This window comes from Camellia sinensis, chromosome 3, assembly GCF_055761805.1.
Source record: "Camellia sinensis isolate YWXY chromosome 3, ASM5576180v1, whole genome shotgun sequence".
NCBI classification, from domain to species: Eukaryota; Viridiplantae; Streptophyta; class Magnoliopsida; order Ericales; family Theaceae; genus Camellia; species Camellia sinensis.
Window position 1 is genome coordinate 7,968,264 of NC_138963.1, and position 72,089 is coordinate 8,040,352.

At 37.4% G+C, this 72,089-nt stretch overlaps 3 protein-coding genes across 3 annotated transcripts in view; 1 reads left to right on the top strand and 2 right to left on the bottom strand.

Annotated features, from left to right (window-relative positions):
* The first annotated feature begins 16,255 nt into the window (after nt 1–16,255).
* Nucleotides 16,256–35,683, top strand: RAPTOR1 (Regulatory-associated protein of TOR 1). Its single transcript, XM_028221111.2, has 23 exons — nt 16,256–16,975; nt 18,714–18,816; nt 20,074–20,156; nt 22,896–23,054; nt 23,149–23,265; nt 23,382–23,542; nt 25,550–25,704; nt 25,821–25,965; nt 26,048–26,126; nt 26,293–26,394; nt 28,264–28,347; nt 28,444–28,554; nt 28,721–29,074; nt 29,183–29,372; nt 30,405–31,010; nt 31,118–31,447; nt 31,638–31,761; nt 33,016–33,140; nt 33,232–33,377; nt 33,497–33,598; nt 34,109–34,194; nt 34,535–34,619; nt 34,775–35,683. The coding sequence occupies exons 1-23, from the start codon at nt 16,682–16,684 to the stop codon at nt 35,117–35,119; spliced, it is 4,086 nt and encodes a 1,361-aa protein (XP_028076912.2). The 5' UTR covers nt 16,256–16,681; the 3' UTR covers nt 35,120–35,683.
* Nucleotides 35,684–37,656: 1,973 nt separating this feature from the next.
* Nucleotides 37,657–44,007, bottom strand: LOC114278958 (TOM1-like protein 6). Its single transcript, XM_028221112.2, has 9 exons — nt 43,522–44,007; nt 42,847–42,925; nt 41,428–41,526; nt 40,947–41,060; nt 40,259–40,422; nt 40,079–40,160; nt 39,892–39,977; nt 39,420–39,680; nt 37,657–38,807 (listed from the first exon to the last, which is right to left on the bottom strand). The coding sequence occupies exons 1-9, from the start codon at nt 43,653–43,655 to the stop codon at nt 37,874–37,876; spliced, it is 1,953 nt and encodes a 650-aa protein (XP_028076913.2). The 5' UTR covers nt 43,656–44,007; the 3' UTR covers nt 37,657–37,873.
* Nucleotides 44,008–70,434: 26,427 nt separating this feature from the next.
* LOC114303761 (protein LURP-one-related 10) overlaps nt 70,435–72,089 on the bottom strand; it is a 1,741-nt gene continuing 86 nt past the window's right edge. The window contains exons 1-3 of the mRNA XM_028248908.2: nt 71,776–72,089; nt 70,781–71,008; nt 70,435–70,673 (exon numbers count right to left, since the gene is read on the bottom strand). The exon at nt 71,776–72,089 is cut by the window's right edge and continues 86 nt beyond it. Coding sequence (XP_028104709.2) covers nt 70,530–70,673; nt 70,781–71,008; nt 71,776–72,089 — 686 coding nt within the window. The 3' untranslated portion in view covers nt 70,435–70,529. The remainder of the gene's footprint in view (nt 70,674–70,780; nt 71,009–71,775) is intronic.

The following is a 72,089-nucleotide window of genomic DNA, read 5'->3' on the forward strand; positions in this document are numbered from 1 at the left end:
GTAGACATGCCAGCGCTACCCCCATTTCACTTTCGGCGTCCTCAGACTCCACTTTCTTGCTCTGCTCAACCTCAGCTAATGGGTCTGTCTGCTCTTCGGCAACGTCATCCCCGGATAACTACAGGTCAAAGAAGATCTCAAACCCCGGCACGCGCTTCCTTTTCACGTTCAACCACGGCTCTAGGAAGCCACAAAACGGAAAGTTCTCCTCCTCCCGGAAGAAGCGTCCGTTTAGGGTACCCTGAATGGGCCGGTGCATTAAGTCAAAAGGCTTCCCCGCCTTCTTCGCTCTGGCTCTCCCAGCCATCTCCTTACCCTTCCTTATCCAATCCTCTTTGTTGGGCAGATAACCCAAGCCAAAAGTATGTGGGTTGTGTGGCACCTCGGCCAATGCTGCGACGCCCTTCCGGCCACTCTTTCCTAATCCCATCCTGGGGATGTGTTGAAGCTTGTTCATGAGGTATACCGATTGAGCACTAACATACACCCCCTCATTAACAGCTAAGATGTTCTTTACGACCCCAGCCTCAACTAGGGTAAAACCGGACAAGAACACATCCTCCATACTGTGCTCAATTTCCAAAACTGGCGTAGATACTTCCGACGGTGGATGGATCGATGAATTCCCCAAAACAATGGCTACCCCCTTCTCATGGGGGTATTTCACCATCTAATGCAAGGTGGACGAAACTGCCTTCACCTAGTGCAGCCACGGTCGTCCCAAGAGCATATTGAAAGTTGCAGGAACTTCTAAGACGTGGAAGTCGACCTCATGTTGTCCCGGCCCAACCTTGGTTTGAATTCTCACTGTCCCCATTACTTCTCTGCTTGTGTTGTCATATGTCCGAATCACCTGGGCTGTCGGCACAAAATCTGCAGTCTTTAAACCGATTGCATATGCAGTCCTTGCTGGGCACACATAGATGGCGGACCCTGTGTCGACAAGCACCACGGGTATCCATTTGTTTCTGCACTCCACAGAAATGTAGAGTGGCTTGTTATGGTTCGCGCCCTCAGGTGGCAATTCTTTGTCGGAGAAAGTCAACATTGGGGTAGCCCCTCCCAGAAAAACTAAGCCCACCAGCTGCTCAGGCGTGGTGTCTATTGAGAACTTGGCCTTATCCATGGCCGATAAGACAGCTTGTCGATGCACTCGTGATGCCATAACCAGTCCCTAGATAGAGATGTCTGTCTGTATCTTTTTCAACTGCTTCAGTACAACCTCTTCTTCGAGTTGCTTCTCTTTCTGCTTCTCTGCCTCCTTATCTTTCCCAGATGCCTTTGGCTGATCTAGGTGCGGGGGCTTGAAATACCGCCCGCTCCTGGTCATATGATCGACTTCGACGATATACCAGGTATCATCTGGCTGATTGCTCCCCCAATCCTCATTCGTGTAGGCAAGACATAAATCATCATCCTCCCACCACATTCCGTCGGTAGCCAACAGACACCTGTCTGGCTTCGGTACAATTGCACCCGCAGTACTCTCCGTCCACATGCTCGCAGCATTCTCTATCCTCGTGCACACAACACTTTCAATCCCCTCAGGGCCCTTAGCTTTCCTGATTCTCTCAGAATCCTCAAACCTTTCTTGTTCCAACTGCGTCAGTACAGCTGGCTGTTCAACAATTCCCGCGTTCACAATGCCCAAGTCTTGAGCAAAATTCTTAGCACCGGCGCTCTCCGGCTATTCATTCTGATTTCCGGCCCTTCCGGCCACAATTGATATTCTTGCGCCTGCCAGGCCCCGTTCTAACTGAGCTTCGTCGACAACGTCTGGCAGGTCATCAAGCCATCCGGTGACCTCTGCTGACTCCTCAAAATCTGACCAGTTGACTACCATGCCCTCTGGTTCTTGTTCATTGAAAAATTGGAGGTTAACAAAGTCCTCTTCCACAGCTGCCAGGTCATCTATCCTCTTACTAGATTCATCCCCTTGTATCATACAAAGCTTTGCCCCCGCCGGCAGTTCAAAGTTTGGCCCAACCTGGCCCACTGATAAAATGTAGTCACTCGGACTGTATACTTCCTCAGCAAAACTCCCAGATTCCTCAGATCTTGGCTCGGCAATCCCATTCTCCCCTGGAATCTCCCCTGTTTTGTCTTTGACAGTCACCGCCAATGGTTCGGGTTGGGCTCTGGAGATGTCCAACATGCACAAGTCAGTGCAGTCAGGAAGGAGCACCTCCAGCTTGGGTAGGTGGGTTGGGGTAATATATATGCTGGGATCGTAAGACACGACCCCAGTCTGGATAAAGTTGATTCTTTTAGGAGGTGGAGCTTGGTTGTGCGGTGAGAGAGGGTTTGTTATAACATTGGGTTTTTCTGGAGGCACAATCACCTGCTTGTCAACGAGATCTTGAATCTCATGACGCAATCTAAAACATTGGTTAGTGTTGTGACCATGTTGTTGGTGATATGCGCAGTATTTTGTTGGGTTATGAGAGGGAGGGAGTGGATTTGGCAATGGCCTCTGCTCCAAGGGCTTTAAGTGCCCTTTCCTGATTAATACCCCTAGAGCCTTGGACAAGGGCATGTATAAAGGCGTGAAGGTTCTTTGGACTCTGGGTTGGAATTTGGTGGTTTGTGTGTTGCTTCCGGACGCGCCGGAGAAAGGAGTAACTGTCATGGGTCTTGGAGGGGGAATGGTGGTAACCATGCTTACTTCTGAAGCCCTAGCATTTGCGGCATTGCTGGTGCCTGTGTTGTTGTTGCCGTTGAAGGTTCTTCGGGGTTGCTCTCTATCTTGGTTAATCAAACCTTGTTTTATAGCATCCTCTATTTGTACCCCCATCTCGTGCAAATCTGAAAAGGTAGGGAAGGGGAGCACAATCATTTTCTGCATCAGTTTTGGTTGGAGATTGCGCACAATCATCCGGATTTGATCTTTATCTGTAGGCCTTAAGGTCATCATTGAGGCCTTCGCCCTCTATCGGGCCACAAAACCCGAAAAGCTCTCCTTAGGCTCCTGGCTTGTTGTCTCAAGATCACGGGTTGTAATCTCAATCTGAGTGTTATAGGAGTACTGTGCAATGAAAGCCTCGGCCATCTCGTCCCAGTTCCGCTTAACATCATCTTCTAATTTTGCATACCAGATAGCGGCCACACCTGACAAGGTTCGGCCGAATAGTGAAAGCTTTTGTGGTCTGGTGAGGCCCATCGGTCGCAGTATATCTGAGAACAATCGAAAATAGACCATGGGATCCCCGGATCCGTCAAAGCGGTCGATTTGTGGCATCTTGAACCTATCTGGTAGCGTCACGGCCACGTCAGTATATCTGTCCTCAATGTCTAGGATGGACCTCACCCCCTGGGATTTCTTAAACAACTTCTCGAGCTTGCTCAATTTCAATGCTGTATAGTCTACCTCGAACTCAAAAGGAGAGTTCGGTTGATTGACAGGCGTAGGTGCCTTGGATAACTGTGGTAGAATCGGGGGCGGAGCCAGCCCCGTCAGGATGTCCGTATCTCCCTAGACATTTGGTGCCTCCCCAGGTGCTGGAACTCCTGGTGGGAGAGGAGCTGGGTGTGAAGTAGATGCCCTGGTTTGTTGTTGCAACCTGGCAATTAACTCTGCCTGCTGGGCCATGATCTCGGCTTGTTATTTGGCAAACTCATCTCGGCGAACAGCGTCCTGCTGCATGGCTCTCATGGTCTCCTGCATCTGGCGTATCATTTCTTCAACTCCTGTCGGTCCCGCCATACTGCCTTGATCTGTCTGAACTATTAGCAGGTCTATCTCTATAGCAACAATTGAGATCTTAGTTCGACTGTCCACTGATGGGGTAATCCATTGCTCTGGCAACCTCTGCTCGGATACACTGCGTCTTCTCGACCTCCGTCTGATAACCGGGGGTAGGGAATGATACACTGGTTGTTCGTCGACCAGATCCTCAGATCGATGGAGTCAGCGACCTCTTGTCCAGAGTGCTTGGAGAATATCTGCTTGGTCTGAAGCAATTGTGCTATACTACCCTAGCAAAAAGATAAATAAAGCAATAATAAGGAAATAAATGAGCAGACAAACGGACAGTATAACAGCGTAAATAAACACAACACACAGTCGGGTATAATTAACACGCAATTGATACACTATTCTCAAAGATTGATCATTATTCCCAAATCATTGTCCCCGAAGCTGAATCTGATACCCGCAGATAACTGATTCCGAAAATACTGAACTGGTACCCACAGGCCTGATACCCAAAATACTGAACTGGCGCCCGTAGGCCTGATGCCCAAACTTGTAAACTGATACATGTATTCGTATAGAGACGCACTCTAAAAGCACATAACAAACAAGTGAGAGCCAAAACACCCCTATGTTGGGGTAGGGTTTCCCTGTCCTATTTTGTCAGGAGCTAGGGTTTCACTACGCACGCAATGGTTTCAAACAACCTATAAACGGGTAAGCAACCTATCCTAGTTTGGAATGGTCACTATGGATTCCGAATATGCACTAGGTCGAATGGTCAAAAAGGGTGCCCCGGTAAAACCGGGGTTTGTGTTCCCGTCGTGGCAGAGCCTGCAACCGGTCAGCCTTATGGCACGCTTCTCGAAGCGAGCCTCCGGCAAACTGTTCAGGAATAGCATACGGCAAACACGGTGTCCTAGGCGCACCGATGCAAATGCAATGCAAAGAAACACATAAATGTAGTCAAAACCAGATATCATGAGTTTGAGTCAAGTTCTCTAACTCCCCAGCAGAGTCGCTAGAAACTGTAGACGTCCTCGAACGTCTCGGGAGGATGAGTCCCATTCTGTTCATTTGGGCTCACCACAGTTCAGGACTCAAAGTCACGGTCCTGTATCTAATCTCGCAGAGTGCAATGCAAGACCGATGAATCATCAAAGAGTCCAAATCTGACAAATCGTTTTTTAAAATAGATTTTTTGAAAGAAGTGCCAAACATGGGCTGCTTTGCCAAATACAGAGTCGCCACCTAAATATTTTATTTTGGAAAATTTAGGAAACCCTGACTCGATGCCTAAGGCCACGTATCCGTCATCACCAAAGTTGCCTCGACTCGAGAACTTGGGTACGATTGGGGAAGGTCACTTCGTGAGCACCCCCGCTCGACCGATCAAAGATCGGCCTCTAGTATCTATGATATCAAGTTTTGAAAACATTATGCATTCTTATTCCGATTATTAGCCTAGATTTACTATGTAATGCGCACAGTATACAAGTATAGACTGGATCGCCTGAATTGGAACGAAACATCTCATGTTTGTTTTGAAAACGGTTTGCTACTCGCAAGTAGACTAAAATGTGGATTTGCCACCCTCAGGTGGGCTTAGAAAACATGATGATTTGCCACTCTCAAGTGGGCTTAAAACTCACAATTGATGAATTGTTCCAATCCAAATAACCCAACCTTCACCCACAGGCATTCAGGCAGGTATATCACATAAGCAATTAACCTCATGGTAAGCATGCTATCATGGCAGTCACTCATACACATGTGGGGATGCTAAAGCATAAACACTGACCGAGTACTCCAAGCCAAAACAGAAACTAGTTAGAAATCAATGCATGATCCTAACTATACAGAAATGCCTAGTGCAACACATGCAAAAATGCAACTACAATAGGCTCGGCTATTCTAAGATGGCATATGATGATGCTACAGCTAACACGTATTCAATTTGGAATTGAAATACAAATGCAGTTAGTATGATGCGCCGAGCCCTAGTGCATGCAAGACAGATGAATGATGCAAACATGTAAGCATAGGTATGCTAATTGAAACATGCCCTAATCTAACCATCATAAGCTGGTAAATAAAAGGGAGAAAGACGTGGAGTTGGAAGACATACATCACACACAAGCACACTTTTGCAATTGTGCCCTCGCTCGGAGGGTCCGAAAGAATAATACAGTCTGAATAAATAATTAAATATTACAAAACCCTAATTAATTAACAAATTAACTAAGAAAGCGGATAAACTAGCATGCAAGCTTATGGATCGCCTCAGCTCTGTTCCGAATGATGAAAGATGCATGCTTGAGTTGCTTGGAGCGAAAATCCATTGCGATGCCCCAATTCGCCTCTGTTTGCAATTAATCCCTTAATGCTATGCAAGGCTCTGGAAGGCTGTTGATTTCTGATTTGCTGCAACAGAGAGAAAGAAAGGGGCACAACAAAGTATTTTCACATATGTATGCATGACTACTCTTCAGGGAGTGTAGTCCTCGATCCTCGTGTCACCAATCATGCATCTCGATGCATGATGGCCGAGGAGTCGAATTGCACAACTCGATGTGATATGAATGCACATGAAAACACAGCAAGGCCTAAACTCCATTATGGGTAATCCGGAGTGTCGGCGATCGAGAATTGAGACACGTTCTGTCACTCGGAGTACGAAACGTCCCTCGTTTCCCGTGCTTGGGCTAACTCCTATCCCAAACACAATGCAAATGAGAGGGCATACACAATGCAACTAATATACAAACTAGCATACGCAATGCTATGAAATGGCATACACAATGCTCGATGTAACATGGCATACACAATGCTCTAACATGCAACCTAGCATACGCAATGCTATGGACTGAAATGGCATACACAATGCACGATGTAACATGGCATACACAATGCACGATGTAACATGGCATACGCAATGCTATGGACCGAAATGGCATACACAATGCACGATGTAACATGGCATACACAATGCTCTAATATGCAACCTAGCATACGCAATGCTATGGACCGAAATGGCATACACAATGCACGATGGACTTACACCAAAATGAGTAGACCTTAGCTACACTCACATCAGTGGCCATTAGATAAAAATGAGACAACCGAAATGTGTGCACACATGCACGAATACCAAGGACCGAACCTAAGACATGGAATGCCACTCTACCAAAGTATGGCAAGGATGAAACATGACATGGAATAGCATAAATTACAGCTCTAAAACAGCATGAAATATGGTCCTGAAACATGCAAATATGGCACACAATGCAAGCTAGGGGGCCCGGGTACCGAAACTAGTGAAGTGCGTTACACTAGAGGTACCCAAAGCAATGCACCAAAGGCAAAACCAACCCTAAACAGACCCTAGGCAGGTTTGAAAAAGTGGGGAAATGGCCTAAAATGATGGCTCGGAATGCAACGGAATGGAGCTCATTCAATGGTCGGTAAATGAGGCATACAAGCCCGACTCTCAAACGCATTTAAAGAGATGAAAACATGGAAACATGACATTCGTATAAGCTCTGAAATTTGATGAAAAATGACACCAAGGCATGAAAATACCTCAGTATATGCATGGAATGGATCTCAAAACTCAAAACTAAGCATGGACCTTGAACTACAAGCATGCAAAACTAACATCATTCAACCACAAGACTCAAAAATAGAGTTAGGGCAGTCCAAAATAAGCACATTATCAGTTTAAGGCATAGCCAAAATATTCTAACATAAGGGGCTAAAACAACACGCAACCTAGGCTAGTAAGCATGGTTTACATGGCATGTACATGAAGCATAAGAGAGGTCACCAAACCAGGCAAAAATAGGAACATTATATGTCAAATAAACCCCAAATAACCACTGAAATGCATCCAATGTATGCAAAAATGATGAGCTCTTTTGGAGGGCCATGCAAGGGGTTACTCAACACATACAACAAGAACATTTAACATGGAAAAACCAACTCTGGAAATCAATTATGACAGCCCTAAAACTCACCAAATTGGCCCTGAAATGGGTCAAGGAAGCGCGCAATGAAAGGCCCCTTTGAGAGGCCTTGAATGGAATTGTTCTACACATGCATTATAGACATAAAATATGGTTAAAGAGGCTCTGCACAGAGCTAAAGAAGACCTTGAAACTCACCAAATTGGGCCTAAAAAGTGACTTCACAACATGCAAGTAAGGAGCCCTTTGGAAGGCCAAAAGGGCCAACAAACAAGACAAGGAGAGAGGGGGTCACCCCCTTCTGATTTTAGCTCTCAAAAACACATTTTAGTGGCTAAGAGGCCAAACCAAGGTCAATGCAAATGCTCACATACATAGCTCAAAACATGAGGAAATAAAGCATGAAAGGGGGTAGATGACCCCTAAACAGAAAAATGACCTTAATCAAACTTCAAGAGGGGCTCAAAATAAGACCTTTTTTAGTTTATGTCAAATCTCAAAAAGCTTGTAAGTAAGGCTAAGACATCATGCAAAATAAGCCCTAAAAGAGAGATAAAGCATACAAGGATGTAGGAGACCTCAAACACAAAAGTATCCTTAATCAAACTTCAAGAAGAGCTCAAAATAAGGCACTTTATAGTTTATGACAAAGTCCAAAAATTCTTTCAAATAAGGCTAATCAATGGAACAAAATAATGCAAGAAAAAGGAAAATGGAGACTTACCCTTGAAGAGCAGGTTTCCAACAACTTCTGAACCAAGATGGGAGCTCCTTAACCTCTGCAAATCAGCTCCAAGATGCTTGGATGGATGATGGAGGTGTTGTACCAAGGGTTGGTGTGCAAATGGTGCAAGAAAATTAGAGTTTGGAGCTTGGAATAGTGAGCTATGGAGAGAGAAGTGTATAAGCCTCTAACAAACTTGTTGAACCCTTGCAAATGAAGACAAGCCTCTCCTTTATAGAGGAGAGGCTCTAAAGCTTCTCTAAGAAGCCTCAAATATCCTCCATACACGTGTATGGAGGATGGTCCAAATGCCTCCCAGCTGGCACAACTGGATTGCATTCAAAGAGAGCAAAAAGCAAGAAGCAGGCCGACCAGTTCAAGTGGCTGGCCGGCCACTCCCCCTGGTCAGCCGACTAGGGGTCAAAAGGTTCAAGGAGAAATGCTGGCCGGCCACCCCAGAAAGGTGGCCTCTTAGATGAGTACAACACAACTGTATGGTGGAAAACCAGAAAATGTGACCTAGGAGAGAGAAAAACCAGCTTTTTAGCAAGGTTCAAAAGGGTCAAGAAGAATTACTGGTCGGCTTACCCATATTGGTGGCCTCCCAGATGAGCACAACACAATGGTGGTATGAAAAGCTAGAAATTGTGGCTCAAAAGTGAGAAAAACCAGCTTTCTGTCAGAAAAACCGGCTTTAGGAGAGAGAAAAAGAGAAAACTGGTTTCCAAGGAGAAAAGGTGGCCTCCCACCATACTACCACCTCCCTAGCAATGAAAATAGGGTCCCTACCAAAAATAGACCAAGACGGATGCAAAACGAGGGTTCGGGGGCTAAAAAGCGCAGTCTGGGGCTCCGAAAACAGGCTGTTAGGCACCGAAAATGGCGTATGACCACGAAGGTGGTCTCCCGGGCCACAGTGTCCCTTTAAAGAGAGGAAATAAGGTGTGTGCCAAAAATCGGAGCAAACGGAAGTAATTAAGCGGTCCTGAACCGAGGCATGCGGCCGACAGCTCCGAAAATCGGAAACTGGCCTCCAAACGGGAAAAATGGCCTACGACCACGAAACGTAGCCTATGGCCGCTGAGAGATGGTTTACGAGACCTCTCCCTCCCTTTGGGAAGAGAAAACAGAGAAAACAAGACCTTGTTCGCAAACTGAGGCAAAGCACAAAAGAGCCCCGAAGTCCGGAGGCAAGGCTCGCAGCCGAGACTCTGAAACCTCAGAATGAGCACAGTATGCAACATTACCGAGCGCTCAATTGGTAACGTCTGAGTCTTAAGGTCAGTAAAAAATGGGGTGTCTACAGATACACAGATTTACTGTATCAATGGAGTTCATCCCCTATCTCTTCCAAAATATCTGGTTTAGGAGTCCATCCCCTATCTCCTCCCACACAATACACATATTCCAAGTATATAAACACTCATCATATACAAGGATCAATCAATACACATATTTGATGTATTATTCCAATCGTCATATTCATTGACATATTCAATGTGAGTAGTTTCAGTTTTCCCTAATCAACATACAGTGTCTACAACAATCAAGACTATCTTCCACCGATAGCCCAAAATAGTTATTTCTAAACAGAAAATAAATGCATTAAACAATAGAATATTAACATTCTCATGGGTGAGTGATTAAATTATCCAACTCCACCATTCAACTTTATAATTCTCCAATTGCATAATTCTCAACTTAATTTCATATTCCCACAAATTAATTATTCAAATTAATTTATCACATAATTAGGGCATATTTCCCTAATTCTCAATATCAACCCTAAGGTTCAATCTCTTCAATATAACAACAATAATTCCATTTTTTTCAAGGTCTTATATACACATGGGATTTAATCTTTTGAAAACCCATTTTTTTTTATAAATTACGAATCAAACCCTAACTTTTCCAAAATTACCAAACAACACCAACTAATCAAAATGACTAAAATTTATGTCAAGACTCATAGATTATAGTAGGTTATCCCTACCTCAAAATGAAGAGACCAAATGGAGAAGATGAAGAAAACCCAAAGTGCTCAAAATCCACAACTTTTCAGATTAAAGTGAAGCGCTCGCGACCCTCTATCTTTCTTACAAAGAGATTAGGGTAAAAACACTCTAGAAGTAGATGAAACCCTAGAGAGAAGGTATGTGTAGAGAGAGAGGGAGCCGGATCTAGGGTTTGAACCAAAAGAGATGGAGAAAAAGTGAAGAAGGAGAAGCTGTTGCGAACTGAAATATACGAGGTTCGCTCGAGCGAAGGAGCGGTCGCTTGAGCTACTAGACACAAAGAAACCTCGCTTGAGCGTAAAAAGCCTCGCTCGAGCCAACAATTCGAAGCTTCAGGTCTGCAACCCAGATGCATGCTCGAGCGAAAAAAAGCTCGCTCGAGCGAAGAAACCCAAAACATACAGCTCGCTTGCTCGAGCGAAGGAAAGCTCGCTCGGGCCAAGAAATGTAGCTCTCAGGTCCAGAACCAGACGCAGATGCAAGCTCGAGCGCAAGACTTCTCACTCGAGCCACCAGACACAACACTCAACTCTCGCTCGAGCGAAGGAACTGAAACAAAGAGCTCGCTTTGTCGCTCGAGCGAAGAAGTAAAATTCTGGACAGTAACTATTGGTTTAAACTCACAACTAACCTGTAACAAACCTGCCCAACACATCCTAAAACTCAAATATATGGAATTAAAGGATGACGACAAGATATATACAACAACCAACTCCATGGAACCTAAGTCCGGATACAACAATCAAAGGGCAAAGAACCGGGATCGCTATAAAAAAAGCGTGAAAATATTGTTGAAATCCACCTGCAACGTGCGAGAGAACAACAATTCGACTGGGGGCATACCAACAACAACTTGCTAGGGCTTACAACAAGAATGCCAGCCTAAGAGAGTTTGAGGTTAGGGACTTCATCCTGAGAAAGGTTGTCGGCAATAAGAAGGATAATAGGAAGGCCAAACTTGGCCTAAATAGAATCATCTCGGGTCCGACAATGGGGCATATCGGCTGAAGTAATAATAAAGTGCTAGTTTGATTTTTGTGAATTTGAAATCTATGTGATAGGATCGACCAGTCCTATGACGATGCTTTTGATTGAAACATAACGAATAACTTAAACTTATTATATGGCAAAGTTTCTACTTGCATATAATAGAGTTGAACTAAGTTGGCGATATTTCTGATTGAAACATGACGAATAACTTAGACTTATTATATGGCAGAGTTCCTACTTGCATATAATCGAGTTGAATTAAGTTGGCGATGTTTTTGATTGAAACATGACGAATAACTTAGACTTATTATATGACAGAGTTTCTACTTGCATATAACAGAGTTTAACTAAGTAGGTGATGTTTGGCGATGTTTCTAATTGAAATATGACGAATAACTTAAACTTATTATATGGCAGAGTTCCTACTTGCATATAATAGAGTTGAACTAAGTTGGCGATATTTCTGATTGAAACATGACGGATAATTTAGACCTATTATATGGCAGAGTTTTTACTTGCATATAATAGAGTCGAACTAAGTTGAATTAACCTGGACTTGCCATATCGGCAGAGTCAAACACAGATTGAAACTAAGTGCACTTGGGTAAGATTAACAGAAGAACCAAGATTGAGAACGTCGGCTAGTCTCTGTTTAAATATAGACTTCGACAACAAGGTCAAAGCCACATGCTTAATGAGAACCCAAGTGGAACTTAAGTTCACATTAAGGGGCAGAGGGTTTAGAGAATGATGCTTGGGAGTTGGAATTTTCAAGCCAAGATCGGTTTAACACTTGTTGAAATTTTAAAGAAAAATTTACAAGTTGAAGTTAAACTGAGGTCATGTTTAACATTTGTTGAAATTTAAGAAAAATTTACAAGTTGAAGTTAAATTGAGGTCATGTTTAACATTTGTTGAAATTTTACGAAAAATTTACAAGTTGAAGTGAATCCGAGGTTATGTTAAAGGAAGATTGGTTTAAACACTTATTGAAATTTTTAAGAAAAATTTATAAGTTAAGCCAAGGTTGTATTGAAAAGAAGTACCTATGTACTTGCCGAAATAAACCGATAGTGGTTTAACCGAGGTATTCCACCCCGAGGAGATTGCACAGTTACGGTGTACATTGAAGACATGCAAATTATAGAATCACGCAAGAGTAAAAAGAAGACAAACATTCAAAGCACTTGAAAAGGAAAAAAGTTGTATATGCATTCAGATAACGGCTTGACATTAAAGAATGATTGTTTAGATTACAAAAATGGCACGTCGGCCAAATTAAAGCTTACATTGTTTCAAAAAGTAAGAAAAAAGTACAAGGTACAAAGAAAAACACAGACTGATAAAAGAGGAAATAGTGACTCACCGAAGAAAAATGAAGCCGGTGTTGAGTACGCCGAAGTTAGATGATGACAGCAAACGAAAAGGATCAGCAAAAACCTCGCCAGAGGAGGTGACGACGGTGATTGTAGAGAGCTTTAGAGCTTGAAGCAATAGGAGGATTAGAGAAAGTTAGAGAGAGAAAGCTTGCACGAAGACAAAGATGCAAAAATGAAAAGACGGAGAGAGAGAAGTGATTTTGATCAAACACACGAAATGGTGGCAAAAACGCATTTAGTGTGCTTAGGACGACGTGTTTGTCAGACGGCGCAAGCAAGTACGATGCGACTTAATGGCGCGTGTCAGGCACAGCTCAGTAGGGAAAAAAACACGTGGCAAAAACGGTTGAGTTGCTGTGCGTGACAGCTCGTACGCGTGATGAAACTCTTGGAGTTCTTAATTTAATGGAGCAGGACCTCGGCTAGGAGGACGATCTCGGTTGTGAAACTTGAACAAAACTTGGTTTTTTGGTTCTAAGGCATTGATGAAAACAGACTAGGTCATATTCGAGTGGACGAATGATGACCTCGGTAATGAAGAATAAAGTGAACTTAGCCGATGTGCTAAATGAAAGGAATGATATAGGTTCCATCACCTTAGGATGCTGAGGTAATAGAACCTAGGGGGCAGTTGTGGGGACATAATTTTTGAATGACAACACGTGGCCGAGGTGACACTAAAGTGTCAGCCGAGGTGTCACGTGTCTTGGTCATGACACCGAGATGATCTCGGCTAGGCCGAGGTTATCTGCGAAGAAATCGGAATCCGGGATAAGCGGATAAGGGACAAGAGTCCTAGAATGGGAGAGGACTTCAGTTTAGATAAAGATAAGACTCTTAGAGAGTTTATCTCAATCCTACTGGGAGTCTAAGATTAGCAATAATCCTAAGTCTATTGAAGCTAGACTTCTATTGGGATTAGGTAAGTATTGGCTATAAAAGAGAGGCACCCCAATGGGTTTAAGGTATGTTTTTTATGCTTTGAATAGTGAGTTAAACACTTTTGCTATCTTTGAGAGAAAACTGACTTGATCATCGAAGTGCCCCCGGGTGGACGAACCACCGCCAAAATCTCTTCTTTTTGTGACAAGTCGTTCGGGTTTAATCTATTCTACCAGTGTTCTCCAACTGAGTGCTTGATTGGCAGTGTGATCGGAAATTGACACACACAATTTTCATGATTTTTTTTCATAATACCTAACATTATTCTATCCCATCACCTCTCCGTTCGATGGCTCCACAACTATTTTAAATCACAATGTATGACAACAAAATATCATTGTAGTCATAATCAAGGACAATAGTGTATTGTACATACCTTAACAGTGAGTTTATACCATAAAATTCTTCAAATAACACGAGTGTGATAATTTGTGGAAACAATATAAATTTTTCCCAATAAATAATTTACCTCTTTATAATTTTTTTTTTCCAGTTGGCCGTTTAGTTTCCTTAATCACTGTCCCAATCAAGGAAAAATATGTTTAAATACATTAATTATTGTGATCCCCAAGGTATCAGTAGTAGTAAACAAATATGGAAAATTCAAGGATATGATGTTTGACTCCCCATGGTTGTCTTATGGCCAACCACACTAGGCCAGCAAGTGGCCAACCCACCACAGGAGTCCCAACAAGTTGCCAACCAATGCGACAGTTTAAAACACTTGGATGTGTGAATATTAACGTTCCCCGCCCTCCCCTCCTTTCTAAGTGTATGTGTTGAAATCAAACGCTTAATCATTGAGTTTATCTACGCTTAATCATTGAGTTTATCTTTGGTGTGTGCATGGCTGATTAAGACCTATTAAGGTCACCACAAACAAGTCCCTCCATTTGATAATTCTTTAAAAAATGATATATAAATCTATTTTTTAGACTTATAGTTTAGATTCAATGATATATAAATGACATGATTAATTGATAATTAAGAAAATAAGAAATAAATTATTATCTTAAATATTCTAATTAATTACCATATCATTTGAGTTTTAAAGTATATATTATATGTACATACATCCTATGTAATTTAAGTTCCAAGGCCTAATGGTGGCTTGACTTTTAGTTGGAACTTGGAACCACTGCATTGTAACACAACTCAAGTTTGAGACGTATATTTAGGTAGTACTTACCATATATTATTTGTATGAAGAAGTCTATCATATGCATTCTGTAAAAACGTATATAGTAGGAAGTATTACAATATGGCTCCATTTGGTAAGTTGGTTTGGAGGTTTTTTGGACTAAAATAATTATAAAAAATAAAATAAATTTTTTAATTCAATAAAATAAAATATCACGTTCAATCCATAATTATTACATTTTTTTCTCAAAAAAAAAATAAAAAAGTCAAAAAAGTCAAAAGTCTTTTCCAAACCAAACTTTTTAGCCTCAGGCTAAAATAGTAAAAAAAACCAAAAAATCAACCCACTTCTCAACCAAGCCTATATAATATCACATTGAACTATTTAAAACTTGCATTCATGCACATTTGGAGAAAGATTTTTAAATTTAAATTTGTACAAAGATTTTTGTTATAATTGTTGATTGACGATTGGAGTTACAAAAGAAAGAGAAAAGCATTCATGCACATTTGTAGAAAGATTTTTAAATTAGAATTTGTACAGAGATTTTTTGTTATAATTGTTGATTGATGATTGGAGCTACAAAAGAAAGAGAAAAGAGAGAGGGAAAAAACATGGTACACGTTCCTCAAAAGGTGTATATTGTATGCACCTTATAAGGTATATATATATTTCTCAAAGGATGTGTACCATATTCATCTTATAACTAAAGAAAAAAATTGTATAATTTTATACTTTTTGAATCATAACTTAAAAAAAAAGTCATAACCAAATAATAAATACATGAAGCATAACCAAAAATTTCATAAGTCATAATTAAAATAAAAAATTATTATAACTAAAAAAAATGACATAACTTAGAGGTGTATATGGTATGAAGTTTGTATAGTAGAATTTTCCAACAGAGAAAGAGTGGAATTTGGTTGGCATGTGAAAATTTTACCTTAATTATAATTACCTTTTCATTATTCCCATTTTTTTTTGTAATTTTAAGTAATAATCTGAAGTAAAATTAATTTTAATAATAAAAGTAAGTGTGAAATGAGTAATGGGGAATTTATTAGAATCACAAAAATGGATTTTTTTTAACAAAAACGTCAAATATATCTATTTTGCCTTTTATGCTGGAATTCAATTGAGTAAGAGAAATGTATAAATCATCTAACGTGCTAATGAAAATAATTCTACTAATAAATTCGAGCGTGGAGTTCGGAACAACCAGTTATAGTTATAAAAAAAATATACTAATAGTAGTATTTACAATTTTGATTTATATAGAATATTTATAAAATTTTAATTTTGATTTATATAGAATATACTAATACTAGGATTTACAATTTTGATTTATATAGAATATTTATAAATTAATTTTTTTTTTTAAAAAGGGTAATTCTCTCTCTCACACCCTATTTATTTCACAGAAAAAATCACTTAAATCAGACCCCTCTTTCATCGTTCAAAAAAAGACCCCTCTCTCTTTCTTGGGCTCAGCCGCACTGCTCTATGTGCATCTTCATCTTTGTCGTCGTCGCCTAGGGTTTCTAGGGTTTTCAGAGCCTCCGCACTCGTCTCATCCAAGCTTTTCTAGGGTTTTCGGAGCTGGATTCGCTGTCTTTTCTCAGGAGAATCTCCACGCGCCGCTAGTTCAGTGGTTTTGTTGATTACAGGGGAGTCTCTCTTTCATCGGCCCAGCCATAAAGCTCCGGTTTTCGATCGTTAAAGTTTTCATTTTCTGAATATATGGTATGAGTTCTTGCTGTGGTGGTGTATGGTATTGCGATACGGTCCGATTAGGGCAAGGCTGATAGTCTATATGTATCTGTGTATTGGTTGAATGGCACTGGGGGATTTAATGTCGTCTCGATTTTCGCAATCTTCATCGGCGGTTTCGAATCACTTAGACGAGTGTTCGAACCACGACGACATGGATTTTGTTGGGCAGAGAAGGGATAGGGATTTCGACACTGCGAGTAGTAGTTATGGCAATGTCACTACCACTGCTACGAGCATGGCGTATTTGCCCCAGACTATTGTTTTGTGTGACCTGAGACATGAAGCTTTCGAGGATTGTGTTCCGGCTGGCCCGTCTGATAGTGGGTTAGTCTCGAAATGGCGGCCCAAGGACCGTGTAAGCTCTTTTTCTCCCCCTATATGCTCTTTTTTGGAGAACTGTGAATTTTTAGATTTTTGGCAATGCTGTTTTAGTCTTTGTAGCAGTTTGAATATTGAGTTTGATTTTGCTGCCTAAAGCATCTGGAGTCTCTGTATTGCTCTTAAAATGACTAACATCTCCAGAATGTTGACCAAACTTAAATTGGTTGAATAATAAGAAGTAAATTTGTAACCAGCAATGCAGACGATGTTTGTCATGTTAGAATAATTGACAATTACTGACCAATTAGGTAGGATTTAAAATTCCGGTTGCTAATGTGAATTGGGCATTTACATAAATTGTGATTCTAGGGATCTCAGCCAATAAAAAATGAACTTTTGTCATCCCCATTATTGTGTTTGTCTTTTTGTATATATCAAGCTTAGTTTTCAGTAACGAGTTATATACTTCACCTTCTACTCAGCGTTCTACTAATTTCAACCCTTTACTCTCTAATGTTCACATGTTCCAAGTTCCTTTGTGAATCTTACTCTCTCAGACTAGCTTCTTTGTTCATGCTTGTGTACTAAATTGATGTACCCTGTACTACTTCTCACAACATCTAGGCACCAATGTAGCGTGTCCTTTAGCGTGATTGACTCGGGAATCCTATTCCATTTTCCTCTAAAACCTTGATCCTATGCAGTGTGTTACTATCACCCTGAATGGAAAATCTTTAGGCTCAATGTTCATGAGACATGAGCATGAGTTTTATGTTGGTTGTTTACATACAAAAACTGTCTTCTATCTTTCGGCATGTGATGGGTTGTGTGAAAGATAAAGCATTATGCACCAGTCCTTCTATATGACTATGTGGCCTGGTTGCCATTGGTTTGGAGCTAGGTATAAGGATATGGCAGTTGAATATGGCTATTTGACTAAAGTGTCTTCCAATCACTTGGAATTTCAATTTTTCTAGGGTCATTCAGGTAGTTTGTTTGTTATCCATTCTTGATGGTATTTCTTTGAGACCTATGATAGGAGAGCATGACCTATTCATTTTCAGGGTTTTTTTCTTGCAAATATACTTTTTTGATTCCATTATCGATGATCCTAATGTTTCAATTTTTTTTAATCCCCATAAGGTAATTTGGGGTGGAAATGTGCCTTCTAAAGTCAATGTTTTCATTTTTTTTCCTCATTATTTTTGTACATCTTATTTTCTCTTTTAATAATATTTATCTTTTGTTGTTGTTCAACAATAATAATAAAAAAAAAAAATACAATTGTTTAGCATCATTTATTTTATTTTATTTTATTTTTTATAGTTTGTGCCTAATCTTATGATTATCGATTCAATTCACCATTCCCATAATTAGAATTTCGATTCATGATATGATTCTCGATTTGATAACTATGTTATAGTGCATGAAGTTTTAATTCCAATTCTTTCAGCTAATGATAAGGACCTTAGTTTTTTTCTTTTCCCTTCTTTTCTTTATCTTGTTTCATGTTTTTGTAGGTTGGTGAGGTTAATGATCTGCATTGTTTGCTAAGGTTTATATTTCTTCAGAATTTGATGAGATAAATTATGCATGAGAGTGGTCTCTTACTCTGATGTTTTTGCATGAATTGTTTTTGATGTGGAGTATCCTTCCTTACCTAAGTTTATTTTATAGTTCATGCCAGTAAAAGTTCTGAGTAGTTACTTGCTGATTTGATATTATTCATACTTGTATATCTATTTTTGCATGACTCTGAACTTCTATGGCAGATGAAGACAGGATGTGTCGCGCTTGTTCTCTGTTTAAACATTAGTGTTGACCCACCTGATGTAATTAAGATATCTCCTTGTGCCAGAATGGAGTGCTGGATAGGTACTATCATCGCACTGCTTATTTTTTCCTATTTTTCTTTTTTCCTTTGCTTGCGGTTGTATTTTTTTTTGGTGTGCTGCTGCTGGAGATTGTGGTTGTAACTTTCTCAGTCCAATGTGATGAATTCTTTGTCTTCTTCTTCCTCTTGTGATTTATTGGATAAGTGATTAGTTCTTTGTATTGATTCTTCTCAATACATTAGTTGATTAATCCTGAGGAGATAAGAAACCTGTTCTTTGTTGAATTGACTGATCATTGTGGTCATCCGAAAGATTACAAGTGTTGGTTTCTTGTTTCATTGCTGAAAACCAAATATCTTTATCAGCACATTCTGCTTTTTTATTAATTTTATTTTTTCAAGAACAGGGACGGGGAAGGAGGTCTAGGGCTTGAGCCTCAGACCTCGTGAGCCTTCTTTAGAGTCCCTACCACTGGAGCAAGCTACAGCTCAGTTGACGAACAATGGTCATAATGTAATGTTTCAGGCACAACTTCTAGACATATAAGTTATAACTATAGAACTCTATTATTTGATATGCTGTAGCACCCTGTAAACAGTGTAAACAAGAATATTAACGGCTTGTCCTGGGTGTTGAGGCATTGATTCAGGTTACTTGTCAAACTTGCTAGTTCTTTGCAATTTTCCAAACAAAATGCCATGGTCTTTTATTAAATTATTACCCATTTTCTAGCTTATTCAGGAATTGTGCAGACCCTATTCTGTATGTACAATCATTTCAAACTGTCAGTTAATATTGGTAGCTTTGCTTCACTATTTGCATTTAGTCGGATGCAAGGTTTTCAAATTCGCCAACTTTATGCATATATCTGTGAAAAGTTAGATTCAGGCCTTTGATCGACTATGAATTGGTCAAAAATTAGATAAAAATATTTGGCTGAAAAGTTGGAATATTTGGAAAAACTCTAGAAAATTTGAGTTTTGATAAATTTCTCTGCAATTTGGTTGAAAAAAGTAAAAAAATAAAATAAAATTTTGGATTAGTCAAATTTGGCTGCAAAGGCTGAAGTTTGGGAAATTTTGGATTTTGATATATTCACGGAATTGGATGAAAACTCATGTTTACAGAACTATAGTGGGATGGCAAACTAAAATAGAGCATTAAACTTGTTTCATGGTCCTTTTTATGCTTATATGTATATAAATGTCTTCTGAACTTAGCCCGTTACAGGCTTCTTGTACCGATGTCATGTGGTATTCTGTCTTCTCTTGTTATCCTTGATTTTCTCCTTTTGCAGATCCATTTGCTATGGCCCCTCAAAAAGCACTTGAAACTATTGGGAAAACATTGAGTCTTCAGTATGAGAGGTGGCAACCAAGGGTGAGAACATTTTAGTTTCTAATTGTATTATTGGGTGCTTCATTAAGTTCAGATTCCTTTTTGAATGTGTTTGGGTGATGCCATGATGGTGATGGATTTATAGCGGTTGCAATATTTGTAGTGAAGGATTTTATTGTACATTGTCCGATCTCCAATTTGGGCCTAGGATTCTTTTCCCCAATGTATGTTCAAATAAAATTGAAAGAACAGAATCAAAGTCATATGAAAGACTGAAATTAAGTGGGTATGGCTTGTAATTAAGTGGGTATGACTTGCATACAGAAAATAATAGAAATGGTAAGGAGTTGCCATTAAAGTTATCTGTGATGTAGGGTATCGTCTAGGAACCAAGAATAACACATGAAAAATTATGAACACACACAAACAAGAAAACTTCCTATTTTTCTTAAATTTGATTAAGAATCAAATCACACGAAATAGGCGTAAAGCATACAATCTAATTTATAATAATAAAAATTCTAACAACTATATGAATACTAAAAAGGAAAATAAAATAGTAGAAAACTAGTCATGAGTCTGGTAGACCAAGTAATCCAATTTTTTATAGACAAAGAAATAAAAATATGAAATCTAACCAATTTGGAAACTAGAAATATATATATATATATATATATTGATTGGCATTGGGGTGTCCGGATCAAATTTTGATTAATCCTCAGGGGTGCACAAGCCCTCGGCAAAAAGTTTCCTGCAAGTGCACCACGGTTAATTCAAGGGTTTTCCCATAGTCTGATGGCCCTAAGGAATTGTTCAAAACTAGAAATATTAGACTTAAATTATAATTCTAGTCAAAATATAATTTTAGAAAAATAAAATTAAAAATTTCTAAAAATCCACTTGCATCATCATCCTCACCTTGAATAAACTTCAAGTGTGGTAAGGTAAGGCATGTCCTCTGAAGATTCCCTTTAATCACATTATCACTTATGCATTCAACTAATAACCATTTGTGATTGGCTGTTGGAAAATATTCAATAGATTGTAAAGCATCACAAAAGGAAGCTTTGCTCCTAATGTAAAACTAGACTCTTGTTCTTTCAAGGGCCAAGATTACTTCTAATGAATTGATTTTGGAACCAACCAAAACAGGAGATGCATCTTGAATCATGCTAACAAGAACGTTTTTAATCTCAACTTCTTTTTTTGTCCCTTCGAACATAAAGTCTTTACTTGAAGGTCTGGTTCTTATTTGTCGTCATTAAATTCCTTGTCTTCTATGGGCTCAATTTCAATGGATTTCCACTATCGCTCCTACATCAAGTTCGACAATATCTAATTCCATCACGTCTTCATTTGGGTCTTCATATATATCAAACTTCGGACGACTCAAATCTCTCTTTCTTTCAATATCCAGCTGATTTGAGCTTGACAAATCCATCAACCTGCTCCTCGTATAATTTGTATCCACAACCACATAATAGTTATTAAATTGTTGTTGATATTGCAAATCAAAATTATCTTGGAACAGTTGTTTTGACTCAAGAATTTATTTCAACTTAATAGTTATTCCGGCTCAAGAATTTGTTTCGACTTACATGTGACATATTTGACTTTTTTTTTTTTTTTGAGAGGGGGGGGGGGGGATCTCCTTAAGAATTTGTTAATTTCCAAAACCAATACATAAATTCCTTGATATTGCAAGAATTATTAAAATTGGGACTTTCAAGTTCTACCTAAAAATGCGAAGATCCATACTTCATGTGATTATGCCTATTGAATTCATAACCAAATTTTCTTCGTCGCTTTACTAACTGATATCCATCATAATCCTTGAATAACTCATCTTCAGAGTCATCTTCACTATCGGTTTGATAATGAGAAGAACATCTCAAGATGTTGTGGTTAATAGGTTGGCTTTCTATTAACACATTGGTTTCGAGACTGATATTTTACGACAAATCTGGTCCGATGGCTGGGCACCACCAGATGTTCTAAAAATATTAAACTTGAATAATAGTTCTAGCCAAATCTATTTTAAATTAAAAAATAAAAATATAATATTTCTAAAAATCCACTTGCCTCGAATAGGAAGATAAATGCTTTTGATATGTCAGCTAAGAAGCACAAACACTTATACGAAAGTGTCGTGTCCTTGTATGTCGTATTATTATTTAAATTTTTTCGTATTGGATGCATTTTTTAAACTTGGAAGATATATGCGTCCATCATTTAGACACACATGTGACACATGGCAAGTTTAAAGAAGGTAACTTTGGAGCTAATGATTAAAATCAAAACAATGTGATGTAATAACTATTACTTCCTTTTTAAAAAATTATAATTTTATGAATTCTAAAGCCAAAAAGTTTCAATTTTCTTATGAACTGGGCTTTGTAAAATAGATGTTAGGATTTTTTGTTAACACTTCTTTTTCAGTAGATAGATATGGAAAATGAAGAAATTGTTATTATTTTCATGAATATGTAAAAATATTTTTATTTGTTCTTGTGCCCTTGTCATATCGTGTTCTATTTTTTTATTTTATTTTATTTTTTTTAAATTGTCATGTTGGCATGTCCGTGTTGTGCCGCATCCATGTCTCATTCCCATATCTGACTTCTTTGTCTGTTAGTGCAGTTCAACAGACCCTGCAACCTGTCATTCTTTTAAATTTTTGAAATTGGGGCCTTTCATGAGAGGCTTTATTCTTATGCATTTTTTTAAACTCTTGATCCAATCCTCACTCAAACACATCCTAATTTGTTGAAATTTGAACAGGCCCGCTACAAGACCCAATTAGATCCTACCGTAGAAGAAGTGAAGAAACTTTGTACTACGTGTCGCAAATATGCCAAGTCTGAAAGAGTTCTGTTTCATTACAATGGACATGGTGTGCCAAAGCCAACTGCTAATGGTGAAATTTGGCTGTTCAACAAGGTTTCATTACTGAGCTGAGAGTGTTTCCATTCCTTTTATTGTTCATAATCTGTTACAAATCTTTATATTCTCTTGATTGTGTCATTTGGTCCAGAGTTATACACAATATATCCCATTACCGATCAGTGATCTTGATTCCTGGTTGAAGACACCATCGATATATGTTTTTGACTGCTCTGCTGCGGGAATGATTGTCAATGCCTTCATAGAGGTATTCAATTCTGTGTAGGGTGAATTCATAATAAGCGTTTGATTTTGCCATGATATAGGAATTATTATTGTGTTTCTTCAGCTCTCTGACTTTTAGTATGATTGTCTATGTTATAGCTTCAGGATTGGAGTGCTTCTACTTCTTCTGGATCTTCCCTGAGGGATTGCATTCTGCTTGCAGCCTGTGAAGCACATGAGACTCTTCCTCAGAGTGCAGAATTTCCTGCTGATGTGTTTACGTCATGCCTCACCACTCCCATCAAGATGGCATTGAGATGGCGAGACATTTTATTCATTTATTTCATTTTCATTACCAGCTTTAATTCTATTTTCTTTTGCAAACTCTTTTAGTGCTGGCCAGACTGCTAGCTTTGAGCCCCTATGTTTCTTTCTTGTCTTCGGTAATGCATCTTTTAGGTCCAAGCATCTTCATGTTTGTTAACACCCTTTTGTCTTATGATCCTGAGTATGTTTTGAGCTGAGTGTACGACATAGTTTGGACTCTCATTAATTGGTTTGAAGGTAGAATTAAGGAAAGGGCTTATATTGCTGTTATGCTGTTGTTGAATGAGCTCCTGTGTCATTGTAAGTTTATGTTTTTTCTGCTATTAGCATAAATGATAATCGTGGCTATTGCCAGCATACTTTATGAAAATTGTCATACCAGGGAATAAATGAATCTGTGATTGTCAATTTTGGAGGATGATCACACTTGTTTCCAGTAATGCAGCTATATTTTTGTTTTGTATAACCTGAGATAACTAACAAAACCTTTGAAGCCAACACGCCATCTTAAATAATAAAATTCTTGAAGGATGGTGTGTTGGTTTAAGGCAAGTTCTTCTTTTGGAGACTTTTGGCATTTGATTATTTTCTACTGTAGAATGGACTTTCTGCAAATGTATGTTGAAGCTAGTACTTTGTTGTTTGGGAGTCTCGGGGTGGACGCACCCACATTTTATTTTCCACATTTGCATTTAATATTGTTATATTTGAGGTGGGATAGAATGGGATTATCATGTGACATACCCATGTTAGTTATTGATGCTTATTTTTCCCTTTCTATGCAGCTCCGTTAATTAGACTGAAATTTATTTTGTTTTGGAGATTACTAGCTTCATTGAATTTGCTTTACTAATAGGCTCACAATATTCTTCTCACTTTAGAGACTTCAAAGTTATTCCTTGTAAGATATATACTATTTTAATAAATTTTTATATAGTTCATCTGTAATGATTTCCCTTCTTTTTTTGATCATTTCTTTTTGGAATGATTTTATTTGTACCGATGATTTTTTTTGGTGGAGACAATAGAATCTAAAGCTGTATTACCACCTGAGATGTGATTGTTAAGTCTTCCTTTTGGTAATAGGCAGGTTGCTCCTACTCCATGGCATGCATTCTCCTTCTTTCAGAATATTTTACTTCTAAGCTAGTTCATACAGTGTTTACATCAGAGGTGTCTTTCTTTGCAAAATTAAAGGATGTAAACCATGTCTTATGTCAATGTTAAGGGGAAAAATGAATTAACTTTTTTGCCCACTAGAGTGTTCATATATTTACTTTAAAATATTACATTTATTTGCTATGGTTACCACCGTATGCATTCACAGTTCATCTGTTGGTCAAAATGAAAGATGCTAGATTAACAATCTTCCCCCATTAGGAAAATACAAATTTATACTCTATGACAGAAGTAATGCACTCCTTGCATTGTTGGTGTGGATAAGCAGATTTGCATAGTTTCCTGGAGTTGAGGGGTTGATTTTCATATGATTTGGGTGTTTATACTGTAAGTTTACTCATGTTGACAGTCTTCACTTTTTGTTTATTTTGGTTTTGATATTGTAGGACTTTGTTTTAACAATTACTAACTGAGCTGGGATGTGTTCCTATGAATATTTGATGTCCGGCTGTTCACACTGGTGTTCAGAACTTATTTTTATTGCTTTTGGCTTATCATTTGAAGGGAAACTGTTTTTGTTTGACTGTTGATAAATTGTTATGTTGTGCTTTGTTCCTTGCAAATTAATTTTGCATGTTTGCTGGGTTATCAGTTTTGGCTAGCTTAGTTTATGTTATTTACATAGTTTAATTTAGTTGGAGTTTGTTCTCTTCTTTGAAGTACTCCTTTGTTTTGTTGGTAATGTTCCTATTTGATATCGTGAGTGGTTCTGGTGGTTGGCTGCTATGACTGACATGGTTTGTGTATCTTCTTCTTTGTGGTAGTTATGTATGTATGAATTGGGAAAACTAATTGTTTGGTTATCATGTTGTGTGCCGCAGGTTTTGTACTCGTTCATTACTTCGTGAATCTCTCAATTGTTCACTTATAGATAGGATTCCTGGCCGTCAAAATGACCGGAAAACACTTCTAGGGGAACTAAACTGGATTTTTACAGCAGTGACTGACACAATTGCCTGGAATGTTCTCCCACATGGTAACAAAATAGCCATTTTGGTTTTGTAATTCACTGTGTAGTTGCTGTGATTGAGCTTTTTGGTTATTTATCTTTAAGCTGGTACTTTAGTAACTGCTTAATTTTGCATCCTGCAGATCTTTTTCAGAGATTGTTCAGACAAGATCTGTTGGTTGCTAGTCTGTTTCGGAATTTTTTACTTGCTGAGAGAATAATGCGATCTGCAAATTGCTCCCCAATTTCATATCCTATATTGCCACCCACCCATCAGCATCATATGTGGTAGATAGTGTTTATACACTTGATGTTTTTCTGTTTGGTGTTCATTTATTATGTTCTCATTCTGTTACACCGTGCAACGTAGGGATGCCTGGGACATGGCTGCTGAAATCTGCCTTTCTCAACTTCCAGCTTTGGTTGAGGATCCTGATGCTGATTTTCAGGTGTCTTTCCTAAAAATTTTCTTTTGTTTATTGCCCCTAGGTTTTCCATATGAAGTCTTGAGGTTGACAGAGTCACCTAGTGCATCTAGAGATATGTAGCTTTGTTCTTTCTATTCTTTTTGATGAGTCACCGTTGTAAAGTAATACTATGTTTGTTTTGTTGCAGCCAAGCCCTTTTTTCACAGAACAGTTAACAGCTTTTGAGGTGTGGCTTGATCATGGATCCGAACATAAGAAACCTCCTGAGCAGTTGCCTATTGTTCTTCAGGTTTGGCTCTTTTCTTGGTCCTTACAAGATAGGCCACAATTTGGTCATTCTTTCTATATTTTGGTGACTTTTAAGGAAATTTTCTGGCATGTAGGTTTCATGATTTCAGCATCTCCTGTCAAGTTCTGTTTCTTTTGTTTTTAATTGGTAAGGTGGGGTGAAGATTTTCCCTCTTAATTTCTACACATTGGCCAAATTGCAGATCATTTGGTCAATGCATAAGTATTCTATTCAAGTGTTCTGATGGAATTTATTGACTTGTTTTGGTGTAATATTTTTTGTGGGAAGAAGGTTAGTGTGAAGAATGTTGAGGTTTTAATTATTTATTGTGATAGAAATACAAATAAATTACGGTACATGCCCGTGTTTCTGATGACATTTTTTGGAAGGTAGTAATCTGGGGAAATTGCTGCCTTCTGTCACGGCCATCAACTCATTATTGATGATAATTTTACCTTTATTGCTGCCTTCATCGTTCATTTGGGATAAATATCTCAACTACTAATTTCATGTTAATTGGCTGTGACCAATGCAACCATTTGATTTTGTAGTATACTTTATTTATTTATTTATTTTTGTATATCTATTATTTTGAATAGCTGTGATGTACGAAATGTACGAGATAGATGCCCTAGGCAAAAACCAATGACAGAACAAACAAAGAGGCTGTAGTGGTGGTGGTTGTAATGGTGTGATGAAGGCAAAAGCAGGCAGCCATAGCAGCAGCCTCAGCAGTGGTTGTGGCTATTGCAATACTGTAGTTGATTTCTCGCAAATTTCTCGAGTACAGTCCAATGTTGGTAAAAGTGTGCTTAAAGCGCAAAGCGGAACAACACAAGTTCTTTTAGTAGTTAAAGTGATATGCATTTACAAAAACATGCTTTTTTATTTCTTTATAAAAATATAATTTATTAGTTTTTAACATTTATATCATAGTAGTAATGACGCAAACCTTGTTGATAATACACTCTAGGATTGCATTGCATTGCTTACATCAGACAAAAGCCACTACTTACCATTTGAGGGCTTTTTGGTGTTTGCCTTTTTGGTATATTTTGATTTAACTGTATACTTCATTTTGATTATGGCTATCAAATATCATGGTTTTGAATATTTTGTAAAGAACAAGAGAAATTATGTGAAAGCTATGTTTAAATATTATATGATTATTTGGTCACTAATAAATGTTTTCTAATTTAATCATAGAATTTTAATAAATTGGATAGGGGGTGACCATTGGTTCAATAGTAAAATCTTGTCCTAATAACCTTGAGGTTATGGGTTTAAGTCACAGGGCAACCATTTTGTGCACTATGTCAAAGGTTAGGTGTGTATCTATGTAAAGTTTGCTCAACCTTTGTAGAGTTGCGTAAGACTAGCCATTTTAGTTAAAAGGATAAATGTATTGGTATTTGATTTCTTAGAACATATCTCTGTTATATTCTATGAATCCTTTGTGATTGTACATTATGTTTGAAAAATATGCTCTTTACTTTACTTCAGTAAGGTGCACGCTTGGCCTTTGTGCATAGGTTCCAGGAGGCATTTTTACTTAAGTGTGCTTCATGCTTTCACCAATGTTAGTAGGGTCCTACAGAAAAGTATACCATTACCTTGGATACCAAAAATAAGGATAGGAGCAACTATAGGACCTGCCTACTAAATCCACTTAAAAAATGCTCAATTGCATCCACTTTTTGCATATATCTATGTTTGCAGTTCTAATTTTTCTTCCCCTCAAGCTTGATTTTCCTTACGCTCCATCTTCACCTGTATGCTTTCTTATTGGTTTTCATTTTGTGAAACTTTTGTTGTTTCCACTTCTCTTATAAATTCAATGAATGGCCATCAAACTACCTTTTGTCTTAGGTTTTACTTAGTCAATGCCATCGGTTTCGTGCTTTAGTGCTTCTTGGAAGATTCCTCGATATGGGGCCCTGGGCTGTGGATCTGGTAGGTAGTTGTGGTTTTACTGTTGTTATTATGTACATGAGTAGTTTGTGGAATCTCATTCAATAATGCACTTTAATGAAAATTCTGTTCTTTTAGGCCTTGTCAGTTGGAATTTTTCCATATGTTCTAAAGCTGTTGCAAACATGTACTCCAGAGCTACAGCAGATTCTTGTGTTTATATGGACAAAAATCTTAGCACTTGATAAGGTTTGTATGGAAATGTTTCTGATTTGCTGGCTATGTTAGGATCGATTATGATACTGTTTTTAGAAGATAAAAATGTTAATATTTTCTTGTGGATTATTTGTGGTTGTGATCTTTCTTGCATTACTTGCAATTGTATTTAATCCAGTTTCTTTTTGCTGGATAATAGTCATGCCAGGTTGATTTGGTTAAGGATGGGGGGCACACATACTTCATAAGATTTCTAGATAGTGGAGAAGCATATCCAGAACAGCGTGCAATGGCTGCTTTTGTTTCGGCAATCATCGCTGATGGACACCGACGAGGTCAGGAGGCATGTATTGAAGCTGGTTTGATACATGTATGCTTGAAGCACCTTCAGAGTTCAACTCCAAATGATGCACAAGCTGAGCCCCTATTTCTTCAGTGGCTTTGCCTTTGTCTGGGAAAGCTGTGGGAGGATTTCACAGAGGCGCAAATAATTGGTTTGCAGGAAGATGCCCCTGCTATATATGTTCCTCTGCTCTCTGAGCCCCAACCCGAGGTGTCCCCTTATTTTTTCATCATGATTTTTACTGTAGTTCACATTATTTTTCAGAGCTATGCATTTAATCTTGAAACATCCATTATTATTAAAGGAACTTTATTTCAGGTGAGAGCGTCAGCTGTTTTTGCACTGGGGACCTTGCTTGCTGTTGGATTTGACTCATCCAGAGATGCTATTGGAGGAGATGAAGAATGTGATGATGATGAAAAAATTAAAGCTGAGATTAGTATTATTAAGAGCCTTTTAAATGTTGTTTCTGATGGAAGCCCACTTGTACGGGCAGAGGTTGCTGTAGGTATGTGGACCCTTGGCCTCTTTCATATTGTAGAATTTTTCATTGCTTCCATGATTAATTTTTGTTTCAACCATTTCTTTGGAGCAATTAATATTTTGAGCCGGCTTTTCTCTAATCTGAAAAGTGGACATAATGGAATGGCTAGTGCTTGTAAACTAAACATTGGTGGTATACAGACAAATAACTCCAACTTTTTTACGTCATGAAAAAAAACAATCTTATATTTCTCCCTTAATTCTTTTCTCCCTCTTTTCCTTCAAATTCTTGTAAGCCAGTGGCTTCAAACAGCTCCATTGACCCAGAAAAGGAAGTACAAAGGGTATCTCATAATACTTAATTCCACTGTAATTGCATTGCTGATGTAGTGTTTTAAAAGGCAGAATATCTGAAATGTTGGTGATTGTCTTGCTACAGAAACTGAAGCAAATGCTCAAGTTAGTGAGTAATGAAATATATATGGGCAACTTAAGGTTTCTATGATATGCTTTACCAGCTACCGTTAAGCTAATGACTGTAATTCTTATGTGACCTACCTCACTTTTTACATTTGCTCAAGTTAGTGAGTAATGAAATATATATGGGCAACTTAAGGTTTCTATGATATGCTTTACCAGCTACTGTTAAGCTAATGACTGTAATTCTTATGTGACCTCCCTCACTTTTTACATTTCTTGACGCTGAATGTGTTGTCCTGTGAGATTGTGTTACTCATACATGAAAAAATGACTACCACCTTCACGTTTTACTTTTCATGCCTACAGAAAAAAAGGTCATTATAGTTAATACATAATAGACCAGGCCTGCCTTTCTAGTTAATTTTCAAACCCTTTCATGTATTTTGAAATACGTGTGGATGTGTTTATGGTCATGCTATAACTATGTTATAGACTTTTCTGTGTGCATCTGATAGCACACATATTTTATTTGGATTTGGTTGGAGTGTTGCAATAGATGATGCGATAGGTGATGCAAGTGGACTTTGTATGTGTGAATTATTGATCTGTTTGGATCATATCTTCTCCTTTTTAACAGCTCTGGCACGCTTTGCCTTTGGCCACAACAAGCACTTGAAGTCAATTGCTGCGGCGTATTGGAAACCTCAGTCTAACTCTGTGCTTAGTTCCTTGCCTTCTTTGGCCATGAAGGGTACAGGAAGTGGTTATACTACTCCAACTCAGTACATGCCACATGGAAGTATAGTTCCTTCCCAAATTGGTCCTCTGTTGAGAGTCGGTGGAGACAATCAATCAGCAGTTCGAGGTGGGAGGGCCTCCTCCAGTAGTCCCCTCAATACTTCTGGAATAATGCATGGATCTCCACTATCTGATGATTCATCCCAACATTCAGATTCTGGCATGTTCAATGACTGCATGAGCAATGGGATTGTAAACCATACAAGGCCGAGACCTCTAGACAACGCATTGTATTCTCAGTGTGTATTGGCTATGCTTACATTGGCCAAGGATCCATCACCACGTATTGCCAGCCTTGGTCGGCGAGTACTATCCATTATTGGGATTGAACAAGTGGTGACAAAATCTGTGAAGCCTACTGGCAGCAGTGTTCGGCTGGTTGAACCCACAACTCCAAGTCTTGTTGGCCTGGCCCGTTCATCGTCATGGTTTGATATGAATGGAGGTAATCTTTGCTTTGTTTATGTATTTTGTTTCTTCCAAGGGATGTCTTGCTCTTTTGCTTGAGCTAAGTTCTTATTATGTTTTATAAGTTTGAGATCTTGTTAACAGGACATTTGCCCCTTACATTTAGAACTCCTCCGGTTAGTCCTCCGCGACCTAGTTACTTATCAGGAATGAGAAGAGTTTGCTCGCTAGAGTTCAGGCCACACCTAATGAATTCTCCAGACACAGGATTAGCTGATCCACTTTTAGGTTCCGGTGGAGCTTCTGGGATTTCAGAGCGTAGTTTTCTTCCACAATCAACCATCTACAATTGGAGTTGTGGTCACTTCTCAAAGCCACTTCTTACAGCAGCTGATGATAGTGAGGAAATGATGGCTAGAAGAGAGAAGAATGAAAACATCGCCCTTGACAACATTGCAAAATGCCAGCATTCTTGTGGGTCCTCATAATGATTGATTTCATTCCTTCCTATCATTTCATAATTTTTTTTTTTTTTTTGGTTTCATAATCTACTTTGATTCTATTGTTGAGTTGTCTAGAATGATTAGTCTACAATGATTTTTCTATTATCTTGCTGATCTTTTATTTTATAATCTGTAATATGTTGGCTTGTTTTCCTTCACAGCTATGAACAAATTGCATAATCAAATTGCAAGTTGGGATACAAAGTTTGAGACGGGTACCAAAACAATTTTGTTGCAACCTTTCAATTCAGTTGTGATTGCTGCAGATGCGACTGAACGAATCAGGTATGAGTCTCACTTTTGATTTATATATTTTATTTTTTATAGTTTGATTGCAAACATCCTTAGTGAAAGTGAAGTTAGTGTAGGTACATGCCATCCAATCTCCTACATGGCTTACCATGTCATCACCTCAGTGGCTGTACATTGTTGCCACATTGCTATCTCCATATGCTCCTTTCTACGGTCTACAGTCAAGCCTCCGGACTCGCTCACCAAGACGTGCTCGCAACTCCCCCTCAGCTTGGTTGTGGATTCTCTGCTCGAATCTGTGACCTTCTCTGCTTATAATTGACCTAATTGGTACCCCCTTGACTCAACCAAGTGACTCTCCACCCGAGCATATCCCTACCGGCACTTGCATTCAGTCCCAATTACTTGACTTGATGAGTGGTTCTTGTTTCCAAGCACACATCTCCTAACTTGGTTCTCCAAATAGCACCCTGTCATTATAACTACCTAGGTCGGGAGAAGGAAGGAAATATTAATGCCCCATGGGATTGGTGTATCCGTCCTTGGTTGCACGAGTGACCTATGATCCCTGTTTGGGATCACTAGAGGATCTGTGTCTTGGAGGTTAGAGTTGAGGGTCATTAAGGTGTCTTGTCCCAATCCTGATGTTCATGGATATAATAATTAAATGAATTCGACATTTTACACATGCTTGCACCCAACACCCCTACAACCTCCTCACCTTTGACATGCTCAAAAGGCTCTCCGCTGCCACACTCTCTCCATCCAAGACCACCTAAGCTGTCACCTCCTCCACCTCAGGTGGTCTCGAGCAGCTCAATGCCTACTGTAAGTCCCAGTGAGCCCACAGTCTACCCACTCACTAATGACCACCCACAGTTGCATCCTTCCAAAATGTTTTTAGTATACTGATGTCTTACCAGCTAATATATCTGGGTGTCATCTGGTCTGGAGATGCGAAACAAATTGTTATGTCGTTCATCCCTCTGCTCTACTAATTTGCTGAAGTTTTTTTTTGGGTGGGTAATTTGCTGAAGTTGATTTCAGAAGAAAGTGCTTAAATTGCCCAACTCGGTGATAACACTATCAAGTTTCCCCTTGTTGATAATAATATCAAACTGACATGAAAAGCATTTTTGAAGTACTTTAAGTTAATTTCATGGTGGAAATGAAATAGGTTGCTATCCTCAATGCAGTTTACAGTCTAGATAGTCGAATCTAAGTTCTTTAGAATAGTTTCGTTTTGTGTGTGTATGTATCAACTGCTTGGTCCTTGTATCTTTTCAGAATATGGGATTATGAGGATGCTACGTTGCTCAACAGTTTTGACAATCATGATTATCCTGACAAAGGAATATCAAAGCTCTGCCTTGTGAACGAGCTTGATGGCAGCTTGCTTCTTGTTGCTTCATGTAAATATCTGTATTTCTGTATTTGTTCAGATGAGGTGTTTAACTTGTACATGCTTCATGAATCTAACTTGTACTACTATGTCTGATGCAGGTGATGGGAATGTTCGGATTTGGAAAGATTACGCTTTAAAGGGTAAACAAAAACTTGTAACTGCATTCTCTTCGATCCAAGGTCATAGACCTGGTGTGCGAAGTGTGAATGCCATTGTGGATTGGCAGCAGCAGTCTGGATATCTGGTACATGCTTACGCTAGGATGTAATATAATTAGGAACTGTAGGGTGTGTATGTTTCTTCTTGCTTAAGTTTTTCATTTATTTTTGTTGACGCATTTGTTCAATGCTCTGCTGCTTCTAGTATGCGTCTGGTGAACTTTCATCCATTATGATTTGGGACCTGGATAAAGAGCAGCTTGTTAATTCTATTCCTTCCTCGTCAGAATGCAGTATCTCAGCGTTGGTGGGTTTTATTACAAACTTATACCACTTTTACGTTATTATGTCTTGTGGCTGTATTGTCCTTGTTGTCTATTGTACTTGTTTTTCCTCATTTTCTTTTCTTGTGTTTGCTCTTAATTTTTTGGGCTGAAATTTTCTATAGTTCTCTATGTACATTACTCACAACAAAATTAATGTTGACATAAATCTGTAGTTCAATTACATCGCAGGCTATGGCTTTTTATTATTATTTAATTCTATTTTACTTTTTTGTAAACAATAGTCCAATGCAGATACGATAATTTAAAGTAGAATAAAACAATTTTAATGTCTATTTTGCTATTCTGTGGCTTGTGGCATGATTTTGGGTGTAAATGGAAATCAGATCCCTTCTGATGATTGTTGTTGTGGATCCCGTGCACCAAATAAGAAATATTATTTCTGTTGCTCTTGCTATTTTTGAGTGTGTTTTGTGCTGCATTCATCTGTTATTGTTGATGGTGATATTTGTATTCATTCATGCTTTGTGTAGTCTGCTTCTCAAGTTCATGATGGTCAATTTGTTGCTGGTTTTGTGGATGGCTCTGTCAGACTGTTTGACATTCGAACACCTGAAATGTAAGTAGTTTTTTTTATTTTTATTGGGAGTACTCACATAAATTTTTCCCATGATGTATGGCATCATTCTTATAAGAGCATTAGCTTGTGATCATAAATTCATGTGATTCATGTGATTTTTCTGGAGATATTCCTGTTCAAAGAATGAAACATGTGAAACTATAACTCTTCGAAGGCTTTGAGAAGTTCTTTTTTATTATTATTTGTATTTCATTATTTTGTGCAGTAATTATTGTTTCATTCAGATCCTTAATTGTCATCTAAAGACTTCTAATAAATACCCAATCTTCTTGACCCCGTCATTAACACTATTTTGTGTTTTATAATCTGTGTTATTCAGGCTTGTATGTACAACATGGCCACACACCCAGAGAGTGGAAAGAGTTGTTGGGGTTGGCTTTCAACCTGGGCTTGATCTGGGAAAGGTCATTATTAAACTTATTGGTTATAGTAATCTGATGCCTTTCTATTGCTGTTCCTATAGTCATGCTTTACCCTCTCCTATATCACTATCAAACTTGGCATTTAGCGGTGTCATAAAAAGTTTGCGTAATTCAGTTTTTGACTTGTTTATACTCAGATTGTCTCTGCATCTCGAGCTGGCGACATTCAGTTCCTCGACATCAGACGACAGAAGGATACCTACTTGACAATTGATGCTCACAGGGGCTCTCTTACAGCTCTAGCCATTCATCGGCATGCGCCCATTATTGCCAGTGGCTCGACCCAACAGCGTATCAAAGTCTTCAATTTGGAGGGTGAACAACTAGGCAGCATCAGATACTACACCACCTTCATGCCCCAGAAAATAGGTTCTGTAAGCTGCCTCACCTTCCACCCCTATCAAGTACTTCTTGCTGCTGGTGCTGCAGATGCTTGTGTCTCTCTCTACGCCGATGAAATATCTCCCACAAAGATGAATTAGACATATATTCAAATCTCTGGAAAGCCCTATGGTCCAGAGAAGGCAGCACAGGGGAACAAGCTTACATTAAACCGTCACCAATGTGACTTGGTGTACAGAAGAAAATCATTGGGTTTGACTGATTTCTGTGTCTGCTCAAATTCCCCTTTGCAGTGAATATTTCTCGAAACATAGATTGGGAGCTGTGTCCAGATTATATGGTATATATTCATTAGCCTCCAGTGTTAGAGAGGGTCATACAAGTTGGAAAGAAATTGGGTATATTTGTTGGAGGCTTTGGCAAATAAATATGATGTGTAGGCAAAAATGGTGTAAATATATTTGATCTTTTTATTTTTTCTTTCTAGTCTCTCTCTCTCTCTGTATCTCCTATTCTGGTGTGTTCTATTTCTCTCTTTTTCTTTTCTGTTCACTACCCCTTTGTTCAATTTGTAAAAGCAGAAAATCCCATTGTCATAATTTAAGTTTCTTTGAGAGGCATCGTTATTGGCCCGTTTAGTGTAGCTGTTAACACAGATTATAGATTATAACTTAATAAATTATAAATTATGAGTTTAATCAAAAGCTGTTAATATATTTGGTATAACCGTTAGATTATAGATTTAAGTTGCTGAGTAGTGTTTGTTAAATAAGTTGTGAAGTAGTTTTTTCAATTAACTTTTATTTTCTGTTATTCACTACTTGTTTACATTTCTCATAAAAAATAAATAAATAACAATCTATAGTCCATTTGGGTCTTCTTATTTTTAAAAAAATAAAAAAATTTAAGAATATAATTGTAAAACATAAGTTGATAATTAGAAGTAAGGGATGAGTAGTTTATCATAATTAATTTTTTTGAATTAAAATAAGTTATTAGAATTAGAAATTATTTGAAATAAGTTTAATCAAATAATTTAAAATGTTTTTTTTAAAAGTAGAAGTTACAAGTTAACTCAAACAAGTACTCCTATTGTGGGAGATTTTATTTACACACCATTGATTGTCTCATTACACACCATTTGCTTAGTTCACACAGCATGAATATTTTGATTTTGTCTTAACACACCTCACTAATTTTCAAATAATACCAAATTATCCTTTATCTTCTCTAGCAAATCCTAACCCTAACTACGTCCACTGCAATTGTCATCTACCCCCTTACCCAACTCTTTCCTTCTTCGATCGTCCACCACCGGCGGTTACCATCCCTCCCATCGTCTTCTCCCTTCCCAGTTTCCTCATTCTTCTTCTTCGGAGACCCTCACCACCCCTCCCTTGCCTATCAATTAATACAAAACCCTCATCTTTCTCAATCACAAACCTTAGCCACCGTTACTGTCACTATTATCGCAACCATTATCTTCGTCAGTTATTACCTTTGCTTTTCTCTTACAATTGTAATCAGTTATTACCTTTGCTTCTCTCGTCAGTTATTACCTTTGCTCTTCTTTGATAATTTTGTTGAGGGACAAAATGGTGGGTAGTGAGAAAATGCGTGGTGCGCAAATAGCATGACCCCCTATTGTTTGGCCTATGTAAAAGTCTTTAATTTGTCAGACGATGCATGATTAAACAAACAAATGGGGTTATTTATCTATCTAAAAAAAAAAAAAAAAAAAAAACAATCAAATGGGGTTGATGTTGGACTCTAGATGTACTTTATCTGTGACTTGCCATGACAGTTCATTTTCAATCTAAGTTGGCTCCCATTTGAGAAATGTTCTGAATAAGAAAATTGTTGGAGTTCAATTATCTGCCATAAATAAACATTAACAGATCAGGATGGTGGGGATTTATTCGTCACGAATCCATTTGTCTATATGTTTCACAGTTTGATTCTGGAGCTGGAATGCTTTTAAACTAGGTTGGATTTTCCTTTCCTTTGTATTGCGATGGGCTCTAAGCTCAGTTTTATATAGAATTAGGATCTTTTCTTATTTTTATACGAATGGAACTGCAAATTATTAGACATTATTGCCACCTTAAATTCATGATGCCTGTATACATTGGTGTTCAAATACAAGGCATATTTATAATCCAAATCCTTCAATGCCCACTACACCAAATTTTTCTGCTCCACAGTCTGAAAAACAAAAACAAAAAATGACTATCACAAAGAATATATATCTAGCCTACTCGGCAGAAGCAACATTGTGGCAAGTGGTCCAGATTGAAGCTACGAGTGTGCAACCACTCGACCACCAAAGGTATTACCTCACACTACTTGGCAGTGCTATCGACCACTTGGGCCAAAGGCCTAGGTCAAAAAAATGATACTTGAATCAACAGTCAGGTAAGGTCTTCATACCCTGCTGTGTTTGATCCAAAACTACAACAGAACTCATATCTGGAAATTCCTCTGGCCATGAATCTGAATCATCCTGTTAACAGATCCACAGTGAGAAGTTTGTGGTTAACAGGGCCCTACTAAACACATCAGAAGATAATCACCGAGTCGAATAGAGAAGGCCGGTGACCAACCTCAAGCCCCAGATTAAGCTTCAACATGAATTTTCCCAAGCTATAGGTGGAAAGTTACAATTGAAATCAGCACAGAACCTCAATCAACTTTCATCTATTCAAATACCAAACATGTTCTTATTGCAATGCAAGACCATGATTTTATCAATCTAAAGGACTCTACTACATACATGCAAATTGAAAGGGAGAAAAAAAATATGAGGACATATATACCATATTGACATGTATCAAATAATGCTGTTCTCATAAAACCTACGCCGTTGAAAACCAGAATATCATACGGTGAATATATTACTTCCTCCCACCCACCATACTTTGGCTAGACGTTCCCGATAAGCTAGGAGATGTGTTGCTCGTCATCTTAAACCTCCCATCTGCATTGCCGAGAACATTAAGATCTTCAAACAATCTGTATGAGGGAACAAAGGGTTTCTGTACAGCTGCTGCAGGGGCAGTGATCGTAGGGCTAGGGCTCACCCTTAGCTCTCCATTCATTGGTGTTCCATTGCTTCCTCTTGCGTTGAACGAGTTGAATTGCTCCAACGGTCTGCCACCTTGCATAGATGTATAAGATGAAGGCGCATTGGCTCGCTGAGTTGCTAGCGCGTAAGGTCTGGTAGAAAATTGATTCTGGTTGCTAAAATAACCGGGAGTTGGTGCCCATGGAGGAGGAGGGTAGGCCGATGAGTACCGGGGATATTGAGGTTGAGTTTGAGGTGGATGTTGTGTTGGGGGTAGGGGTTGGGGTTGGAGGTAAGATTGAGGTTGAGGCTGTTGTTGGGGTTGGAGGTAAGATTGAGGTCGAGGCTGTTGTTGGGGTTGGGGTTGGAGTTGGAGGTAAGATTGAGGTTGAGGCTGTTGTTGGGATTGGGGTGGAGGCTGGGCCCACGGAACAACATAACTGTTGTAGGGCACTTGTCCGACGTTTCCAGGGTAAGCCTGGGAAGCGTAGGGATACCCTTGTGTGGTTGGGGAAACAGGTGTGCGCTGAATGTTCTGAGAAGAAGAAGCAGGAGTGTGGGGGGTTTGAGGAGAGGGTGTAGTAGTTGACAAGGTGATACTCAAAAGGTCTATCATATCTTGCTCTTTTGTGGTCTTAACTGGTGCAGGTGGATCGGGCAGAGCTAATGCATTGCTTGGGATATTGTTTGTGGCATTCACTGAGGTAACACTTTCATTAGTACCAGTTGTGTCTTGAGAAGTAGTTGACCGCGTTCTGGAATGCCTGCATTCATAAAGCACAAAAATACACCAATTGTAAACCAGCAAAATATAAAACAAGAATTCCAACATATCAACTCTAGAATAAAAAAAAGGTGTCTTGGTACTTCAATAGAGAAAATCGCGGGACCTGACGAATGATCTACCCTTCCAGCCCAACTCAAATTTGATTATAAGTTTTATTTGATATGAACCACTCCAATGAACAAACTCAGACTTGAGCATAAATTTGAGTAAAAGATTGTGGCATAGTACATTTGAGACCCACAAAATAACTTCGACAATTTTGAGTAAACATTTGAGTCTCCTTGATTTGGGTAAAAAATTTAAGTAAAGCTCAATGTGGTATAAATTTTGAGTAGAGGTTGAGTGTTTTGAGTGATTTTTACCCAAATTTAAATTTGATATGGATTTGAGTTAAAGATTGGAGATGCCCCAAGTAATTTTATTCTCTATATGTCTCTAATATTGTACACACTATCCGGCAGAATGGCAAAGTAACCAAATGTCAAGATCATCAGATCTTGGTGCATGTGTGATGTGCCCTAACATTTAAGTGCAATTTCTTTGATCCCTACAAGGAATATATGATAATCAACAATGAGTGAAGAGCAACCTTCGAGCTAACTGTGCGAAGTCATCTTCCTCATCTTCCTCTTCTTCAACAGCTGGTGGAGAGCGATTAACATTTGGTGTTTGGCTGGGTTGTTTATGTTCAGTAGGTTTGAGGCTGGAGTCATGTGCAGGAACTGATTGGGGGCTCAAATTTGTTACTTGAGTCGGCAACGGTGAACCAGAAGCTATAGCATCATGTTTTGCAAGCTCAGTCTGCAGGCTATCATTTAATTCAAGACCCTGACCGAGAAGTTCTTCATCCCTGCCACAGCAACCACAACCACAACCACAACCACAACCATGACCATAAAGACAGCTAAGAAATCCATAACACAACAATGAACTATAGGGTGTATCAATGCACAAGGAAACAGACACAGAAACAGCTAATACCTAGAACTGAACAAGAAAAGCATTGTTGAAGATTTGTGAAATGGTTGGGAAATTAGAGAAACAAAAATCAGAGAATATACCCGGTTGTAGTCAACATCTGCATCAATTTCTTCTGGTTGGAACGACATCGGGTGACAAGATCAACTATTACTTCATCTTTTACAGACTACAAACACAGAGGAAACAAGATGTGAGACTTTATTAGTAAAATGGAGTGAGAATCGAGTAGAGAGAGAGAGAGAGAGAGAGAGAGAGATTTGCACGTACTGCACGGTCATTTGGATTCACAGCTTGCAGCATGTCAGCTAAGAGATCCAGAACATTCCGCATAGAATTTATGCTCGACAAACTAAAAGGGTGAGAAAAAGAAAATGAATCACAAGGGGGAATTAGATTACAACAGTAAGATGGGACTACTAGTAAGTGCAACCGAAGTTGAATCCTCACCTTAAATTTTCCATCTCAGCTGCCATGGCTTCATCGAGCCTAGTTGAAGAATTGCTTGGCATTCCATAACCTGCTTGAGCATGTCTCAAAGTTGAATGGGCAACAGGTGGTGTAAATATTGGCGCTGTATCAAATGAACGCTGGGGAAATACTACTCCAGAACGCTGTCACAAGTATAACCACAACTATAAAATAATATTTTACTGTCATTTATCATACTTTTATACTTTGTAATTCATCAACATATATGATTTTTAAATTTAATAAAGGTAGATGCAAACTGTAACATAGAGAGTTGACACAGGTCAGTTAATTCAATAAAATATACTACACATCTAACACAACGATAAGACCGAATTAAACTATTAAATCTTCTATTTAGTCCTCTGGTTTAGAATGAATATGGTTTCTGTGAGATAGATAATAAAATTAATTATCCTGAAGTCAACTCAATCATATAATGATAATTATCACAGCCCACCGACCACCAGTTATTATGATACGCCAATCACTTGGGCATTTCATAATCTTTGCCTAGGATCCTATAAACCCATTATATCTTGACCATGACACCAAGGACAGATGTCAACTCCATCTAAACAAAACATAGTGGCACAGACAATTGTCAGCACAGAATTGCAACAACAAAAAATATAACCAAGTAAAGATGACAACTACGTATGCTTACTCTCAGTTCGTCATATGCCCAGTAATATTGTGGACATTTTCCTCCGGGGCCACCAAATGCTTCTTGCCAAGAATCTAGGAGTACTAAGATTTTATCCCTCACATGCATATCCGTCTGCAAAGTCCATCAAGAAAATTTGTTTACAAGGCAATGAAATGACCAAGTGTTTAACAAGAACTATCTGAGTGAACATCCAAATGAAAATCCATAAAGAAAATGCCAGATTTCATTAGAAAAGTTAGATTTGTTCAAAAAAAGATGATGAAAAGCACCTAAACATATTCTACAAACAAACAATGATCAAAGCATAGTAAATGGTAAATACTATGCATTTTAGTGAAAAGATCAATACAGTGCATTTCAGAATAGCAACGCTAATATCCAAGAAAGAAAACATGTGTTTCTTGAGGAGCAAAAGAAATAAAATAAAAAGGAAACAGAAACATTAACAAAGACAGAGTAATTGCAAATAAAAACTTACCTTCTTCTTCACAATTTTGATCATCTCCTGCAGAATATTCCTCTCCACAATTTGAGAATGCACATAATCACCACAGTTCTTTACCATTGTCTCCAGAAGCTTCAAATATGCCACATAATTAATGGATTAGAAAGACAAGTTCTAGCACAAAATTCTCCTAAATTTCCAGACAAACATGTATTAAAAACTATGAGATGTATCACAAATAAAGTGGCATCAAACCAACCATTTCACCATTGGTTGATCCTAATCTATGAAGCGTGGATACGGATACGGATTCGGGATATGGGATGGCAATACAACAAAATCTAAAAAAATAAGATCAAGATATGTTGAAAAAAATAGGAACCCCTCAACTATTAACGAATATCACTTTAGCTCGCTCATCTAGTACATAGTGACCCCTCAATTATAAAAAATACAAAAGCAAATGGTCTGGAGGGGTGAAATGATACATTTTTATAGTTGAAGGGGTCAAAATGTTTGGATTCATAAATGAAAGGGTTAGATGATATTCATTAATAGTTGAGGGAGTCTTTCCAACAATATATAATTTTTAGTATTATCTCATACATGAGTTCAAAGAATAGTGAAAAGCTGTACTTCATAGATTGGTTGATCCTAATCTATGAAGCGTGGATACGGATACGGATTCGGGATATGGGATGGCAATACAACAAAATCTAAAAAAATAAGATCAAGATATGTTGAAAAAAATAGGAACCCCTCAACTATTAACGAATATCACTTTAGCTCGCTCATCTAGTACATAGTGACCCCTCAATTATAAAAAATACAAAAGCAAATGGTCTGGAGGGGTGAAATGATACATTTTTATAGTTGAAGGGGTCAAAATGTTTGGATTCATAAATGAAAGGGTTAGATGATATTCATTAATAGTTGAGGGAGTCTTTCCAACAATATATAATTTTTAGTATTATCTCATACATGAGTTCAAAGAATAGTGAAAAGCTGTACTTTAAGAATTAGATATTAGTTTAAAAGCCAATAGTCATTTTATTTTTATTTATTTATAAAGTGGATATGTTAATTTGATAAAATCTACAACAGTATAATACTATTTTAAACTCACTATTTTCTTCTTCCTAAGAAATTAAAAAAAAATAAAAAATCAAAAAACTATTCTTGTATTTATTCTAACCATTGTTGTACTCTAATAATATACAAAAATGATTACAATTTCAATTCATAATAATTTGGATACATGATCTAGAGTGCCCAAAAAGTATTTACTTTTCAAAATTGACATGAAATATTGAATACATATGGGTACAATACAGATAGGACTCCCTTTAAGAAGTGTTTCTGCTTCATAGATCCCAATTCCTGACTTTAAAAAAAAAAAACGGAATGTGCCAAATACAATGAAAAAAAAATTAAACAGATAAAAAAAAGTACCGTCAAGGCAAGTAGGTGAACTTTAGGGTTCTTATGCTGCAACCTTTTCTTCAGAGCTTTGACAACATCTTTTGCTTCCCTGATCAATTTAACAAACCAACACAAATTTTATCGAATCTACTTCCACGAATGGATGAAACTAACTGACATTCAGTAATAACATCACAATCCACAGTAGAATTCAACCCCTGTCCCTTTGTATTTGACATGATCACAAACCATTAAAAAAAAAAAAAACCCAATTCCTAGGATTCAACCACTCGAACAAGAAAAATATATATCAAGATTTAAGACCCGATTGTTTCATAATCAAGATAGAAAACCCACCCAAAAATATTAAAGAGTCCCTAATTACGATTTTTAAAATTTTTTCAAAGCATGTATTCTCCTAAAATAGAGGGGCAAAAAAAGCTATTTCATTTCATGAAAACAACATACTAGAATCCAGATTTAAAATTTTCTTTTGTTTCCCTTGGTTTTCTCGGCCACCAAACAAAGGAAAAGGAGAGGAACTCCGACTAAAAAAATTCAGAACCTTTCGTTTCTTCATCTCCAACCAACTCAAAAGCAACCATCTAAAATCAAACTCCAAAGCATAAAAAGCATAACAAAAACCAGAAAACAAAAAAGTCAACTAGAAAAGGTTAAGATTAAGAGAGTTTTTGAGTAAAGTACCAATGGTTGGAATTGATGGAATCACAAATATCCATGTTCATAGTCCAATCGGGACCGATTAAAAGGTCGCTCGTCGCCTTCTCAACTCGAACAGTTGCCGAAGAAGAAGACGATGAAGATGACGATGGCATCATTTTCTCTCTCTATCTTTCCCTCAAAACTCAAGTTGTTCTTGTAAGGACGAGAGAGAACAAACACCAAGAAAATACTAAAAATGATTAATCTTCTTGTTAGCAAAGCGAGGGATAGCAGCAGAAAAAAGTGCGACCTGCTGATTTTCCCGAGAAAATATTTTGAAAGGCATTTTCCGAGAAAAACCCCAATAAAAAGTGCCACTTTTTTATATTCCTTATATTTATCGGTATTTTTCATTTATTTATTTATGCATATTTATTATTCGAGCAGGGGCATATTCGGCATTTTAGTTTTGATAAGTGGGACACGACATGGCAGCTTTTATTCGCCCCCTTGTTTTTTTTTTATATTTAATTTACACACTTTGTATATCAATTATTAAATAAAGAATAATGCTTGAGACCCCTTTTGGGGGTCACCCCTCACCCCCCTTTTGCCACGTGGCAGGGGGTGATTGGTGGAGCAAGAAAAAAAAGAAAAAGAAAAAGAAAAGGTAACCAATGAGAGAGAGGGGGTCAAAGGGGTGGGAAAAAAAGGGAGGATTATTCATTACTCTTAAATAAAAGCATTTATTCAGATATCATGTATCAATTTTTTATTTGTTAATTAATATTCGAATTACTGATTTTCGTTTGATAATTAACATCTAACCCAAAAATGATATGAAATAAAAATTTTAGTAATGTGAAAATAGAAACTCCCTGTAAAATTCTAAATATTTATGTTCAATTTCTTTTCATTTCTTTTTTTTAGAATTACACACTAGCAGAATATTCTCAAAATAATTAATATTTTATAGAACATTATAATTATAATTATTAAAATTTATAAAATTTTTCATTGATTTCAAATTATTTTTACAAATCTCTGATTTGTTTGTTTGTTTTTTTTTTCTTTTTTCTAGTCAATATCATGCTTATAGTTAAGAAAAAAAAAATAAAACAAACTAGGAGAAAAAAAACCCAAAAATAAGATAGGCCGATCATTTTGATCATGAGATATTGTATGACATAACTTTGCACTTGATCCTAGATAACTAATACTATTCCCCTATAGTTATTTCTTATTTTGTGAAATTGTTAGTTCAATTGGAATGGTTATTTAGGACTAATTTTACATATTTAGCCTCTGTTTGGGAAGTGGATTGATTTTTTAACTTTTTGGTTATTTTAGCCTGGTTTGGGAAGGACTTTTTGACTTTTTGACTTTTTGACTTTTTTGTGAGAGAGGATTGTAATGATTATGGGTTAGATTTGATGTTTTTTTTTTGTGGCTAAAATAGCCTATTTTATTTTTTGTGGTTATTTTAACCAAAAAAACCTGAATTTTTCTTCTCAAACGGAGCCTTAAGCATAAGAATAAATCGATTTTTTATCACATTTAAACAACAAATTACTTGATTATTATTATTATAGGAATATCTATGATTTTAGGTCGAGTAATTTTTGAGTATATAATCTTTATTTTCATTGATATCATATTATATAGCTATAAAATATAAGTAACTTTAAAGAAAAGTTAAAACATTTTACTTAATTCATTTGATTCAATCACTTCACTTGACTCTGACTTTTTTATTTACTATCTTAATTATAGGTTATAAGGGAGATTTTGGTAAATAGAGGAGAAATTTTCTAATAATAAAAAGCAAGCTAAGTGTAGACACAAGAGGTGGTTGTGGAAAAAAATTTAAAAAATAGACTTTATATTAATCTGTCTCTTTCGGGCCGACTTTTGGGATGCTTTTATTTGTGTTGGATTTATCAATCAAACGAACGGAGATTGAGAGTTTAATTTTTGGAGTTTAAAAAGAATTTTAATAATATGATGAGAAGTGAGACTTATATATGAGGTAATGTGTGTAATTATTTATTTTATTTTTTTTGCCACTGCATTAAACCTCTATTTAAAATTTTAAAATTAAAACTTTCTCCCAAATTTTCACTAAACTTGCATACATATCAATTTCATGTTTAATTGTGGCACAAGGCCCTATTTCTTACACAGTTAAGTTAGAATGGCCATTTGACCTTTCGAATAGAATGATGAATCTTTTATAATGCCAATGATATTTTTATTTATAATATATTTTTTATTATTTTTTTCATTCTATTAAATCAAATATTATTTAATACTTTGGAAAATGATCTTCATTTTAGTCTTTGGAGACTTTACATTGAATATAATTCAGCAGGGGTGAGTATCAGATATTTTGATTCGTCTAAATTAATCATACCGAACCGATCTGTCGTATTTTTGACAGATGCGTGATGACGAGCGGACGATTGTAGATTATTTTTTCCAATCTGTATAATTGTAGATAGATGGCGAATTTGAGATTTCTTTTATTGTAACTGAACCGTCAAACCGCGAGCACCCTTAGTAATTTGTAAAATTTTATGTTTTCAATTTATTTAAATATTTTGTTTGTGTTTTCAATTGAAAAAGAGTTTAGATATTCTGTCTATTTTCAATTTAAAAATTCTTTTATCAAATGACAAGTGTTGATATTTGGTCTTTTTGTGTGAAAAATATAAGGCTTAATTTAGTCATTTAAAAAAAATTAAATTAAATAGTTTTTGAATAAAAAAATAATGAAATAGTTTTGATAATGTATGGTTTTTTTATATGAATTTATTATTGGTATTTGACAATTTATTTGATAATCTTTTGGTCATGTTGAGTTGGATTGTTATAAAAAAAAAAAAATGTTGACACTTTGTTGTATTATATTCAAAATTTGTAAAAGTTTAAACCGCCAAACTGATTCGCATCCATCCACTAACCCACCAATTTACTCAATTCGCATTCGTCAATTTAGCAGATGGATACAGATTGATTTTTTCTAATCTACTAATCCGATGGATGAATGATGAATTAGAGTTTCTTCGGCCGCAACCGAACCACTAACACCCCTATAATCCAGGCTTACAAACCACTATGGTGGCTTTGAATGACCTAGGCCCATGACTCAAATAGTCTAGTAGACGGTAGTTAAGGTCAGGCCCAACGATGTAGGTTGGGGTCAGTGACCCATCTTAGAGCTTGTCAGACTTGCCTTGTCAAGCTAGTCAGAAGAGCACCAAGTTGATTGGGAAGACCCATTTTCGACTTAAGCAAGTCATCATAGTCAACTGGTTGTAAGGGTTCACTATCCTAGCCTGAATGAGAATACACAATCTATACTTATAGCAATTGGGACACTTGGCGCAATGTAAAGTGGTCCCTTCCACCTGTAGCCGTTGCTAGCTAATAAAAGGACGTATCCCATAACTTTAATGTCTTAAAAATGAGGATGGTCAATGTGGCACTTTCCTATTGGAGGAGTGACTAACAAAAATACTCTCTTCATGTGGAACATAATCGTAAGAGGCAATTATATGTATACATCAACCACACTATTAAAGGTACAGTAAAATAGTTTTCTAAAAATAGGTTTTTTTATGTTTATATATATAAAAGGTGTATGGACATACTGTTAGTAAAATTTTTGTTAGGCTTAGATCGACAAAGCCTTACTAAAATTTCACCAAACAACACAATCATCAAGCAATTGTGTTGAAGTTCTATACTTGAAAGTTCAAGAACTTCCTTGGAGTAAAAATAATGGCAATACAAACAAGAAAAAGAGAAAGAAGAAGAAGATTATGATGTTAATGAATGAATGAACAATCTGTTAGGTTTTTGTAATTGGCAATCATGTTGACATAACTCCTTTCAATTATAATTTTATTCGCTCTTATATTTCAGTGAAGATATGAGTGTTTAGATGCAAATCCAACCTGAATTGTGCTTATACAGAGGAGTTTGTGATATTGATCCTTTCATGTTTGCCACTTCACTGATTATATACGGGGATTGAGTTACTCGGTCAGCTCAAGGAGGTCTAGGGACAACACCTTATGGCGGGGTCCGGGGCATTGCTCACGCGGGGTCGAGAAGCAGTGCCCCCGAAGCCAGAGTTGTTTGACCGCTCGAACGGTCATTTGTCCGCTCGAGCAATGAAAAACATCATCTAGTATTTCTGCAGAGAAGACTGAACTTTTGAGAAAATCCTTTATGCGCTCGAGCGGTGGGCACGCGTTTTAGTGAGTTCGGTCGAACGATGAAATGAACACTCGAGCGGTCTTCATGGCTCTATTTTCTATAAAGTGTCGTTTGTTGTTTTTAGGGTTAAAACCGTTCAGAATTTTAGAGAGAAAGAAAAGACAAAATGTTTTTCTATTGGAGGCTGTTTTATACAAGTTTCCTTGGTATATAAAAGGTGATCGATTGATCAACGAGCTACAGATTGTCAAACATCAAGGTTTGTTCTTATTATTTCGTTCACAAAAGAAAGAGGTGTTCTTCGGTAGATTTCGGGGAATTTGGACCTGAAACTTTGGTAGATTCTAGAGTGGCTCATCGCCGTGGATTCAACATCAGCGTCATGGATTCAACGTTGGGCAAGACAATTCCAAGGTGAAGACAGTGGTGGAATAAACACATTGAGTCGGTTCAATCAAGTGTAGATTCGCTAGGTAATTGAGAGTACACTCGTGTAATTCCTTTTTGTCTTCTTAGTAGATTGTTTGTGGCTTTGGCCCATGATTCTTTATCACAATTGGAGGCATTCCAATTGTTTTTTTTTTCCTGGTTAAATCGTTATGTTGATTTGTCTTTGATTATTTGATTGAGATTGTTATTCATTGTTTAAAATTGAAACATAATCACAAAGTAATATCTTGGAAATTTTAGATTTTTCACAATCAAATTACAAGTACATTAAGACTACTCCGATCTAAGTTTGAACTACTCCTATATAGAATAGATCTACTCTTAAGATAGAAAAGAAATGGAAATCAAGTCATGTTTTGATTTGTTGATCCCTTACAATAGAGCCATTAATTGCAATTTACAAAAAAAATGAAGGAAAAAAACTTCCATTAACCACCATCTAAATAACTACTTTTAACTTCCTAAATCTTTCATCTTATTTCTGACAATGTCATGTGTCTTCCATCCCTTGAATCTTCAAAATTTCTCTTAAGTTCCTTTTAACCTCCAAGATTTTCCTGCATAATAATAATAATAATAGTAAGAAGAAGAAGAAGTAATAGAAAATTTAAACCTAGTCATAATCGACGGAAAATTATTTATGATGCAAACAATGCTCCCCCAACTCTTTAAGAATGAGAGCACTCAAATTCTTGAAGAGTTGTATGAACATAAATACATAACAAAAACTATGAAAATTATAATCGATTGGCCATACATATAATTTTTTTTTGTGGCCACATCGAAATACTCCTTTATTACTGTTATATAAAAAATAGAAATGAAATTCAGAATTTCTTTTCATAAAGCACTTCATCAAAATTAATTTTTGATGTGAGCCACAAAGCCATTGTGGTTGTTAGATGACAAAAATATAATGTCAATTGACTTTAGAAAATTAATTTTTTTTGAAACAATATCAAAAAATTCAAATTCATCAAATGTGGATAGTTCATAATTTTCAGTCATGTATGGCTTAAAATCATACCCCCTAATTGGATTTTCACCTTCATTTTGTGATGGTTGTTCATCAAATTTAGCCATGTTTGGCTTAAAATCATGCATTCTAATTGAATTTTCTCTATCATTTTGTAATAGTTGTTCAACTTTCTGTGTCATATTGGATTTAAAACTACGCCTTTCAATTGGATTGTTAACATTAAAATGCTCAAAATCTTTTAGCAAAAGAAGTTGGTCTTCTTTTTCAATTAATGGTTTAAAAAATTGCCCCACATGCATGCCATTTCAGAACTTAATTTTTCATTGGCCATGTCTTTTGTGGATAGAAAGTTTTGCTTGGAAATGTTTCTTACAACTCATAAAATTTGTGTTTTTTAAGATTCTCTAATTTTTTACCCCAATGTTGAATTTCTCCATTAACATGATAAACTTGACAACTAACTTGATGAATTTTTCCATCAAAGTAATTTATATCTTTTTGCATCAAATAATATGGTAGTGATGAAATTATTTGAAATTTTTGTCAATCAAGAGAATTAATTACTTTTTGTAAGGGCAAAATTTCACTCTTATACTAATAAATTTCATCCTCACAATGTCGAATCATTCTTTCCATTTCATTTGTCATGTAATTATGTTGGCAATAGGCGGTAGAATCATTGCCATAATATTGACAATAATTATACAAGAAAAATGAGACATTTCAATAATAATTCATACCCATTGAAACATTGCCACTCTATTGGTGGTTTGCATCCATGGGTCTACAATATGTAAACATGCCACTTGATGGCATAATTTCTTAATATTTGTTTGTATCATTTTTTTTCCCTCCAAGCTAGGACAATGTCTCATTGAGTGTGCCAAAAATTATTAATAAAATTTTTATTAGGCTTAGATCGATAGAGTCTTAACTAAAATTTCACCGAACAACATAATGATCAAGCAATTGTGTTGAGGTTCTATGCCTTAAAAGTTCAAGGACTTCCTTAGAGTAAAAATAATGACAATACAAACAAGAAAAAGAGAAAGAAAAAGAAGAGGATGATGGTGTAAATGATTGAATAAACAATCAAATTACAAGTAAAGTACATTAAAATTATTCCTATTTAAGTTTGAACTACTCCTATGTCGATTAGATCTACTCCTAAGATAGAGAAGAAATGAAAATCAAGTCATGTATTGATTTATTGGTCTCTTACAATAGAGCCATTAATGGCAATTTATAGAAAAGAATGAAGGAAAAAACTAAATAATTACTTTTAACTTCCCAATCTTCCATTTTCTTTCTTACAATGTCATGTGTCTTCCATCCCTTAAATTTTCAAAACTTGTCCTAACTTCTCTTTAACCTCCAAGATTTTCCTGCATAATAATAATAATAATAATAATAATAATAATAAGAAGAAGAAGAAGAAGAAGAAGAAGAAGTAATAATAGAAAATTTAAACTCGACGAAATATTTATTTATGGTGCAAACATATACTTCTACCCTTTTTTTTGGTATGTTTTGAGAGGGAATAAAAATACCTACAGGAATTATGTGGGTCCCGACACTGCCACGTGGCGTAATTATAAATTATCATGTGTATGACAGTTATCAAATTCTTATCAAACATTGTATTAGTGTTTTATGTTGTGCAAAACTTATCAGGATATGAAATCTTATCGATATAGAAGTCCTCAACAATCAGAGATTGTTTGGGATAGGACTTCTGAAATTTTCAAACTACTTGCTAAGTAAGTCACTTGATATTATAAATAAGCAACACCCTTATGTGTTGAGGTACGCAATTTCTCTTTATGAATTAGTCCATTAAATATTTTGATAATATTGGAGTACTAACTTGGGCATCGGAGAGCCCCCAGCTACGGCTGGGGTGTTTTGTCTTGCAGATAGCAATAGCGTAGTGGTGTTGATTCATCTTCTTCGTTAGATTTCTTTATCAACAAGTACGCCATTTTTCTTTGCCCGTACATGTTTCATTTTGTTACTTTCAAGATTAAAAGATAATTTTCGTAACCAATTTTTTGAATTTCCGAGTTCTTAGAAGTTATCTTTCATTAATAAGTCTGCCCATGAACTTATGTGTTTTTTTGGGTGAATAGCTATGAACTTATTTATTTATTTTTGATAAAAAAAAAAAAGATGCTTAGTGGGGACATCACAATATTTGCGGGCCCTAATCTCGGGATAATCGATTGACGATCAGATTTAACCCAACTCAAACGAAAGAATCTCCCACCGAAGCACCCAATAGAGCTCAACCACGTACCACAAAAGAAGCTAAATATATCGAAATACAGCGCGTAGTCTCCGAAGAGAGCCAACGGGACAAAGTTAGCATTCCACACCCTCCTAAAAATCAAACTTGACACACTTCTGTAAAAAAGACTATCTTCTCCACAAGACCACCAATCCTGGTGGTACCTATGAACTTATGTTGACAACAGCATATGGTACTGTCCTATCCTATGTGACAATACAATATAGCTGATGTTTAAGGTTTGACTGGGACTCAATGCTCATTTGTAATGGATGGTCCAAGTTGCACAGACTAGTTGAATGGTATCTTGTGTACTTCCAACTTTTTCTCTCCCCTCTTCCTTTTTCAGCTTTAGTTATGGCCTTTATTCCATCAATTTTATTAACATTTTTATATTTATAAATCAAACATTAGAATTGTGGAGACATATTTTGAATGACGACACATGGCCGAGGTGTCACCGAAGTGCCAGCCGGGGTGCCACGTGTCGTAGTTATGACACCAAGATGATCTCGGCTAGGCCGAGGTTATCTGCGAGAATACTGGAATCCGGGATAAGCGGATAAGGGACAAGAGTCTTAGAACGAGAGAAGACTTCAGTTTGGGTAAAGATAAGACTCTTAGAGAGTTTATCCTAATCCTACTGGGAGTCCAAGATTAGCAGTAATCCTAAGTCCATTAGAGCTAGGCTTCTATTGGGATTAGGTTTGTGTTGGCTATAAAAGAGAGGCTCCTTCATGGGTCTAAGGTATGTCTTTTATGCTCTGTCTAGTGAGTTAAGCACTATTAGTTATCTTTGAGAGATATTTTATTGACTTGATCATCGGAGTGCCCCCGGGTAGACGAACCACCGCGAGATTCTTATCTTTCTGTGACACGTTGTTCGGGCTTAATCTATTCTGCCGGTGTTCTACAACTGAGTACTAGTTTGGCAGTGTGGTCAGAAATTGACACACACAATTTGGCGCTGCCTGTGGGAAAGAAAGGAGGATAGATGGCCAGTGACGGATAGAAGGAAAAGGTTAGGGACGAAATCCTTGCTGGGAACGGTAAACATGTTGACCCTAACATGGAGGAAGATGGTTGTAATGAGGAGACATCGGACCACAATCACAGAAGGAAAGACGTTGGCCAGGAGGGCGACGTACCAAAGAAGTCGGACCGAAGCGGGTATTACACTGAGAACGACCTCCAGGTATGGAAAGATAGATGCCTGCGAAGGGACGAAGAGGTAAAAGAGATGACAAACAAATTGGCTGACCTATAATCAATCGTTAATTTTATGATGCAAAACAACATCATGCAGCCACCATTCCCGCTGCAGGACACGCCGATTCCAGTGGCCAATGCCCAGAAGAGAGGGTAGAAAACAATCCCTATGGGGCACACCAGGAGCGAAAGACACTCTTACCAGCCTTCAAAGGAGGTTGGGCGAAGAGAGTCGAAGAGGGAAGAATCTCGAAGGACACATCGCACCAAGGAGGCAGACCCCAAAGAACATCGACACGTCCAAAGGCAAGCGTTGTGCTTCGACACAACTAATGGAGAAAGGTCGAAGAGGGCTCACAAAGAAGCTGAAAGTAGTGCACCAAAAAGATTGAAGTAAGGAGATAGCCGAGCTCCTGGGCAGACAAAGGAGGACTTGAGAGATTACCTCAAGAGGAAGCAATAAGATGCCGAGGTAACTTCCCCTGTTAAGCCGAGAACACCATTCTCGGTAGAGTTGGACAAATTTGAGGCTCCAAAAAGATTCAGTATGCCGAGGTTCTAGATATACGACGGAAAGTCGGACCCCAACTTTTACGTCGGATTATATTTGAACTCGATGGCACTATACACTGGGAACGAGCCGTTGCTCTACAAGGTGTTCCCCTCATCCTTCGGGGAGATTGCATCAGATTGGTTTCACAAACTGCCAAAGGGAAGTGTGAAGACCTGGGAAGGCCTGGCCGAGATGTTCGTGGCCAGGTTTGTGACAAACAAACTACAACCATTAAGGGTAGATGCCTTGATGGCTCTGAGAATCAGTAAGGATGAAGGCCTTAGGGCCTATGATAAAAGGTACTATGAAGTGTTCAACTGAATACCCGAGTGCAATCAAGAGGTGGCGGTCGTATCTTTCAAGAACGGCCTAAAAGATGACTGTCCACTACGAAAGTCTTTGGCAAAGACATTGCCAAAGAGCATGGAAGAGCTCATGGCCAGAATTGAGAAGTATGCCAGAGCCGAGGAAGACACGTTAGGAACTAAGGAGACAAATCAAGAGAAAGGAAATGATCGCCGAAGAGAGGCCGAGGTAACAACAGATCCAACAAGCAAGAGATAGGACTGAGGGCTGCGCAGGTAGTCACAACTGTGTTTCGAATCCTAATTCACAAAGTCCTGGATAAAATCCGAACCCAACCCTATTACAGAGCACTAGCAAGGGTACCAAGAGAGTTTATGGGAAGAAGCCTTGGTAAGCATTGTGCTTACCATAACGAAGATAGACATATGACTCAGGGTTGCAGAGCCCTAAAGGCATACCTAGAAGACCCGGTAAGGTAAGGCCATTTAAGGGACCTTGTAGATGAGGCCAGGATAAGGGAAGAACAGGCAAGATTGCCTCAGGCACCAGCAGCTCCACCTCCTCCAGCACAGCAACCATTGGCAGGAGGACCTCGGGTAATTAATGAAATTCACTCGAAGGTCAACAAAAATGAAATACGGGAGGAAACCCAGAAGGTGAAGCACTTACAGCATGTGTACCAGGTCGGAGAAAAACGACATCGGGTTGAGGAGTACCAAGGACCAGTAGTGTCCTTTACTGAAGCCGACCTTGAGATGGTCCAACATCCGCACAACGATGCCTTGGTAATATCCCTCTAGGTTGGGGAATGCCAAGTGAAGCGCATCATAATTGACCAAGGCAGCTCTTGTGACATCATGTATGTCAGGTGTTACAAGGAGCTTGGCCTTTACCCAGATGATATGGAGCAATGCAATGGCCTAATAGTTGGGTTCAATGGAACGCCGACGTGGCCACTGGGAGCAACAAGCTTGGAGGTGCAGACTGGCACCAGGAAGATAAAGATAGAGTTCACCATAATTGATACACCCTCCTCTTACAATGCTATCTTGGGAAGGCCATGGTTACATGTAGTGAGGGCTGTTCTCTCAACATTGCATCAACTATTGTGGTTCCCAACAAAGCATGGGATAGAGGAGATCAGCTGCAGGCAAAGAACTGCTCCATGGCAGCAATGAAATCCACTTGCAACATACGAGAACCAGAAAAGTCAGAGATTGAAGATGAGGACGTGGAGGTCCTAGAGGATGTCGGCAAAGAGCCAACTGAGAAGAGTGAAAAAGCCCTAAAGAAAATCCTCGTCCAGCAGGGGGATGCAGAACACTTCTTCCTTCTCGGCTAGGGCTTACCCGAAGAAAAGGAAAAAGAACTGGAGGCTTTCCTGAGAGCAAACATTGAAGTGTTTGCTTGGATGCCTTACGAAATGCCTGGCATCGACCCCGAGGTCACTTGCCATAAACTGAACGTTGATAGGACAGCCAAACCTGTAATCCAACGAGCAAGAAGACCGACATTGATGCACGTAGAGGCAGTGGAAGAGGAAGTAGACAGACTTCTGGAGGCCAGGGCCATTCGAGGGGTAAATTACCCGACATGGCTATCGAATATAGTGGTGGTGAAGAAAAAGAACGGAAAATGGAGGGTCTGCGTAAACTTTACCAGCCAAAACAAGGCTTGTCCTAAAGAGAGTTTTCCTCTACCCAAGATTGACCAACTGGTGGATGCCACTTCAAGACATGGAAGGATGAGCTTCCTAGACGCCTACAGGGGGTACCATCAGATAGTCATGTACCCCCCAGATGAGGAGAAGACTGCGTTTATCACCCTAAAAGGCCTGTATTGCTACAGAGTGATGCCTTTTGGGTTGAAAAACGCAGGAGCAACTTACCAGAGATTGGTGACCAAGATGTTCAAACACTTGATTGGCCGAATAGTGGAAGTTTACATCGACGACGTGGTCGTGGAGACCAAGGAACCTGAAGGTTATCTGGCCGACCTAAAAGCAGTCTTTGATATCCTCAGAACATATCGGCTCTGACTCAATTCATCGAAGTGTGCATTTGGAGTTGGATCTAGTAAGTTCTTGGGATACCTGGTGACCAGAAGGGGTATTGAGGCCAGCCCAGATCAGATCAAAGCCATCCTAGAGTTAAAGAGCCCGACGTCGGCAAAACAGGTGCAAATGCTGACTAGAAAGGCCGCGACCCTAAATAGGTTCATAAGCAGAAGCTCAGACAAGTGCAAACCTTTCTTTAACTTAGTGAAAAAAGCCACAGACTTCTTATAGACCGAGGAGTACGAAGCCACTTTGGCCGACTTAAAGAAGTATTTAACCACGGCTCCAGTTCTCTCAAATCCAGAACCTGGAGAGGAGCTATTCCTGTACTTGGCAGTTTCGGAATATGCGGAAAGTACAGTGGTAATCCGAGAAGAAAAAGGGGAAAAATGGCTGTTTACTATGTAAGCAAAACCCTGACTGATGTAGAAACCAGGTATTTACCCCTAGAGAAGTTGGTGTTGGCTTTAATAATGGTTTCAAAGAAACTGAACCATTACATTCAAGCCCATAAAATTGTGGTGCTAATTGAACACCCTTTGAAGTCCCTATTGCAACAGGGAGATCTGACAGGAAGAATAGCCAGATGGGCAGTGGCCTTGGGCCAGTATGACCTTGAGTACAGACCCAGAACGGCAATCAAAGGCCAAGTCTTGGCCGACTTTGTGACCGAATTCACTCTAGGAGCCACTGTACATCAGGCTCCGTTGAGCTGAGATGAACGATGTCATAGCGAGCAAAGAGGAGCCCAGCCGAGGGCAACAAAACGAAGGAAAGAAGAAAAACTCAGGCCCTGCAGCATTTATATTGGCGATTCCTTTCGATTGTTTGTTGATGGGAGTTCAAACTAGCAAGGAGCGGGGGCAGGAGTAGTACTGGTATCTCCAGATAGACAGATACTAGAACAGTCCATTCGTTTGGGGTTCAAGGCCTCAAACAATGAAGCAGAGTATGAAGGACTAATTGCAGGACTAAAACTGACAATAGCAATAGAAGTAGATGAGGTGATAGTCTTCTGTGACTCCCAGCTTATAGTCAACCACACAACAAGCGAGTTTGCAGCCCGAGATGACAGGATGTCGGCTTACGCAAAGGAGGTCAGCAGGTTGGTGGCCTTGTTTCAGAATTGCCGACTGCATTAGGTTAGCTAAGATAATAATAATCACGCTGATGCACTGGCCAACCTGGCTAGTGCAATACAACTTGGAAAAGCAAGGACGATAATGGTCGACTACTTGTCGGGCCCGAGCATTGAACCACTGATCATAGAGCATGAAACAATGTGTGTGGACATAGGACCAAGCAGGATAGATGCAATAGTAGCATTCTTGAGAGAAGGAAAGCTGCCAAATGACCACAAAGAGGCACACAAGATCATATTGAAATCGGCAAGATTCAGTCTGACAGTAGAGGGACATCTCTATAGAAGATCCTTCACTGGACCCTTTTTGAGGTGTGTACATCCTTTACAAGTTGAAGATTTTTTATATAAAATACATGAAGGAATATGCGGAAGCTACGCTGGGGGCAGATCACTTGCTCATCGGGCCATTACCCAGGGGTATTGGTGGCCCTACATGCAGAAAGATGCAGAGGCCTATGTCAAGAAGTGTGGAAAGTGTCAAAGGTTTGCACCTCTGATACAACAACCAGCAGCAGACTTAAACCCAGTATCCAGTCCTTGGCTGTTTGCCCAATGGGGCATGGATCTCGTTGGGTAACTGCCCCAAGCAACTAGGCAAAAGAAGTACCTGCTGGTAGCAACAGATTACTTCACCAAGTGGATAAAAGCTGAGCCCCTAGCCAAGATTCGAGACGTAGATGTGAAGTGCTTCATATGGAAGAACATAATCACAAGGTTTGGGATCCTAAGATCAATAGTTACAGACAATGAAACTCAATTTGACAGTAAGCTAATCAAGAGCTTCTGTGCAAAGTTCAAAATCAAGAATTATTTTTCCACACCAAGTTTTCCTCAAAGCAATGGACAAGCAGAAGCATCCAACAAAGTCATCTTAGATGGAATTAAGAAGAGGTTACAAGTAGCAAAAAGAAAGTGGGTGGATGAACTGCCAAATGTACTCTGGATATATCGGACTACGCTGAGAAGATCAACTGAGGAATCCCCATTTGCCATGGCTTATGGCACAAAAGCAGTCATTCCACTAGAAGTCGGCATCCCTGGGATCAGAACCCAGGGAGTAGACAATGGGACCAATGATGTATTGTTAGCCCGAGATCTGGATCTACTAGAAGAAAGAAGGGAGAGAGCTGCAATTCAACTGGCAGCTTAACAGCAGCAGCTTGCCAGGGCCTATAATAAGAAGGTCAACCCAAGGGAGTTTAAAATCGGTGACCTCGTCTTGAGAAAGGTTGTTGGCAACAAGAAGGATTCCAAAGAGGGCAAGCTTGGCCCAAATTGGGAGGGACCTTATAGAAACATATCCGTGCTGGGCAATGGGGCATATTGGCTTGAAGATAATGAGGGCAAAGAGTTGCCAAGACCCTGGAATACTTGCAATCTGAAATTTTTCTGTCATTAGATTTTCTTGTTTTTTGTTATTTGCCGAAGCAATAAATAAAGTTTTAGCTTGATTTTTTACACTTGTGACTGATAAAGATACTTGACGATGTTTTTGGAACACATGCGTAATGAGAACCCAAGTGGAACTTAAGTTCACATTAGGGGGCAAAGAGTTGGGAAATGACTCCTGGAAAGATAGAATATACAAGCTAAAATTAGTTTAACACTTGTTGAAATTTGAGAAAAAATTACAAGTTGAAGTTAAACTAAGGTTATGTTTAACACTTGTCAAAATTTGTGAAAAATTTACAAGTTGAAGTTAAACTAAGGTGATGTCTAACACTTGTTGAAATTTGAGAAAAATTTACAAGTTGAAGTTAGACCGAGATCATGTTTAACACTTGTTGAAATTTGTGAAAAATTTACAAGTTGAAGTTAAACTAAGGTTATGTTTAACACTTGTCAAAATTTGTGAAAAATTTACAAGTTGAAGTTAAACTAAGGTGATGTCTAACACTTGTTGAAATTTGTGAAAAATTTACAAGTTGAAGTTAGGCCAAGGTCATGTTTAACACTTGTTGAAATTTGAGAAAATTTACAAGTTGAAGTTAGACCGAGATCATGTTTAACACTTGTTGAAATTTGTGAAAAATTTACAAGTTGAAGTTAAACTAAGGTTATGTCTAACACTTGTTGAAATTTAAGAAAAATTTACAAGTTGAAGTTAGACCGAGATCATGTTTAACACTTGTTGAAATTTGTGAAAAATTTATAAGTTGAAGTTAAACTAAGATGATGTCTAACACTTGTTGAAATTTATGAAAAATTTACAAGTTGAAGTTAGACCAAGATCATGTTTAACACTTGTTGAAATTTGTGAAAAATTTACAAGTTGAAGTTAAACTAAGGTTATGTCTAAAACTTGTTGAAATTTGTGAAAAATTTACAAGTTAAGGCCAAGGTTGTATGAAACTGAGTACTTACGTTAAAGTGTGCCGAGGTATTTCACCTCGAGAAAATCACACAGTTAAAGTGTGCATTGAAGATATGCAAAATGTTCTAAGTATGGAGTCATACAAGAACATTAAAGAGAAGACAAAAATACAAGCATTCAGGAAAGGAAGTTGTATTAACATTCAAAGGATGACATGTCGGCCAAAGCTTACAATTGTTCCAAAAAGAAGAAAAACAAAAGTACAAAATACAAAGGAAAAGGACATCAAAATACAAAGGAAGTTGTGTTTGAAGTTCAGAAGACTGCTGGGAGGACATCTTGGCAGCCTTCTCAGCCACGAGCTCGACGTCTATTTCTTAAAGGGTTTGATCGAGGCTCTTGTCGGCGAGAGGGAGATCTGATGATGCCTTCTTAGGAGTAGCATCCTTGGGAACCTCCTCACCCTCCTCATCTTGAGTCAAGTCCAGGACTTGCTCATTTGGAGTAGGGGACTTGGCCCTAGCAGCTTCCTTTGACTTCCTCACCAAAGCTTCCTCCTCAGACTCAGAATCGTCGTCAGATTGGCTTGGAGTTGGGGGGAATAGAAGAGGAAGGACATCGATGTTCCTGAGGGGGGAGTCCTCGGGGATTTCAAGCTTTTTCAGGAGAGCCATCTAACCAAGGGTAAAACCCTTATTGCATGCCTGCTTCACCTGTTTCTCGTAGTCTGCCGTGACGTCGGCCACCCCCTCAGCGTATTCCTTTTTGTCTGCAGCCTTGATTTCGGCCTCTTTTGTGGCCAAGGCATCTTGAAGTTCTTTCTGGGCCTGGGTCATCTTTTCCTCGGTCTCTATCTTTTCGGCCTCGAGAACCTTCTTGATGGCCTCAGCGGCATCCGCTTTTTCCTCAGCGTCATCCTTAGCTTTGACAGCAGCCTCGGCCTGGTCTGCCAATGTCTTCATTTTTTATTGCAAGTTCTTATTGGTCTTCTGCAGACTAGTAGCCTCCCTAGTCTTGTCGGCCAACACCTTTCTTGTCTCAAAAGATTGCATTAAGAAGGAGTGGGCGTGCTGCATTGCCTGAAGAAAAATAGACAGAGCAGAGGTTATTAGAAAATTTTCTAAGTATGAAAAAGAAAGAAAGGTACCAAGTGTGAAGACTTACTTGAACAGAACGCTGGAGCATTAGAGCAAAATTTTCATACTCGCTCATCTTGGCGTTTCGGTCAAGATCGCCAGGAAGAAGCAAAGCGGTGCTAAGAGCGACGCCAACATTGACGTCGTCGGCACTATCGCCAGCCCTAACTGGCCTGTCCTCCAATGTGATTTGGGGGGCCCAGGGGGCCTCTTTGATCTGGTAGATTCGGATGGTTGGGCCTCGGCAGGCCTCTTCTTGGCAGCAGAAAGGGTTTTCTCACTCGAAGCTAATTTTGAAATTGGCAAGGTGTCCTCAGAATCAATTTAAGTCACCGTTGCCTTTGGTTGAGCCTTCTTTATTCTTTTTGGCTTTGACTTTTGTGGGGGCTGGGACTGCCCTGGTTGGGCATTTACAGTGGATGGAATGTTGGCCAAGAGATCTTTAGCAACTGCTTTCTGGCGGCCCATCTTGGCAGCAAAAACAGTTCGTCGCCGATGTTGGTGTTGAGATGGTGGGATCAGATATGGAGCCGAGGTTGACGGCTGCTCTACTGGATCGGAGGTCGATCCTTGATCTGGCCGAGATGTAGAGGCAACTTGAGGAGTTGTGGCAAAAGAGGGAGATTGGCTTTTCTTCCTCTTTGGGACGTCGGGGAGTACTGATTTATAGGTTGGGATGAAATTGAGTACCAAAGGGGCTCTGCGCTTGTGGACTGGCAAATCCAGTAGCTTTTTTAAACCCTTGTTGGGGAAAAAGGACTTGCGGAACAGGTACTCAGCTGACACGTCGGCGTTACCTTGGCCACGTGTTGGTACTCAGAAAATATATCTCCATAACTAAATTGTGTGAGTGAATTTCTGACCACATTGCCAAACAGGTACTCAGCTGGAGAACATAGGCAGAATAGATTAAGCCCGAACGACCTATCAACAAAAAGAAGAGATTCCGGCGGTGGTTCGTCCACTCAGGGGCACTTCGACGATCAAGTCAGTTATCTCTCAAAGATAGCAAAAGTACTTATCTCACTATTCAGAGCATAAAAAACATACCTTAGACATATGAGGGTGCCTCTCTTTTATAGCCAACACAAACCTAGTCCCAATAGAAGCCTAGCACTAATGGACTTAGGATTACTGCTAATCTTGGACTCCCAGTAAGATTAGGATAAACTCTCTAAGAGTCTTATCTTTACCCAAACTGAAGTCTTCTCCTATTCTAGGACTCTTGTCCCTTATCCACTTATCCCGGATTCCGGTATTTTTGCAGATAACCTCGGCCTAGCCGAGATCATCTCGGTGTCATGACTAAGACACGTGGCACCTCGGCTGGCACTTTAGTGACACCTCGGCCATGTGTCGTCATTCAAAATTTATGTCCCCACAACTGCCCCTTAGGTTCTATTACCTCGGTATCCTAAGGTGATGGAACCTATATCATTCTTTCCTTTAAACATGACCTCGGTTTAACTTCAACTTGTAAATTTTTAAAATTTCAACAAGTGTTAAACATGACATCGGTTTAACTTCAACTTGTAAATTTTTCTCAAATTTCAACAAGTATTAAATATGACCTTGGTTAACTTCAACTTGTAAATTTTTAAAATTTCAACAAGTGTTAAACATGACATCGGTTTAATTTCAACTTGTAAATTTTTAAAATTTCAACAAGTGTTAAACATGACCTCGATTTAACTTTAATTTGTAAATTTTTCTCAAATTTCAACAAGTGTTAAACCAACCTTAGCTTGTAAATTCCATCTCCCAAACATCATTCTCTAGCCCTCTTTGATTCTCCATGCCCGACCTCCCGTAAAGGCCGGTGAGAATGCAACTTTGCCCTGTCGTGCTGAGAGACTGCAGGAACTGTGTTCTGCCCCCTTTTTGGGCATTTTTCTTGGCCGCTGGAATCGACGTATCTTGCAACGGGAACGGTGGTTGCATGACGTTGTTCTGCATCATGAAATTGACGACCTTTTGCAGGTCCGCCAATTTGTTCGCCATTCTCTTCACTTCGCCGTCCCTCCGCAGGTATCTTTCTTTCCATACCTGGAGGTCGTCCTCGTTATAATATCCGCTTCGGTCTGATTTCTTTGGTACGTCACCCTCCTGAGCGACGTTTTTTTCTCCATGATCCTTATCACAAGTTTCTTCGTTACAGTTGTCTTTTTCAACGTCAAGGTCAACATGTTTCCCACTCCAAATAGGGATGTCGTTCCCAACTTTCTCTTTCTGTTTGTTGCTGGCCATCTATTCTCCTTTCTTTCCCATAGACGGCGCCAAATTGTATGTGTCAATTTCTGACCACACTGCCAAATAGGTACTCAGCTGGAGAACACCGGCAGAATAGATTAAGCCCCAACGACCTGTCAACAAAAAGAAGAGATTCCGGCGGTGGTTCGTCCACCCGGGGGCACTCCGACGATCAAGTCAGTTATCTCTCAAAGATAGCAAAAGTCAGAGCATAAAAAACATACCTTAGACCCATGAGGGTGCCTCTCTTTTATAGCCAACACAAACCTATTCCCAATAGAAGCCTAGCTTCAATGGACTCAGGATTACTATTAATCTTGGACTCCCAGTAGGAATGGAATAGACTCTTTAAGAGCCTTATATTTATCCAAACTGAAGTCATTTCTCATTCTAGGACTCTTGTCTCTTATCCGCTTATCCCGAATTTCGGTATCTCAGTAGATAACCTCGGCCTAGCCGAGATCATCTCGGCGCCAAGATCAGAACACGTGGCACCTCGGCTGGCACTTTGGTGCCACCTCGGCCACGTGTTCGTCATTCAAAAATTATGTCCCCACAAGAATTTATGACATTATGAATATTCTTTAGGAAGTTAATGATTGCTTACAAGCATGGATTGAAGTTTCTGACCTCACAATGTTTGCTTAAATCAAAATTGGGATCAAATGCTTCAAAAGTTTTTGCATTATTGCAAAAACACCTTGCACAAGTGTTTCTTCTTATTCTTTTCCACATTTTGTTTTTCTAGTCAATATTGGGTGCTCAAATTTGTACATTGCACACATAAGGGACTTTTCCATGTCATTGGACAATGACTACATGTTAAAGCATCTCTAATGAGATGGTTAATTTGTGTGTTAAAATATGTATTAATTGACAAAAAGTGATAAAAACATAACTCAATTTTATGTGTAAAGTGCTTATTAATTTAGTACTCTAATAATTTGGTTAAAATAAGTAGGTAAAAAAATAGATTTTTTAATGTAATATAGACTCAAATTTATCTTTTGTCTCTATTATCTTACCTTAAGCAAAGAATATGCTAAGAATGCAAGACTCAAAAAGGTTATCCAAATGCATGAGGCCAAGACAATGTACCTTTCAAGTGCTCAACTATGACCGATGAGCCCTGGTCAGGTCTAAGCATCTCCAAAATCAACCGTCTCCTAATTTTATAATAAATACATAATATGGCATGGTTGACTTTTAAAAAACGAAAAATATTTTAAGTATAGAAAAATAATTTCAAGTGGAAGATGGTTGGATTTATGCAGTCTGATAGTACTGGCCCCTAGGCCCTCTATCCAATGGTAAAAGAGTTTGAATTGCTTTCTACAGCAAGTTATTATACACGCTTTTCATTTTCTTTGATATAGTAAAACTGGTGTAAGTCGTAAATTTAAGTAATCTTATCGAACAACATAAATTTAAGTGTCGTTTCTTGTATGAGATTGTTTTTGTTTTCTTCTTATTGTTATTTATGTGTTTGGTAATTTCTTAATAGTGATAAACTTTACAAGTATTAACTTATAAAATTATAAACATTTTCATCAATCTACAATTTTTTTATGAAAATATAATTGATGTGTAATTTTTCGGCTTTAAAATACTACTAGAAAAAAATGAGAGGATAAACATAAAATTAAGACATCACAAAGATACATGGCCATGACACGTGTCACGCACGAGTTAATTAATTGATTATTACTTATATATAGTTATCCTTCATAATAAGGATGGAGTAGCGTATTATCTTGCCTCTTCTATGTCATTGAATATGAATATTAATAATATCAATGATAATGATTGCCATTGATTGTTGTATTTTAATTGGGAGGAAAGATTAATGGAAAGGATCCCGAAATATTTATTTATTTTATTTTATTTTGCTTATTTGTTTATTTTTTTGGACTGAATGGAACCTTGATTAGTAGTTGAAAATGCCGACTTTTGATTAATTATTATTATTATTATTATTATTATTATTATTATTGATTTTTAAGGGATTTCATTTTCAAAACGTTTCATAGTGTTGAATTAAAAAAAATAAAAAATAAAAAATAAAAATAAAAACTTGTCTTGAATTTCAAAAAGACTTGAAAGAGGAAATCTGAAAGCAAAAACACCAGTGACAGAAGCAAATACCAAACCAGCTCTTTCATATACAAAGGCATGCGACACTTTCAATTCGTTACAATTTAAGCAGTTTAACATCACTTTCTCTCACTATCCAAAAATAAAAATAAAATTTCGACATTTATTTTAGGGATGCAACTTGCCGGACTCAACCCGAGCAAACTGAACCCAGCCTGAATTTTTTTAGGGTTTGGACAAGATATTTTTGAATTTGGTACGGGTTTGGACAAAAATTCAAAAGTCCGAGTTAAATTTGGACAGGTTTGGACAAAGATATCAAATAACCCGAGCAACCTGAAACCCGAATTATACATATATAGATATATAAAAATATTAAATATACATATAAATTATTAGCCATTACATGATATTAAAGTAATTTAGATTATTAAATCATATTGAATATATATTGTTATATATATGAATAACATAAAATCTTACTTTTTTTTTATTTTTTATTTTCACTCATAAATTGTAAAGACTACTATAGCGGTATCTCTCTTACATTATATAAATTATTTGTTTTGGTGGTATTAATGATGTTATATATATATATATAATGTAAATAGAGTCAAATTTTAAAAATTTAATAATGTAGCTTTAAAAAAAAAAATTGAAATTCATTTACAATTTGGGCAACTTGAGCAACTCGGGTTACTCGGGTCGGGTTTGGACGGGCAATCTCGGTTTTCAATTCGGGCCTGGGTGGGCCTGGACGGATCTTAGCACAACTTGTGCTGGATTTAAATAACCTCTCAATCCAACCAAACCCGCCCAAGTTACATCCCTAATTCATTCTAATAGTTGTGTAACACCATTTTTTGGTGTAAAGTTAGAAATTCAACTCTTATAAAGAGATGTTTGAGGAAACCGCCACCCTAAAATTTGAAAATTTTCCCTTATTATAATAATATTTTTATAATTAATTTTTATTCAAAAATTAATTCCCACTCCTTAAAAAAGTATTAGTGGCATTGTAGTCCTTACCATACATTTTGTTTAAAATTACTTAAAATTTGCCCACCTATCCATATCAACCATAATAATTGAGGGGTTGTTTGGAATGTTCTAAATAAATGTACTTTTTGTCTTTTTAAACTAAAAAGTTGAAGAAAAAAATATGAATGTTTGGGTTAAGTTTTTGACTTTTTATGAAAAAAATGTGTATTAAAAAATTGTATAAATGAAGTGTGTGGGAGAAGATAGTGTAGTAGGCGTATGGAATGGCAGTGCATCGGTGGGGTGAATACATGAGAAAATATTACCTCCTTTTTGGACTTTGATTGGAAGGTGTTGTTCGGCCTGTAGGGGCCACCACTAGTCTTGTTTTTCTAATCGGAACCGTTCAATGTGTAGAACTCGTCGAGTACTATATATTTATAAAAAATCACGTTGATTGGATATCGATAACTATATGATCGTGTAATTTTTTTTTGTTAGCTGTTAACTATAACACTTTTTGACATTTTTAATACAAAATTGATTTGATCATGTAGTTAGCGATATTCGATAGACGTGATTTTTTACAGGCATATAGTACTAGACGAGTTCTACATATTAACGGTTCAGATTATCAAAACGGGACCCATGATAGACCCCCAAGGGCCCAACTTCACCATTTAAGTTAATGAATGTAAACACGTTATTTTTTTTTCCTTTACCTGCGGTGGAGTTTGACACCAGTACGGTTGACGGGCAATGATTTTTTTGGAATAGGTATATTTATATATTAATTTTTTTTATATATTTTTTAGTGAATAGTGATAACTTTTTGACTTTTTAATTTTTTGATAACTTGCCAAACTTGGTCTAAGTTTAAGTTTCGCCATTGCACAATATGCCTTACACATCCACTATTCTTCAGTTGAAAACAAGCTTCTGTGTATAATAGAAACCAAAAACAAATCAAACAAATAAAATAATTTACTTACGTATTTCATTTATTGAAAGCAGATTAACAAAGTCGATGATCAAGTCGAGTGTGTGACATAGCGTCTATCTCGCAAGATGCAATGATTTTTGCAATATTGAAGCAGCATTATACTCAATTCTACACAAGAAAACCTATATTCTGTAACTCTCTTATATCTCTCTAGAACTAAGCGGCGCGTGTAGTGTTAAGTTAAAAGTATGCTTGGTTAATAACTCCTCATTCATAAAACTTGGGTGGGCCCACTCAAGTGTGTCAACTTAGAGATCATATACACATACAAACTCTCACCTTGTTTCACCTCAGGACAACACAATTAAAACAATCCGCATTGTCTCTTTAACTTCTAACTGCACAAAATTGAAAATGACATCAACTTTTCATTTACTGTTAAATGGTTTTGTCTAATCGAGTTACCAATCAACACAGAATTTGTCATCACTCGAACCCATCTCAATAGACGTGTGGATTCCGTTTGAATTTGGGTTCAAAATTAATCCAAAATAAGTCTATAAAAACCAAATTTCCAACATCTGCTGTCAATCATTAGTCTGGTCGACGCATGCAAGAGCCACGAAATGAAGGGTTTCTTTAATGCATCTTTTTTTCATTTGTAATCAAATAACAAAAACTAGAAATACTTTTTTTTTTTTTTAAACTTTTGGATAATCAATTTTTTTAACTTATTTAAACTATTTCTACATCATAACTATAAACATAAATTATACCAAACACTGGCCCAGTGATTTTCAAAATATAAAAAAGAATAAAAACAAATGTTGGCCTATGTTGGGCAAATCACAAATTAGTGTAAAAAACTGATTGCAGAAAGACCAAAACCACAGCCACAAAAGTCGGCTCTGCTTGGACTAGCACTAGTTTGGTGGCATTATATACATGTTCAGTGGAGGATACAATTAACCTCCACAACCCTCCCAACAAAATTCCAACAACCAAGTATTTTTGAGCTCTCTTTTTTACTCCTTTGTCTCTTCTCTTATTCCATGTTGATGTTGATGTTGATGTTGATTTCCCCAAGTCATTGCCAAAAGTCAAGAACTACCACTTTGGGATATCACTCTTTTTATGCCGTGTTTAATTAAGAGATTTGAAAAGAAATTTAGAAAGAGAAATGAAAAAGATAGATAAAATATAAATAAAATATATCTATATTTCACCTAATTTCATATACCTTTTCATTTTTCCTTTCTAAATCACTTCTCAAATTTCCCAATCAAACCCTGCATTATTAATGAGCGAACCACATAACTTCTTCCACAATTTGCCAACCACAAAAATATATTATTACTATTGTGTATTGATCTAGCCCACGAATCCCTCTTTCCATTAGGCTTCATTTGGTTGTTTTCAAAGTCTATTTATTTGGTTTAAAGAAAGTCTTAGGTTTCGTTTGGGAACATATTATTTTAGTAATTTTTTGATTTTTGGCTAAAATATAAGTTAAAAAAAACTAGTACGCTTGGAGTGACTTTTTAACTTTTTACGAAAAGATGTGCAAAAAGTAGAGAAAAAAAATCTTTGACTTTTTGTTCTATGTTATAGGCTTTTTGATTTTTTTAACAATTTTTTGACTTTTAAGCTAAAACAACTACTTGTTGGCTTTTAGTAAGTTTGTTTAAATTTAGTTATTTTAAAAAGTCGTTAACAAATTTATAAAGTTGTAAATTTGCGAAATAAACTAGTTTTTTTTATAGGTTTATTTTAGATTTTCAACTAATTTTCAAAAAAATTCTAAGTTTTGTTTCACTGCGCCTTTAAAGCCAGTTTAATGACTAAAAAACTCTTTTTACTAAAACATCTTAACTCATTTAACAAATTCATTCACTACTAAAAAATGTATATTCTGCATAAAAATATATTTATAAACTTTGTAAGACGTTCTAAATCAAGAGGGCACACAGCAAACAAGCTCTTTTTTATTTTATTTTTTTTATTTTATATATATATATATATATATGTATGTATTATAGAATATGGATAAAGAGGATATTTGTTGTTAAGGTTTTTTGTTCCACACCCACACTCAATTTAAACACTTAAGAAAATTGTTTGAGACCACTAAAACAATGAGCTCTAATAGCTCTAAAAATACTGTGCCCCTAATTGATTTGATGTTTTGCTCTTTGTTTTTTTTATTTTTTTTATTTTTCTGGACTGCCAACTCATTAGAGCTGGCTTAGTGGTCCATTTTTAGTGGGATCTATCACCACTGAAACACTTAAATACTCTAATTTATATGATATTTGAAGAAAAAATACCCACTTTCGCTAGTAAAGGAATCTTTCTTGCTTCTCATCATAGGAATAGAATGGATGATACAAATTTCAATTTTTTCCTAAATCACATTTAATTTCAAATAAATTTCTAAATAATTTCAAAACCTTATCTAAGATTATCATACAATATGTAATACATATGTACTTAAAGCATGACTCCATACCCATACTTAATTTTAGGATGCCTGTTCTAATATTAATATTCAATATCCTAGTAAAATAAAAAAAACTCCATATCAAAAACCTTAACAGCAAATATCTCCTCGTTATCCAAAACCTATAGAAAAAATAAAAAAATTTGTTTGGCGTGTGCCCTTAGAACGTCTTATAAGTCTTATATATTTCTATGCAGAATATACAATTTTTTAAAAATATATTAATATGTGCGCCAAGCACATTAGAAGATGGGCCAAGCACAGCTTGGTATGCCTGCAAGGGCCAAGCTAGATCACTTACATCAAGACTTGGGCCACTCTATCTATATTTCCTTCTCTTTACTCCTTCCTAGGTCTCGGACTTTAGCAATGGAGGAGTTTTCCAACCATCCAACCCCAGCCATGCAGTTCTCACTGTGTTCTTAAGCCTTGTTTGTTATACACTAAGACCTCGTTTGGCAATATGCTATTTTAGTAACTTTTTAACTAAAATATGAAGTAAAAAAAAATTTGTATGTTTGGAATGATTTTTTGATTTTTTACGAAAAGATGTCCAAAAAGTAGAGAGGAAATGAAATTTTTGACTTTTTGGTATATGTTATAGCACCACAAAAAGTTAAGGTTTCAGAGACTAAAATTTAGGGACAAAATTATTTTTTAAGGACCAAATATTTTTGTTGCGAAAATTGTTATTATATTTTTAGCAACGAAAATTGAACATTAGTGATGAATTATTATCCTTTTGGGACCAAATTTTTTGTTTAAAAAAATAAATCATTTTGAGACCAAATTATTTTGTCCCTAAGCCTTATTTTTGACTTTTCGGAATGACTTTTTAATAACTATCCTCACGACGATAGAAATTGATCCCTAAATATCTTTTACAACAAAATTTTCGCTTTCAGAGACTAAAAATATTGGTCTCTAAAACTCTTATATGTCGTAATGTAGGCTTTTTAATTTTTTTTAGTAACTTTTTGGTTTTTAGGCTAAAACTATTACTTCCCAAACGAGACCTAAATAAATCTATATTTTTATCTTTTTTAGGTCACATCAATCAACATTTCCTCTCTATTTTTTTTATATATCTTTTTATAAAAATTCAAAAAATACATTTATTTAAGACATCCAAAACCACCCCTTAGGGGTGGTTTGGGATGTCCTAAATAAGTATATTTTTTGACTTTTTTTATGAAATATGAGTTGGGTTTGAAGTGATGTGGTAGAGAGGTGATATGAATTAAATAAAATGATATGATAGTAACTTTTTGACTTATTAAATTTTTTACTTTATGCCAAACAAGACTTTAGTCTTATAAGTATCGGCTCCTATACAGCCTAGTTTGGTCACAAAGTTTCTATTCATTCAACAGTGTGAAATCCATATATGCACGTTATTAATTATAACAAAATTCGTTGTTAAAACTTAAAATGGATCTAATATATATATATATATATATACCCCAGTCCAATTGCACATGCATAAACCATATATAGATTCGTTTCATGTATGCATAAACCATATAAAATACAAGAAAATATTTATTTGTGAGCACAAAAATTACAAAGCCATAAAAGTTACATAACAACATAACATGAGGCGATTTCTTGCGACAAAAATCAATTAGGCATCATTAGCCTGTTTGTCAATATCATCAAGAATAACAATAAGCGCAGCGATGAAAGCATAATCAATATGAGGATACACAGTCACCATGAACCTATCCTTCCCAAACAAGATGCTGCCAGCAGTGTATTTCTTGTGCATCTGCATTGCGACAATCATCAAAGTCAATGAATTTAGTTCTATGCACAGTACAACAAAATTGGCAGATATCTTTTTGTTTTTGTTTACTTTTGAGGAGTATGCCTTACTTGAGCAACAATGGTGGATGATTCGCCAGCGTAAATGACACAGGACCTATTGAACCAGCTTCCCTCAACCTTGAAATCACAAAACTCCTCGGCTGTGTTGTTTGCTAAGTACACGCTAAATTTGGGCTTGAGTTGGAAGACCGAAGATCTTTTAACGCTAAAGATCAGATCCGCAGGGTTTTTGCTCTCCCCCCTAAACACTTGCCATCTGTTATGCATAGACATCATCTGCATTCACCAAAACATTATTTAAGGTTTTATTCGAAGATGTGCACATCAAGGGGTGAGCATGGTCAGATTGGTTCCATTTACGATAAAATTAGGATCAATTCATTATTTATGATTCTATAAAAATTGGAACCAAGCAAATTCATTTAAATCATAGAATCAATTCAAAACAAACCATTTAAATATGGTTCAACTAGGTTTGAAACCACAGCTTCAACTAATTTGTTCACAATAAAAATCATTTAATATTTTTAAAAATTTTCAACTTATCATAAATTGTTTAACATTAACTTGTCCATTATTTTCGGAAACATAACTTAAACAAACATAGTATCTTGTAAATAAACGTATTGTTCAACATGTAGCAAGTATAAAACTTACATCAAACAAACATTTTGTTGTGACAACAACAATACAACACAAAAATTATGCTAAATAATTTTAAAAAACAACAGGAATAGCAGCAACAACAACAATAATAGCAGCAATGTGTATGGTATGTACATAGTTTAATTTATATACGATTTGATTTGGTTCTAATTCAGAACCATGAACTCAAATCTAAAACCGATCCGCGGAGACCGATTTTCTAATTTTTCAAACCAAAACCAAACCACGAATTAAAAAAACCAATCCAAACTTACTGGATTGGAATGGACCGGTTCAGATTGCGAATTTTTTAGATTTCTCGCGCAGCCCTATCAAGAACAATAAATATACATAGAATAACACAAATAATTTGGTATAAATGAATTGAATTTAATTACCTTCTGCTGTAAAGTAACAATAGGATTTCCAGCAGGATCCAGTAAGGTGCATCGATCATGAAGGGCTAATATGCGGCCTTTAACTTTAAACAAAATGTTATCGTTCATATCTGTAATGGTAAAATTACCATCTTTTATGGTCAAGACCTTTCTAACAATGGCAAGATCAACAGGATAAGGAAGGCGATACTGAGGACCTATGACCCAAACTGGATTAGCTATGGGTAAATAATAGCTTGGTTGAGCCATATTGAGAGAGAGAGAGAGAGAGAGAGAGAGAGAGAGAGAAGTGAGGTTCTTATAGCCTGCAGATG

Coding starts and splice junctions, on each gene's coding strand:
- RAPTOR1 (XM_028221111.2), top strand. CDS start 16,682: ATGGCACTGGGGGATTTAATGTCGTCTCGATTTTCGCAATCTTCATCG. Junction 31,448..31,637: donor TGCAAAATGCCAGCATTCTT/GTGGGTCCTCAT, acceptor TTTCCTTCACAG/CTATGAACAAATTGCATAAT. Junction 33,599..34,108: donor AATGCAGTATCTCAGCGTTG/GTGGGTTTTATT, acceptor TGCTTTGTGTAG/TCTGCTTCTCAAGTTCATGA.
- LOC114278958 (XM_028221112.2), bottom strand. CDS start 43,655: ATGATGCCATCGTCATCTTCATCGTCTTCTTCTTCGGCAACTGTTCGA. Junction 41,527..42,846: donor TTCACCTACTTGCCTTGACG/GTACTTTTTTTT, acceptor GCATATTTGAAG/CTTCTGGAGACAATGGTAAA. Junction 40,161..40,258: donor GCTGAGATGGAAAATTTAAG/GTGAGGATTCAA, acceptor TCACCCTTTTAG/TTTGTCGAGCATAAATTCTA.